This window comes from Oncorhynchus keta, unplaced genomic scaffold (assembly GCF_023373465.1).
Source record: "Oncorhynchus keta strain PuntledgeMale-10-30-2019 unplaced genomic scaffold, Oket_V2 Un_contig_10132_pilon_pilon, whole genome shotgun sequence".
NCBI classification, from domain to species: Eukaryota; Metazoa; Chordata; class Actinopteri; order Salmoniformes; family Salmonidae; genus Oncorhynchus; species Oncorhynchus keta.
In genome coordinates, this window is record NW_026277020.1 from 54,185 (window position 1) to 124,992 (window position 70,808).

Here is a 70,808-nt window from a genome sequence, read left to right on the forward strand (position 1 = left end):
GTGACACTTCTTTAACAATGTAGACCTCAAGCTAGGCAGTGTCAGTTCTTTAACCATGTAGACCTCCTAGCTCGGCAGTGACACTTCTTTAACCATGTAGACCCCTAGCTAGGCAGTGCCAGTTCTTTAACCATGTAGACCCCTAGCTAGGCAGTGCCAGTTCTTTAACCATGTAGATCCCTAGCTAGGTAGTGTCAGTTCTTTCTTCATGTAGACCTCCTAGCTTGGCAGTGTCAGTTCTTTAACCATGTACACCCCTAGCTAGGCAGTGACACTTCTTTAACCATGTAGACTCCCTGGCTAGGCAGTGACACTTCTTTAACCATGTAGACTCCCTAGCTAGGCAGTGTCAGTTCTTTAACCATGTAGACCCCCTAGCTAGGCAGTGCCAGTTCTTTAACCATGTAGACCCCTAGCTTGGCAGTGTCAGTTCTTTAACCATGTAGACCCCAAGCTAGGCAGTGACACTTCTTTAACCATGTAGACTCCCTGGCTAGGCAGTGACACTTCTTTAACCATGTAGACCCCTAGCTAGGCAGTGCCAGTTCTTTAACCATGTAGAATCCCTAGCTAGGCAGTGTCAGTTCTTTAACCATGTAGACCCCCTAGCTAGGCAGTGCCAGTTCTTTAACCATGTAGACCCCTAGCTTGGCAGTGTCAGTTCTTTAACCATGTAGACCCCAAGCTAGGCAGTGACACTTCTTTAACCATGTAGACCCCCTAGCTAGGCAGTGCCAGTCTTTCTGTCTGATGAGGATGACCATCAGTCTCTCCATCCTGGTCTCAGTGCTCCCAGCTGTCCCTGTTACCAACCCACAGTGTCTTTGAGACAGGACCACCTGGTTGGCCCTGTGGTTATGGATCATGTTTCTCTCCCTTTGTTGTGTTTTGGCCAGTTTCACTATTCACACAGTACAAACACTCACATAGTCCTGACTGGACCATTTCCCTCCATCTACGCATTTGCATTCACACGTGACTATAGGAATACTCTTATGCATTCACACATTTCACTATAAGAATACTGTGTGTGTGTGTGTGTGTGTGTGTGTGTGTGTGTGTGTGTGTGTGTGTGTGTGTGTGTGTGTGTGTGTGTGTGTGTGTGTGTGTGTGTGTGTGTGTGTGTGTGTGTGTGTGTGTGTGAGAGTGAGAGTGAGTGAGAGACTTACATATGCATGTGTGCCTAACCTGTCAAACGGTGTAGTGGTCTACCAGCTGCTTCTATGCATCACCTCTCACTACTCTTAGTCGCTGAACCATGATCCTCCAGTTTGTTTATTTACCCTTCTGATACCCCAGTCCAGGTCAGCATGCTTGGTTGACTAACGTAGATGAAATGGGTTTGAACCATCAGGTCAGAGAATAGCACAGACAGGGAGGGAACTGAAGGGAGGGTATGGAGAATGTCTGTGGGAGGTTGTGGAATGCTAATAAAGTCATATTGATACATTGACTATAGATCTTCATTAGGAGCACGTGTCTCTCTGCTCTCTATGTAAAGGGTGGGGTTTTAATCTACTGTAGACTGGGTATAGAGTACTTGCAGGTACCAATGAACAAGCAGCAAAGCACAACCAAACAAGAATAGTTTCTGTTGTCCAGTGCTACACTCTTAGAAAAAAAAAGGTTCCAAAAGGGTTCTTTGGCTGTCCTCATAGGAAAAACCTTTTTGGTTCTAAGGAAAAACCTTTTTAGTTCCACTTAGAACCCTTTTGTGTTCCATGTAGAACCCTCTGTGGAAAGGGTCCTACATGGAACCCAAAAGGGTTCTGCCTGGAACTAAAAAGGGTTATTCCAAGGGCTCTCCTTATGGGGACAGCTGAATAACCCTTTTAAGTTCTAGAGAGCAAAAACAATTCTAAGAGTGCAGCAATGTTCTTATGTAGTTTACCCTTCTATCTGTGCTCTAGATACATAATAAAGCTGAATGTCATGGAAGATGTTTGGACTGTTTTTTAAATAGTTTTTATTTCACCTTCATTTAACCAGGCAGGCTAGTTGAGAACAGGTTCTCATTTACAATTGCGACCTTGCCAAGGTGAAGCAAAGCAGTTCGACACATAGAACAACACAGAGTTACACATGGAATAAACAAACATACAGTCGATAATACAGTAGGAAAAAAGTGTGTATGTATATACAGTGTGTGCAAATGAGGTAAGATAAGGGAGGTAAGGCAATAAAATAGGCCATAGTGACGAGGTAATTATGATATAGTAATTCAACACGGGAGTGATAGATGTGCAGAAGATGAATCTGTAAGTAGAGATACTGGGGTGCAAAGGAGCAAAATAAATAAATAAATACAATATGGGAATGGGTTAGTTGGATGAGGAGTGTTAAGCATGTCCCAGTTTAGGTCACAAGCAGCACAAGCTCTGAAGATAGATGGGGGGGCAATCAATTCACATATGGTGTCCAGGGCACAGCTGGGGACAGAGGGTGGTCTATAGCAAGTGGCAACGGTGAGAGACTTGTTTCTGGAAAGGTGGATTTTTAGAAGTAGAAGCTCAAATTTTTTGGGCACAGCCCTGGATAGTATGACAGAACTCTGCAGGCTATCTCTTCAGTAGATTGTCACTCCGCCCCCTTTGGCAGTTCTATCTTGTCCAAAAATGTTATAGTTAGGGATGGAAATTTCAGGGGTTTTGGTGGTCTTCCTAAGGCAGGATGATTCAGACACGACTAGGACATCCGGGTTGGCAGAGTGTGCTAAGGCAGTGAATACAACAGACTTGGGGCGGCAGAGTAGCCTAGTAGTTAGAGCGTTGGTCTCGTAACCGAAAGGTTGCAAGTTCATATCCCTGAGCTGACAAAGTACAAATCTGTTGTTCTGCCCCTGAACAGGCAGTTAACCCACTGTTCCTAGGCCATCATTGAAAATAATAATTTCTTCTTTAACTGACTTGCCTAGTAAAATTAAAATCAACGGTTACAGAAGTCAACAAATGAGAGCACCTGGGGAATGGGAGTGGACCTAGGGGCTGCAGGTCCTGGATTAACCTATTCATCACCAGAGGAGGAGTAGGATAAAGGTATGGCTAAAGGCTACTTGTCTAGTACGTTCGGAATAGAGAGTAAAAGGAGCAGGTTTCTGGGCGTGATAGAATAGATTCAAGGCATAATGTACAGACAAAGGTATGGTAGGATCTGAATACAGTGGAGGTAAGCATAGGCATAGAGTGACGATGAGAGAGATATTGTCTCTAGAAACATTGTCTTTTAAACCAGGTGATGTCACCGCATGTGTGGGAGGTGGAACTGAAGGGTTAGCTAAGGCATATTGAGCAGAGCTAGAGGCTCTACAGTGAAATAAGACAATAATCACTAACCAGAACAGCAATGGACAAGGCATATTAAAATTAGGTGAAAGGCATGCATAGCCTAGTGGTCATAGGGGTCCAGTGAGTAGTTAAGCTGTCTGGAGACACGGAGATTCAGACAGCTAGCGGGCCGGGGACAGCAAGCTAACAGAAGGGCCTTAGAGGTGCTTCGCTACGGACGAAGTCTGTTGTAGCCTCCTCATGCGGTTCCATCGGCAGACCAGCCGTGATGGATTAGTAGGGTTCCATGATGGATTAGTAGGGTTCCGTTATGGATTAGTAGGGTTCCGTGATGGATTAGTAGGGTTCCGTGATGGATTAGCAGGGTTCCGTGTAGTAAAGGTGCCCAGTCCAATTGGCAAAATAAGGGTTGTTGTGAGCAGGTTGTTGGGTAGCATCCAGTCATTTTAGCTGCTGTGACTTCATAAGGATGGTATTCACTCCTCCGTTCCATGGGTGATTTACCCTGAGAGGAGAGGGTTACCTGGGCACCATGTCAACTCACAGAGGGAGGGAGAGAGCGAAGGGAGGGAGGGAGGGAGGTTGGGAGAGGAGGGAGGGAGGGAGAGGAGGGAGGGAGGGAGGTATGGAGAGGAGGCGGAGGGAGGGTGGAGAGAGAGCGACAACTTTGTTGTCCATCTTAGCTATGAATTAAGCTGGATTTTGTAAACGTTATTTTACAATTTGAATGTGGTTTACTGGTGAGTGGAATAGAACAGAACAATTGTATTATGCCAATCAGATTGATAAACTTCTCTGGGCTTGCTTTTGAGCCAATACATCAACTTATTTTTGACTCCATTGGAAATAAACAGTGTGAAAACCCAAGACTGGTGGAGAGAGGCCCATGCCACACTGGCAAGCCAGAAGAACATCCATTTTATTACCATTTCAAACCAGTACAACTGAACCATAACAACCTACAGTTATCATCACACCAGTTCAAACCAGTCCAACTGAACCATAACAACCTACAGTAACCGCATGCATATGTGTGTGTGTGTGTGTGTGTGTGTGTGTGTGTGTGTGTGTGTGTGTGTGTGTGTGTGTGTGTGTGTGTGTGTGTGTGTGTGTGTGTGTGTGTGTGTGTGTGTGTGTGTGTGTGTGTAACCTTTCCAGCAGAATGAGATACCAGTGCTTCTCTAGTCTGGTTGGGGTGCATTAGGGGTGCATTAGAGGTTTAGGAGGGTTAGCAGGGTTGTGGGAGGTCTGTCTGTGTCAGGAGGAATGTGCAACAGCTGGATAGTGAAGGCGGACAGGGACAGGGGTGACGGGGTAACTGGGCATCAGGGGCACCCAGGACTGAGCCAGGCTGTGGGAACCATGGAGCGGGGAAATTACTGGAAGTTTTTCTCAGATGAGGCAATGGGCTGGCCGTTAGGCCCCTGGGGCCGAGAGCTTAAAACATCTATCAGATACGCTCCTCCTGAACCTCTCCGCTCTCAGCTGTTCTCCCTCATCTTCTTCATCCTTCGCTCTGTCTCATTTGGTCACTCACTCACTCACACAGCTGTAAAATAATGAATGACCTCAAAGGTATGGCCAGTTATGTCATATATTTTTACAAGAGCTGTGAGTAGATGATGGAGTTCACCAACCTATTCACATTTGTAATGGTAGTGGTGGCTATATGAACCCAGTGAATGGGTCTCCCTCCCTCTCTCTCTGTCTCCCTCTGTCTCTCTCTGTGTGTGGTGTGGTGTGTCTTCTGTCTGTGTGTGTGTGTGTGTGTGTGTGTGTGTGTGTGTGTGTGTGTGTGTGTGTGTGTGTGTGTGTGTGTGTGTGTGTGTGTGTGTGTGTGTGTGCATGTTCTCTTCATTGAGGACTGTGTGTATGAGGGGGACACACTCATCAACCTAGCAACAGGAGGGAGGGGCCAGAATGTGAGGGAGAAATTCATATTTACCAATGAAGCCCCTCTCCAGCACAGTAACCCCGCCTCCTCATGTGAATTTGTGTGTGTGTGTGTGTGTGTGTGTGTGTGTGTGTGTGTGTGTGTGTGTGTGTGTGTGTGTGTGTGTGTGTGTGTGTGTGTGTGTGTGTGTGTGTGTGTGTGCGTGTGTGTGTGTGTGTGTGATTCTGAAGTGGACTGGCGCATGGAGTTAAACAGTGAGCAGTGCTAGAGGGAGGGTCAGTGTGTGTGTGCATGCTAACAGTGTGCCTTATGGACAGAGGGGGCTTGAGTGACTGTTGACTAGCCGGCTAGTAGGTGGAGGAACAGTAAGAACACAGACAGAACTCCGTGCTTGTGTGATCCAGTGTTTGTTGTGGAATCTATACTCTCAGACTAGGAGGTTCTGGGTGACGGTGGGTTGAAGGAGCGGGATGTCTAAGATGACGTTGTGGTTGGGCCTCCTCCTGGCTCTCAGCGCAGGTCGTCTGGATGCTTGGTTCTGGAACAAGGACCCTGATCCTACTACCCAAGCCCCAACGAAGGCTCCGCCACTGGGCAAGGCAGGAGGACAGCCCAAGAGAGGTGAGGAGAACCTGGCAGGGGTTGGGGCAGAAATCATCAACGTGGCTGATGGGATCCGTAAGTTTGTGCAGACGTGGGACGCGACCCCAACCACTTGGACTGACAGAGGAGTGGCGAGCCCTACCACACAGACGGTTAATAAGGAGGAGTCTGGGTCTGGGGAAGGATCTGGGTCTGGGTCTAAGGAAGGATCTGGGTCTGGGGAAGGATCTGGGTCTGGGTCTAAGGAAGGATCTGGGTCTGGGGAAGGATCTGGGTCTGGGTCTAAGGAAGGATCTGGGTCTGGGGAAGGATCTGGGTCTGGGTCTAAGGAAGGATCTGGGTCTGGGGAAGGATCTGGGTCTGGGGAAGGATCTGGGTCTGGGTCTAAGGAAGGATCTGGGTCTGGGGAAGGATCTGGGTCTGGGTCTAAGGAAGGATATGGGTCTGGGGAAGGATCTGGGTCTGGGTCTAAGGAAGGATCTGAGTCTGGGGAAGGATCTGGGTCTGGGGAAGGATATGGGTCTGGGTCTAAGGAAGGATCTGGGTCTGGGGAAGGATATGGGTCTGGGTCTAAGGAAGGATCTGGGTCTAAGGAAGGATCTGGGTCTGGGGAAGGATATGGGTCTGGGTCTAAGGAAGGATCTGGGTCTGGGTCTAAGGAAGGATCTGGGTCTGGGTCTAAGGAAGGATCTGGGTCTGGGTCTGAGATGGGTTCAGGATCAGGGTCTGGTGTAGGGTCTGGGTTTGGATCGAGGGCTGATTCTGGTGTAGGTTCAGGGACCGGCTCGGGTTCGGGGTCAGGGCTTGGAGAAAGGGAAAGCTTGGTTCTCCCCACTAACCTAACAGGGGTGGTGGAGGATGACCTCACAGGGGTTGAGGGGGTGAAACAGGGCGAACCAAAGACCAACCTCTCTGACATCACTTCTCATGACCACAATGGAACCTGCCACCTCGTGTCCTCTGATTGGCCGATCTGCATATCAAGGGGGTCGAAGCATTTCTCGCTGCCCAACTTCCTGAACCACACCTCTGTGGAGGAGGTTGGCGTGGCCCTGAGAGAGTGGGCGTGGCTGGCCAAGGCGGGGTGCCACCATGGAGCCGAATGGTTCCTCTGCCTCCTCCTGGTGCCCAGGTGCCCGCTGCCTGGCCAGGTGCTCGACAAGGTTCCCCTTCTGCCCTGCTGCAGCTTCTGCCAAGTCCTGCAAGACAGCTGCTGGCCAGACCTGGATGACGGGCGCCTTCCTGTAGAGTGTAATTTGCTGCCCGGCAGGGATCAGGAGGCGGGGTTGCGGTGTACGCCATGCGTGTCAGTTAGTCATCGGAAAGGTAAAACCGCGGGTTAGAATGTATCCTGTTTGGAGATACATTTTGAATCCGGTTGTCTGGTCAGCTGTGTGTGTGTGTGTGTGTGTGTGTGTGTGTGTGTGTGTGTGTGTGTGTGTGTGTGTGTGTGTGTGTGTGTGTGTGTGTGTGTGTGTGTGTGTGTGTGTGTGTGTGTGTGTGTGTGTGTGTGTGTGTGTGTGTGTGTGTGGGCGGGCATGTGCACGTGTGTGGTTAACACACCTTTGTGAAGCAGCATAGACACGTGTTATCCTTCAAAATGCTTGTGGGGACTTTCAGTCAGGGACTGCTGATGATTGTACCTTGTTTTGGGGTCAATCTTACTCCACTGCACGTGCTCAGAAGTATGACATGAACACAAGCATGACTGACCGGCACTATAGACCACCAACCTGGGACCATTTGCATGTTGTGTATGAATGTTAACGTTAATAATAATGTTTTGTCTGCGTAGAGTGGAGACAACCCATGAAATATACACGAAGCATAAGACAAAATCATGCCACAGCATGTTGTTTTCAGACAGTGGGAAATTATTTTCCTGCATTCTTCCCAATGCAGCATTTATGAGTATTCAGATATGCTCGTACTGTAGGTTGGACTTGTGATTCATGTGATGCAGTAAAGTAGCATATGGAGAAGTGGAAAATGCACACTGTTTAGAATCTGTTCTCCAGGGTTCTGCCACACAAAGGGACAGGAAGACTTCTAAGCTCTACCTGGGCTTTAGCTCGGCAGGCTATGGCAGCTCAATAAATCATTCCCTGCTGAGTATGCATGGGAGAATTGATTGTCTGAGTTCAGAGTCACAGGACATTAAACGCATCAAGCCATATTTATCACACAGCTGTTTTCCCGTGGGGATTTGTAAGTGCTCAGGTTTCTTAGCATGTTATTGAAAATGTTTTTCATTGTCCGTGTTAACTTTACTTTTACCAAGTAGGGTAGGAGTTTAGATTACAATTACATTTAAGTCATTTAGCAGACGCTCTTATCCAGAGCGACTTACAAATTGGTGCATTCACCTTATGACATCCAGTGGAACAGCCACTTTACAATAGTGCATCTAAATCTTTTAAGGGGGGGGGGGTGAGAAGGATTACTTTATCCTATCCTAGGTATTCCTTAAAGAGGTGGGGTTTCAGGTGTCTCCGGAAGGTGGTGATTGACTCCGCTGTCCTGGCGTCGTGAGGGAGTTTGTTCCACCATTGGGGGGCCAGAGCAGCGAACAGTTTTGACTGGGCTGAGCGGGAACTGTACTTCCTCAGTGGTAGGGAGGCGAGCAGGCCAGAGGTGGATGAACGCAGTGCCCTTGATTGGGTGTAGGGCCTGATCAGAGCCTGGAGGTACTGAGGTGCCGTTCCCCTCACAGCTCCGTAGGCAAGCACCATGGTCTTGTAGCGGATGCGAGCTTCAACTGGAAGCCAGTGGAGAGAGCGGAGGAGCGGGGTGACGTGAGAGAACTTGGGAAGGTTGAACACCAGACGGGCTGCGGCGTTCTGGATGAGTTGTAGGGGTTTAATGGCACAGGCAGGGAGCCCAGCCAACAGCGAGTTGCAGTAATCCAGACGGGAGATGACAAGTGCCTGGATTAGGACCTGCGCCGCTTCCTGTGTGAGGCCGGGTCGTACTCTGCGGATGTTGTAGAGCATGAACCTACAGGAACGGGCCACCGCCTTGATGTTAGTTGAGAACGACAGGGTGTTGTCCAGGATCACGCCAAGGTTCTTAGCGCTCTGGGAGGAGGACACAATGGAGTTGTCAACCGTGATGGCGAGATCATGGAACGGGCAGTCCTTCCCCGGGAGGAAGAGCAGCTCCGTCTTGCCGAGGTTCAGCTTGAGGTGGTGATCCGTCATCCACACTGATATGATATATAGATAAAGTTGAAAAGTTATCGTAAACCATAGTCCTATAAAATAGGGGTTAGGCTGTAAAGCCACTATTTTTGGAAGGCTCATTTAAAAGAAATGCATAGCAGTGTACTAGTATATATATACAGTGGGGCAAAAAAGTATTTAGTCAGCCACCAATTGTGCAAGTTATATACTATTTTTCACCATCATTTGCAAATAAATTCATTAAAAATCCTACAATGTGATTTTCTGATTTTCTCATTTTGTCTGCCATAATTGAAGTGTACCTATGTTGAAAATTACAGGCCTCTCTCATCTTTTTAAGTGGGAGAACTTGCACCATTGGTGGCTGACTAAATACTTTTTTGCCCCACTGTATGTCACTGTTTTCCTTTAGTTGTAATACATGACAGAATAGGTCAATATGAGACATGATAGAAAGACTGTTTCCTTATATTGGCTGTATTCATTTCATCGTAGTTTGTCTTGTTTTTGCCCGACAAGATAAATTACTTCAGAACGTGTTCATTTGGTGCTTCTGTTTGCCAAGCAAAGCAGTGGAACAGCACGTGCTTGTCAGCATGTCGTTCTCTTCTTGGATGCATTCCTAGACTTGTACATACACACTGAATCAAACACACACACACACACACACACACACACACACACACACACACACACACACACACACACACACACACACACACACACACACACACACACACACACACACACACACACACACACACACACACACACACACACACACACACACACACACACACACACACACACACACACACAGTGCACTCTTTCCATTGTTTACTTGAGTTCACTTGTCATTTGAGATGGGAGTTTAAATGGAAAGTCCATGTTTTGTTGTGGAGTTGACGTTAGTCTGTTTTATGGGGACTGTCCCTTAGGCCTCTCTACCACTGTTGTGCCTTTTTCCTATTCCAGTATCCTGTTTTACTGAGTTCACTAAGTTTGTCCTATCAGCATGAGAGTTGGAGATGGATGAAGGGATGCATGGGTTGATGGGTAGGCTGATGATGGACCTATAGGTAGAAGGATGGAAACAAACTATTACAAACAGCCATCTTAAGATTTGACTCAACTATCTGGCTGAAGAGGGTCAACCATCTTGTCTCTGTCAATCTACAAAGCATTTTCACGCCACTATCTGTACCAATGGAATTTGGCTTGGTGGGCGACAATCAATTCGACCCTTATCGAGATTCGAGATTCGCCACCTTCCTTTCATTGCCATCTTTATATTATACAGCCTCCATACTGTATTCTAGTATTTCTGGGACTCAATCAATGTCTGAAATCAGTGAGCATGAGGTTTGGAGTGTAGAATGTTTCGAGGAGGAGTGAATGATGCCTTCTCAGCAGAGCAGACCACTGCAGTCTGAACAATGGTTTCATCTCATCCACACTGGTGCTGTTATGGACAGTATGGGGTGCGTGGCTGGGGGTGGTAGATTCATGGACAATGATCTGCTCTGGGGAAGAGAGTTGCGATTCTGTCCTCTGGTTTGGGAGAAAGGGTGAGGGTGTCCTTGCGAATCTCCACGAGGGGTCATGGGTCGCACCCACATTTTTACACAGTGTGTCAGTGACAGTTGGATGTAACGGGTCGAAATGAGTCAATGAAACGTCCAGTCATCCGTGTGAAGAAGAGTAAAGAGAAAAACAGAGAAAGAGTGAGTCATTTGTGTCGGGGATTTACCAGTTCATTACATGTGAAGGTTCACATTGGTTCACTGGGAAACAAGTGGGTGGTATAGCATGCTTGTTGCCCGCATTGATGTTATCATGCAGTGGATCATGTTTCGTAATAAACAAGTGTTGGTTTTTGTAATATCTGTTATTTAAATGGATGTTATAGGTATGTAGGTAGCAAAACCCTTGCTCTACAGTATACCAACTCAAATCACTGCAGACAGTTGAATTCCCAGAGGATTCCAAGTATGGGCAAAATCTCTGAAAGATGGGCCCTTGCCAGAGAAAACCTAGCTGCTGTGGCGCCAAATGTTATGTTATGTTATGTATGACCAATCCAACCATTAGCTTGAATAGCAGAATGGGGCTGATTTTCAGCAAATTGAGCCAATGTACAAGGTTGGATTTAGTGATGTCATCTTTGCTCTGGTTTCTTGTTTCATGTTCCATTATCAATCATTTTTAACTGACCACACCTGGGGTTTGGTCAAATATGGATTAAGGGCTGACCTGGGAACAGTGGAAATGCCATAGATGTCACAGCTGTGTTGCCTCACTCTGAAGTGTTAACTGATGGGCTTTCAGTTCTGGCACTGCTCCCCCTTTCTGTAGCTCTCCAGGTCCAGTTGGTCTGGTCCTCTGGGATGTGTCACAGCTGGAGAGGTTGGACCATTCAGACTTTCTAACAGGGGGGTCCTTGGAGAGGATGGGAAGTGGCGTTAGATACTCTATATCTCAAACACCAGCTGACATCTGTCTTTTTCTGGTACAGTAAGATCAGTGTTTCACATTACAGCCTGTTCCAATGGTCTTTGATGGGCTCGTCACCACCTCTAACAAGCATTGCAAGTTAGCACCAATAAACAATGATGATGGTTTCACTTTTGGCTACGTACATTTATTTTATTTATTTTTTGCCCCTTTTTCTCCTCAATTTCGTGGTATCCAATTGGTAGTTACAGTCTTGTCTCATCGCTGCAACTCCCGTACGGACTCGGGAGAGGCGAAGGTCACGAGCCGTGCGTCCTCTGAAACACAACCGTACCAAGGGTTGCTTCTTGACACAATGCCTGCTCAACCCGGAAGCCAGCCGCACCAATGTGTCGGAGGAAACACCGTGCACCTGGCGACCGTGTCAGTGTGCACTGTGCCCGACCCGCCACAGGAGTCGCTAGTCCATGGGCCAATTGTGCACCGGCCCATGGGTCTCCCGGTCTCGGCCGGCTGTGACAGAGCCTGGACTCTAACCAGGATCTCTAGTGACACAGCTGCGATGCAGTGCCTTAGACCACTGCGCCTCTCGGGAGGCCACCGGCTACTTACATTATTGTAATTAAAGTACATTCTTATGTCCGTACAGTCGTTTTTGGCACTGTCATCTTGGAACCTGGAGGTTTAAACAAACAGTTGTTTGATGTTTGGCCCCTGGGTCTCTCTGATGCATCATTGAATTAGGAAAATAGTTTTCTGTTGCTCTTTGCACACAGTTAGTAGGCCTTCTCTTTTTCCCAAGCAATTACTTATTACAGTTTTCAGACGAAGAGAACAGCACCATTTCTTTAGCGTGGTCTAGAGGCAATGAAGCCTTTTACAACGAGGTAGCATTCTGTTAACGTTTTTATTGTTCACTGTGACATACCTAAGTTTATTTAAAACAGAGTGAAACTCAGATGTGAGGTAACTAGATGGACTGTAGTTTCGTCAATGTTTGGGTTGCGGGACATTTTATGTATGCCCTCTTGGCTTGTTATAAGAGGGAGCTCTTTGCTAGGATAACAGAAGTGAAGAGGAGAAGATGAAGATAGGATAGAGAGGCGAGGGGATAAAATAACGTTATACAGTACATACGGAAAGTATACAGGCCCCTTGACTTTTTCCATATTTTGTCACATTACAGACTTATTCTGAAATAGATTACATAATTTTTTACCCTCATCAATCTATACATATTACTCCATAATCACAATCGCAAAAACAGTTGTTTTTTTTGTGCAAAAAACTCAACAGAAACACGTTATTTACATAAGTATTTAGACCCTTTGCTATGAGATTCGTAATTGAGCTCAGGTGCATTCTGTTTCCATTGATCATCCTTGAGATGTTTCTACAACTTGATTGGAGTCCACCTGTGGTAAATTAAATTGATTTTACATGATTTGGAAAGGCACACACCTGCCTATATAAGGTCCCACAGTTGACAGTGCATGTCAGAGCCAAAACCAAAGCATGAGGTCAAAGGAGTTGTCCGTAGAGCTCCGAGACACAGATCTGAGGAAGGTTACCAAAACATTTCTGCAGCAATGAAGGTCCCCAAGAACACAGTGGCCTCCATCATTCTGAGCAATCGGGGGAGAAGGGCGTTGGTCAGGGAGGTGACAAAGAACCCAAACCCAAACAAGATTCTCTGGTCTGATGAAACCAAGATTAAACTCTTTGGCCTAAATGCCAAGCGTCATGTCTGGAGGAAACCTGGCACCATCCCTACGGTGAAGCATGGGGGTAGCAGCATCATGCTGTGGGGATGTTTTTCAGTGCCAGCGACTGGGAGACTAGTCAGGATCGAGGGAAAGATGAACAGAGCAAAGTACAGAGTTCTCAGGACCTCAGACTGGGACAAAGGTTCACCTTCCAGAAGGACAACGATCCTAAGCACACAGCCAAGACAACGCAGAAGTGTTTTCGGGAAGAGTCTCAGAATGTCCTTGAGTGGCCCAGCCAGAGTCCGGGCTTGAACCCGATCGAACATCTCTGGAGAGACCTGAAAATAGCGGTGCAGCGACGCTCCCCATCCAATCTGACAGAGCTTGAGGGGATCTGAAGAGGAAAATTGGAGAAACTCCCCAAATACAGGTGTGCCAAACTTGTAGCGTCATACCTAAGAAGACTTGAAGCTGTAATTGAGTAAAGGGTATGAATACTTATGTAAACGTCCTATTTTGTTTATTTTGAATACATTTGCAAAAATATCTAAACCTTTTTTTGCAAAGTCATTATGGGGTATTATGTGTAGATTGATGAGGGAAACATTTTTTTAAATCCATTTTAGAATAAGGCTGTAATGTAACAAAATGTTGAAAAAGTCAAGGGGTCTGAATACTTTCTGAATGCACTGTATATACAGCTAAATATATCCAATTTCAACACTGATATAAATGTAACTGTTTCCTTTATTCACTAAGGAAGATTGATTCATTCTCAGTGTAATGTATTGTTATGGATATGAATGACTGCAGGTTGGTGTATGTATTCTTTGGCAAGCAGGGTTTTTGTAGCTACAAGATTTCTCATGTTTTTTCTAGATTGTATTCGTATAGTGCTTTCCATCATGTCCTAAAGTACTTCATACTGTAACTCACCCTCATCCACTAGCACCTACCTGGGTGATACAACATGGCAGCCATTTTGTGCCTCACAGAAACCACCCACCACACATTGTTATTCCAAATATGGAAGTTCATGATATAGCAGGTGACATACAGGGATCAGGTGACTATCTGACAGACATAAAGTGCATTCAGTATTCAGACCCCTTCACTTTTTCCAATTTGCAGTCTTATTCTAAAATGGATTAAATTGTTTATTTTCCTCATCAATCTACACACAATACCCCATAATGACAAAGCAAGAACAGGTTTTTAGATTTTTTTGGGCAAATTTAAGATGTGCACTGTAGGCCATGGATTTCCCAATCTGGGGGAGGTGGGAATATATTCCCTATTGGGATGGGACATCTGCAGTACGTAATTGACAGGATATTCCCTTAATCTATATCCCTGGGAATCCCTGGAACGCTGTAAGGTTCCCTACTACTGCAGTGCTGTGGAACGTCTCTGAGCGTTGCCAGGATAGCGTGAAGGATCAGACCAGTGTGGAGAATCATGGAATCATGTCAGATTGGGAACAGGGAGGGGAAGCTGCCTGCCTGGCCAGCCACCCTGGTCCCATGTGGCTCAGCTGCTAAATGACTGAAATGAAATGTGATCCTGGGATGTGGTGGTGGTGTTCCCACGTTCTCCTCTGTCAACACGACATCTGCCTGCATGGGAATCCCCATTCAATGCAGTGCAACTCAGTCCCAGTTGATTTTGTATAGTGCAGTACAAGTGTGTGAGTCGATGGATTCTCTGTTATGACATCCATGTTGGTAAACATGGCTGGTATGTAACTGGCAATACTTTCTGACAGCTATAGTGGATACATTCCATATTCCTCTTTTGTTCTGCCTCTCTTATCTAACTTTTTCATTATCGTTCCTTGTTATGTTTGGTGGACAGAAATCAGTTACTCCCTGAGGCTCTTTTGTGACTCGGGTTAGTGTTGAGTTAGTGTCTGCGGTAGTGTTGGTTTAGTGTCTGCGGTAGTGTTGGTTTAGTGTCTACGGTAGTGTTGGTTTAGTGTCTGCGGTAGTGTTGGTTAGTGTCTGCGGTAGTGTTGGGTTAGTGTCTGCAGTAGTGTTGGGTTAGTGTCTGCGGTAGTGTTGGTTAGTGTCTGAGGTAGTGTTGGTTTAGTGTCTGCGGTAGTGTTGGTTTAGTGTCTGCGGTAGTGTTGGTTTAGTGTCTGCGGTAGTGTTGGGTTAGTGTCTGCGGTAGTGTTGGTTTAGTGTCTGCGGTAGTGTTGGTTAGTGTCTGCGGTAGTGTTGGTTTAGTGTCTGCGGTAGTGTTGGTTTAGTGTCTGCGGTAGTGTTGGGTTAGTGTCTGCGGTAGTGTTGGGTTAGTGTCTGCGGTAGTGTTGGTTTAGTGTCTGCGGTAGTGTTGGGTTAGTGTCTGTGGTAGTGTTGGTTTAGTGGCTGCGGTAGTGTTGGGTTAGTGTCTGCGGTACTGTTGGGTTAGTGTCTGCGGTAGTGTTGGGTTAGTGTCTGCGGTAGTGTTGGTTTAGTGTCTGGGGTAGTGTTGGTTTAGTGTCTGGGGTAGTGTTGGTTTAGTGTCTGGGGTAGTGTTGGGTTAGTGTCTGCGGTAGTGTTGGGTTAGTGTCTGCGGTAGTGTTGGGTTAGTGTCTGCGGTAGTGTTGGGTTAGTGTCTGCGGTAGTGTTGTGGTAGTGTTGCGTTAGTGTCTGCGGTAGTGTTGGGTTAGTGTCTGCAGTAGTGTTGGGGTAGGGTTGGGTTAGTGTCTGCGGTAATGTCTGTGGTAGTTTTGGGTTAGTGTCTGCGGTAGTGTTGGGTTAGTGTCTGCGGTAGTGTTGGGTTAGTGTCTGCAGTAGTGTTGGGTTAGTGTCTGCGGTAGTGTTGGGTTAGTGTCTGCGGTAGTGTTGGGTTAGTGTCTGCAGTAGTGTTGGGTTAGTGTCTGCGGTAGTGTTGGTTAGTGTCTGTGGTAGTGTTGGTTAGTGTCTGCGGTAGTGTTGGGTTTAGTGTCTGCGGTAGTGTTGGGTTAGGGTCTGCGGTAGTGTCGGGTTAGTGTCTGCGGTAGTGTTGGTTTAGTGTCTGCGGTAGTGTTGGTTTAGTGTCTGCGGTTGTGTTGGTTTAGTGTCTGCGGTAGTGTTGGGTTAGTGTCTGCGGTAGTGTTGGGTTAGTGTCTGCGGTAGTGTTGGGTTAGTGTCTGCGGTAGTGTTTGGTTAGTGTCTGCGGTAGTGTTGGTTTAGTGTCTGTGGTAGGGTTGGGTTAGTGTCTGCGGTAGTGTTGGGTTAGTGTCTGAGGTAGTGTTGGGTTAGTGTTTGCGGTAGTGTTGGGTTAGTGTCTGCGGTAGTGTTGGGTTAGTGTCTGTGGTAGTGTTGGGTTAGTGTCTGTGGTAGTGTTGGGTTAGTGTCTGTGGTAGTGTTGGGTTAGTGTCTGCGGTAGTGTTGGGTTAGTGTCTGCGGTAGTTTTTTGTTAGTATCTGCGGTAGTGTTGGGTTAGTGTCTGCGGTAGTGTTGGGTTAGTGTCTGCGGTAGTGTTGGGTTAGTGTCTGCGGTAGTGTTGGGTTAGTGTCTGTGGTAGTGTTGGGTTAGTGTCTGCGGTAGTTTTTTGTTAGTATCTGCGGTAGTGTTGGGTTAGTGTCTGCGGTAGTGTTGGGTTAGTGTCTGCGGTAGTGTTGGGTTAGTGTCTGCGGTAGTGTTGGGTTAGTATCTACGGTAGTGTTTGGTTAGTGTTGGGCTAACCGGGCCACAGCTGTGACTGCCATAGCGCCCTGTCAGATGGACCAATAACAGGTGCATCCGATGAGAAGCTGCCTCCCCCTCACCCTCTCTGCCTCACACTAATTGGCTGAAATCCCACAGGATCTTCAGCTAAGCTTCGGTTGACTTGCAGGTTTAGAATGTAGATAGCATAACAACAGTGTCCAGTGAGACCCTAGCTGGCTTAGCAATATGGTGTGGGAGTGAGTACAGGCTGTACAGAGTAAGTGGTGTTGCTGTGTTAGTGTGTGGAAACACATGTTTGAGATTAGTCCAAAAAGTGTTGAGTCTCTTGTTCCAATTCCTTTTAGGATGTAGTACAATAGTCCTTCTGAATTGGTTGCTGTCCAAGGGCTGCACCCAAGTAGTATCCAATAGTCAAATAAATGCCATTCACACAATTCACAACTGGAAGTATGATACTAATATGAGACATGATGCATTTTAAAATGTAGGCTAACTCAACCACCTGAAAGGGCATTTATAGATTTAGCCCATGGTAACTTGTAGAATAGACACTGGCTAGAATGCGATTTTAACCAATACTTATTGCTTAAGTATGATATGATATTGCACTTACTTATGAATGCCACTTTTGGCCATTGAGAAGTTAGATCCCCTTTAGGATACACCATTAGCTATTGGAATAACTCCTCATGGTTCAGTCTAGATCCTCTGAGACTTAATGACTTGTGTTACGGAGTTCACTTCCCCTGTTTAAGTTTACATCACTGGAGGGATAGGACATCTCAAGTATCTCTGGTTCGTGTGACATTCACATTGTACAGTGTGGGCTTTTCTGTAAACATCTGTCATAAATGTACTCTGACAGTTCACCCATGAGAGGATGTCTGTCTGTCCAGTTTTTAGTTCCCTAGAGGTGCTATTTCATGTGAATGTGATGGTTAGTCGCATGTAATTTCCTCATTTCCCTCTAGGCTATTTGAGTCCATGGGAACTGGATTACAGTCAGATGTTTTTCCATGCTAAAACAGCCCAAGTTCATTTGACACAGTCTTTGCCTGCTGAACCCCAAAACTCTCTCCATAAAGCCTTATTTTTGCTTTTATTTTACATCTACTACCTAGCTTGGTCAGTCAGGCTTACTGCTGCGCTTGAAAGATAATGTGAACATCATCACATATCGTTTTTTGTTGTTGAAACGATGTGGAAACAACATTGATTCAACCAGTTTTTGCCCAGTGGCCATGTTTACTCCACTGCACATGTATGGGTATGGCCTGAGGCACTCATCCTGGCTAAGTCACTTGGTGAAGCACAGCACACCAATCAAGGCATAATGCTTTCTAATCTGCTACTGCTACTGCACTGTGCCCTTGTACCCTTCGGTAACTTCATGTCAATGATAAAGTACTCTGTGTATGCTTACTCTATGCCCTTAACAACTGACTCAGGATCAGTTTGGCTGTTCAGCTCAGGGTTAAGTTTGGGGGTATGGTAAAGGAAGATGGTACAAGCTTAGAAAAAAAGGAGCTGTCTAGAAGCTAAAATGATTATTCGGCTGTCCCCATAGTAGAACCCTTTTTGATTCCAGGTAGAACTAGGGTTGCAAAGCTACCAGTAGTTTACCAAAGATCTTGTCTTCATGTAGACTAGTCTGAAAGAAGCCCTGGGCACTTCATGTAGACTAGTCTGAAAGAAGCCCTGGGCACTTCATGTAGACTAGTCTGAAAGAAGCCCTGGGCACTTCATGTAGACTAGTCTGAAAGAAGCCCTGGGCACAACATGTAGACTAGATCTGAAAGAAGCCCTGGGCACTACATGTAGACTAGATCTGAAAGAAGCCCTGGGCACTACATGTAGACTAGATCTGAAAGACACCCTGGGCACTTCATGTAGACCTCGTCTGAACGACACCCTGGGCACTTCATGTAGACCTCGTCTGAAAGAAACCCTGGGCACTTCATGTAGACTAGATCTGAAAGACACCTTGGGCACTTCATGTAGACTAGTCTGAAAGACACCCTGGGCACTACATGTAGACTAGATCTGAAAGACACCCTGGGCACTTCATGTAGACTAGTCTGAAAGAAACCCTGGGCACTTCATGTAGACTAGTATGAAAAGCCCTGGGCATGTTGACTCTGAAAGACATGCACTTCATTAGACTAGTCTGAAAGAAACCCTGGGCACTTCATGTAGACTAGTATGAAAGAAGCCCTGGGCACTTCATGTTGACTAGTCTGAGCCCTGGGCACTTCATGTAGAAATTTGAAAGACCCTGGGCACTTCATGTAGACTAGATCTGAAAGAAGCCCTGGGCACTTCATGTAGACTAGCACTACATGTGAAAAGATCTGAAAGAAGCCCTGGGCACTTCATGTAGACTAGATCTGAAAGAAGCCCTGGGCACTTCATGTAGACTAGATCTGAAAGAAGGCCTGGGCACTACATGTAGACTAGATGTGAAAGAAGCCCTGGGCCGACATGTAGACTAGTCTGAAAGAAGCCCTGGGCACTACATGTAGACTGAAAGAAGCCCTGGGCACTACATGTGACTAGATCTGAAAGATGCCCTGGGCACTTCATGTAGACTATTCTGAAAGAAGCCCTGGGCACTTCTAGACTGGTCTGAAATAAGCCCTGGGCACTTAAAAGAGTCTGAAAGAAGCCCTGGGCACTTCATGTAGACTAGTCTGAAAGAAGCCCTGGGCACTTCATGTAGACTAGTCTGAAATAAGCCCTGGGCACTTCATGTAGACTAGATCTGAAAGAAGCCCTGGGCACTTCATGTAGACTAGATCTGAAAGACGCCCTGGGCACTTCATGTTGACTAGTCTGAAAGAAGCCCTGGGCACTTCATGTAGACCTCGTCTGAAAGAAACCCTGGGCACTTCATGTAGACTAGATCTGAAAGACACCTTGGGCACTTCATGTAGACTAGTCTGAAAGACACCCTGGGCACTACATGTAGACTAGATCTGAAAGACACCCTGGGCACTTCATGTAGACTAGTCTGAAAGAAACCCTGGGCACTTCATGTAGACTAGTATGAAAAGCCCTGGGCACTTCATGTTGACTAGTCTGAAAGACACCCTGGGCACTTCATGTAGACTCGTCTGAAAGAAACCCTGGGCACTTCATGTAGACTAGTATGAAAGAAGCCCTGGGCACTTCATGTTGACTAGTCTGAAAGAAGCCCTGGGCACTTCATGTAGACTAGATCTGAAAGAAGCGCTGGGCACTACATGTAGACTAGATCTGAAAGAAGCCCTGGGCACTTCATGTAGACTAGATCTGAAAGAAGCCCTGGGCACTTCATGTAGACTAGATCTGAAAGAAGGCCTGGGCACTACATGTAGACTAGATGTGAAAGAAGCCCTGGGCACTACATGTAGACTAGATCTGAAAGAAGCCCTGGGCACTACATGTAGACTAGATCTGAAAGAAGCCCTGGGCACTACATGTAGACTAGATCTGAAAGACGCCCTGGGCACTTCATGTAGACTATTCTGAAAGAAGCCCTGGGCACTTCATGTAGACTGGTCTGAAATAAGCCCTGGGCACTTAATGTAGACGAGTCTGAAAGAAGCCCTGGGCACTTCATGTAGACTAGTCTGAAAGAAGCCCTGGGCACTTCATGTAGACTAGTCTGAAATAAGCCCTGGGCACTTCATGTAGACTAGATCTGAAAGAAGCCCTGGGCACTTCATGTAGACTAGATCTGAAAGAAGCCCTGGGCACTTCATGTTGACTAGTCTGAAAGAAGCCCTGGGCACTTCATGTAGACAAGATCTGAAAGAAGTCCTAGGTACTTCATGTAGACTAGTCTGAAATAAGTCCTAGGTACTCCATGTAGGCTAGTCTGAAAGAAGCCCTGGGCACTTCATGTAAACTAGTCTGAAAGAAGCCCTGGGCACTTCATGTAGACGAGTCTGAAAGAAGCCCTGGGCACTTCATGTAGACTAGTCTGAAAGAAGCCCTGGGCACTTCATGTAGACTAGTCTGAAATAAGCCCTGGGCACTTCATGTAGACTAGATCTGAAAGAAGCCCTGGGCACTTCATGTAGACTAGATCTGAAAGAAGCCCTGGGCACTTCATGTTGACTAGTCTGAAAGAAGCCCTGGGTACTTCATGTAGACAAGATCTGAAAGAAGTCCTAGGTACTTCATGTAGACTAGTCTGAAATAAGTCCTAGGTACTCCATGTAGACAAGATCTGAAAGAAGTCCTAGGTACTCCATGTAGGCTAGTCTGAAAGAAGCCCTGGGCACTTCATGTAAACTAGTCTGAAAGAAGCCCTGGGCACTTCATGTAGACTAGTCTGAAAGAATTGGACAAATCAGAATGCAAGGTGACATATTTATTATACTGCTATCCAATGTTTTCAGATCTACACAGTGCCCTGGGACCTAAGTTAGGGCTAGTGCTTTGTTTCTGGACTGGGACAATGGGACTCCTGTACTCTAAGTGCTGGCTTCGTGTGTGTAACCTCACCTCCTGTCCTGTCTCCTCCCCTGCAGGAGAGAGTGGTGTGACTCTACTGCAGCTGATCGGAGACCTGCCTCCTGATGATTCCCAGGCCGGTCCAGGGGGGAAACCCGCCTACTACTTCGGAGGGCAGGACGGGCTGACAGCTGCGGGACAGCCGGCCCTGGCCCACCTCCCCAACCCCTTCTACAGAGACTTCTCCCTGGTCTTCCAAATCCTCCCCTCCAGCCCCGGGGTCCTCTTCTCCATCACAGACGCCTCCCAGAAGTTCATGTACGTGGGGGTGAAGCTGAGCGCCCCGGACGCTGACGGCAGGAATCAGAAGATTCTGTTCTACTACACAGAGCCCGACTCTGAGGCCTCGTACCTGGCCGCTAGTTTCACCGTGCCCTCCCTGGACCTAGTCTCCTGGACCAAGTTCTCTCTGTCCGTGTTCAACGACCAGGTGACCTTCTTCATGGGGTGCGACGCCTCTGGGAAGACGGTGAAGTTGGAGCGCTCGCCGGATGACATGGAGCTGGACAGCGGGGCGGGCATCTTCGTGGGTCAGGCGGGAGGCGCGGACCCTGACAGGTTCGAGGTACAGTATGGATCGCCAACCACACCTCTAATGCTGACCTGACCACACATATTTACCTCAAACTTGATTGTTCTCTCATGTAAAACATCTTTATTGTTCCCTCATGTAAAACATCTTTATTGTTCCCTCATGTAAAACATCTTTATTGTTCTCTCATGTAAAACATATTTATTGTTCTCTCATGAAAAACATCTTTATTGTTTTCTCATGTAAAACATCTTTATTGTTCTCTCATGTAAAGCATCTTTATTGTTCTCTCATGTAAAACATTGGTATGTATAACTCTTCCTCTAAAGTCTCTGTTGTTCTGCACCCCCACCCTCAACCCTCGCTCTGGTGTCAAACCCCATGTGACCATCACATGTGTTTAGACGGGTCAGTGACTATGCTGAGGGGTCAAAGTTGAAAGGCCAGACGTCAGGCCAGGTCAGCAAATAGATTTACTAGAGGGAGGAGGGGTTAGTAGTGCTGTGTTAGTGAGATGTGACTGGCTGTCTGGCTTTCCTGTTGCCAGTGACACATACCTGACTGAGATTCCTGAGGGAGCGATTAGTGAGGGATTTACCCCCAATGTGAGGGTTTAGGTTTCATTTCACTCACACCTGCTGTTTTTAACAGACAGTGTGTTGAAACGTGCATTATCATAGTCTAACTCTATCAGGCCCCTGGGAGAGATTTAGAACCCTGTCATTCTCATAGTCTAACTCTATCAGGCCCCTGGGAGAGATTTAGAACCCTGTCATTCTCATAGTCTAACTCTATCAGGCCCCTGGGAGAGATTTAGAACCCTGTCATTCTCATAGATTTCTAATTCTCATAGTCTATCAGGCCCCTGGGAGAGATTTAGCCCTGTCATTCTCATAGTCTAACTCTATCAGGCCCCTGGGAGAGATTTAGAACCCTGTCATTCTCATAGTCTAACTCTATCAGGCCCCTGGGAGAGATTTAGAACCCTGTCATTCTCATAGTCTAACTCTATCAGGCCCCTGGGAGAGATTTAGAACCCTGTCATTCTCATAGTCTAACTCTATCAGGCCTCTGGGAGAGATTTAGAACCCTGTCATTCTCATAGTCTAACTCTATCAGGCCCCTGGGAGAGATTTAGAACCCTGTCATTCTCATAGTCTAACTCTATCAGGCCCCTGGGAGAGATTTAGAACCATGTCATTCTCATAGTCTAACTCTATCAGGCCCCTGGGAGAGATTTAGAATCATGTCATTCTCATAGTCTAACTCTATCAGGCCCCTGGGAGAGATTTAGAACCCTGTCATTCTCATAGTCTAACTCTATCGGGCCCCTGGGAGAGATTTAGAACCCTGTCATTCTCATAGTCTAACTCTATCAGGCCCCTGGGAGAGATTTAGAACCCTGTCTGTTGTTTCAGCAAGACTCTGTCTGTTCTGAGTTAGTAAGGCCACGGTCAGTCAGACACATCCTCTTTACATTTGATTGTATATTAATGGCTTTGATCCTGACTAGCATCATTAAATTCATACTGCACCAATGGCTATACAGTATCTCCTTTCTCACAGCCATCAGTGTGTTTGTCTGTGTCACTGTGTGTGTGTGTGTCTGTGCGTGTTGTGCAGGGGGCGATCGCTGAGCTGAACGTGGTGGGTAACCCTCGAGCAGCTGAGCTACTCTGTGAAGATGATGATGACTCAGACGCTGTGAGTGATTAGACTGTAGAACCAGACACAGTTTAGAAGGAATATGATATGATTCATGTCAACTAACGTTTTCTCAAATGCCTTGACTTGTCTCTTTTTGTCTTGCTGTCTCTCTCTCTCTCTCTTCCGCTGTCTCTCTCTCTCTCTCTTTCTCTGTCTCTCTCTCAGGCCTCAGGTGACTTTGGCAGTGGGGATGGGGACAGAAGAGAAACCGGCAAAACTGTAAAGGAATCTTCTTTATCCTATGTTGTCCTGTTAATCTATTCTGTGATGTGGAAATAGAAGGAAGGATTTACTGTGAAAGTATTGGATCAGGGTCTGTCTGTCCTGTCTAACCTTCCTCTCCTCCCTCCTGTCAGACCACCCCTCCATCTCTCCGACCGGTGCCAGAGCCCCCTCTGACATCATCAGTGAGCGACAGGCTCTCAGAGACAGGTCAGTGGGCTGAGTCGAACAATGATGATATCATCTGTAAAGTTATCCTCTAAAATATTACTTAGGTTTATTGAAAATGCGCATATAATAGTGAACCAACCAAGCTATATTTAGAGTAACTGCAGTGCTAACAAAAACTGTTGATGTAAAAATTGTGAAACTATCTGTCAGGGAAATATGTACCTAGTATAATACCGCACTACTTGAGAACCTTGTTGCTCGTTACATACAGTATGCTGGGATATACAGCACACTAGCACCTTCTAGTGGAGAAGGTAGACATTACCTTTAATTTTCCTTCAAGAGTGGCTGATTGGAAAGGAAAAGGAATGGGGGATACCTAGTCAGTTGTACAACTGAATGTATTCAACTGAAATGTATCTTCCCCATTTAACCCCTCTGGGGGGGGGGGCTGCCTTTGTCGACATCCACGTCATCGGTGCCTGGGGAACAGTGGGTTAACTACCTTGCTCAGGGGCAGAACGATAGATTTTTAACTTGTCAGCTCGGGGATTCGATCCAGCAACCTTTCGGTTACTGGCCCAACGCTCCTACCCGCCAGGGGATTGTTGATCACTGTTAGCGTTTTCTAGTGTACGAACTAGGCATGCAGGTAAGTGTGTTTGTGTTGATTGACTGTAGGTGACAGGAATCATCAGACCTCAGTAGAGTCCAGACCAGGGTCAGGAGGTCAACCAGGTAGGTCACTGGAAACGTTGTCTGTCTGTCTGTCCGTCTGTCTGTCGGGCTATATCATAAACACTCTCCAATGAGGTCCAGTGGAGTTCCCTGACAACCAGTCCCTGATTTCAGGACAGTATACCCTTACCACTCCATGTCAGAGTTCAGGGAATCTGCACTGGACTAGGTTGATGAGATCTCATGTCATGTCTGCCTCTGTGGAGTAGGTTGGCCTCAACATGTCCTGTCTGCATGGAACTCTGTGTGGAGTAGGTTGGCATGGAACTGTGTGGAGTAGTTTGGCATGGAACTGTGTGGAGTAGGTTGGCATGGAACTCTGTGGAATAGATTGGCATGGAACTCTGTGGAATAGATTGGCATAGAACTCTGTGGAATAGTTTGGCATGGAACTCTGTGGAGCAGGTTGGCATGGAACTCTGTGGAGCAGGTTGGCATGAAACTCTGTGGAAGGGGAGGACAAAGGGTAGTAGGACGCTAACTGAGGATAGGGGATGCTAGTGAAAGTGATGATGACAGCAACATTCATGCCGATGATGACAACGATGTTACTTCTGACGTCTATTCTAACACCCAACTCTTCCTCTCTCTGTGTCTCTCTGTGTGTCGTCAGGCCCTACTGGTTCTAACGGAGTGAAGGGGGACAGAGGGGAGAAGGGCAGTCCAGGGGACAGAGGTCCCGCCGGGCCAAAGGGGGAATCGGGGTCTTTCTCCAGCTCTGCTTCTTCCTCTGGCTCTTCATCAGGCGGAGGAGAACGTGGAGAAAAGGTACTGCCTGGCACAGTAATGTGTGTTATACACACCCTATAACTGATGACCCCCATAGCTGATTACATCTGATTCAGACAGACCACATACATGCCTCTGAGACACGTAATAGTTCCAACATTACTTACAACTTGTCTTTGTCTCCTTTTCCTTTCAGGGAGACAAAGGCTTGAAGGTATGTTTTGACTTTGTCCTTCCCAGCTTCTTTTTATTTGACTTCATTTTAGCTAGTCATTGAAGTGATCAGATTAAATAGGTAGTTGATTGTTTTCTTCCCACAGGGCAGTTCTGGGTTTGGTTACCCAGGCTCCAAGGGGGACCGTGGTGTACCTGGTCCCCCTGGCCCTCCTGGCCCTGGGGGGCCAGCTGCCCAGGTTGTGAGGCTAGGGGACGGCTCTGTGGTGCAGCCAGTGGCTGGTCCAATGGGACCGATGGGGCCCCCAGGGGCCAAAGGACCAGCAGGACCCCAGGGACCAGAGGGAGAGGCGGTGAGTTGTCCCATACCGTCTGACATACAATGCATTCGGAAAGTATTCAGACTCCTTGACTTTTACCACACGCAACAGCCTTATTCTAAAATGGATGAAATCGTTTTTTCCCCCTCAACCATCTACAAACAATACCCAATAATGACATAGCAAAAACAAGTTTTTCGACATTTTTGCACATGTATTAAAAATAAACAACTGAAATATTACATTTACATAAGTATTCAGACCCTTTACTCAGTACATTGTTGAAGCACCTTTGGCAGGAATTACAGCCTCGAGTCGTTTTGGGTATGACACTACAAGCTTGGCACAACTGTATTTGGGGAGTTTCTCCCATTTTTATCTGCAGATCCTTGCAAGCTCTGTCAGGTTGTATGGGGAGCGTTGCAGCACAGTTATTTTCACATCTCTCCAGAGATGTTAGATTGGGTTCAAGTCCGGGCTCTGGCTGGGCCACTCAAAGACATTGAGACTTGTCCCGAAGCCACTCCTGCGTTGTCTTGGCTGTGTGCTTAGGGTCGTTATCCTGTTGGAAGGTGAACCTTTGCCCCAGTCTGAGGTCCTGAGCGCTTTGGAGCAGGTTTTCATCAACTATCTCTCTGTACTTTGCTCGTTCATCTTTGCATAGATCCTGACTAGTCTCCCAGTCCCTGCCGCTGAAAAACATCCCCAAAGCATGATGCTGCCATCACCATGCTTCACCGTAGGGTTAGTGTCAGGTTTCCTCCAGACATAACGCTTGGCATTCAGGCCAAAGAGTTCAATCTTGGTTTCATCAGACCAGATAATCTTGTTTGTCATGGTCTGAGAATCTTTAGATGCCTTTTGGCAAACTCCAAACGGGCTGTCATGTGCCTTTTACTGAGGAGTGGCTTCCGTCTGGTCACTCTTCCATAAAGGCCTGATTATTGGAGTGCTGCAGAGATTGTTGTCCTTCTGGAAGGTTCTCCCATCTCCGTCTGAGCTCTGTCTGAGTGACCATCGGGTTCTTGGTCACCTCCCAAACTAATGCCCTTCTCCCCCGATTGCTCAGTTTGGCCGGGTGGCCAGCTCTAGGAAGAGTCTTGGTGGTACCAAACTTCTTCCAATTAAGAATGATAGAGGCCACTGTGTTCTTGGAGACCTTCAATGCTGCAGAAATGTTTTGGTACCCTTCCTCAGATCTGTGCCTCGACACAATCCTGTCTCGGAGCTCCACGGACAATTCCTTCGACCTCACGGCTTGGTTTTGGCTCTGACATGCACTGTAGTATCTTTATATAGACAGGTGTGTGACTTTTCAAATCATGTCCAATCAATTTAATTTACTACAGGTGGACTCCAATCAAGTTGTAGAAATATCTCAAGGATGATCAATGGAAACAGGATGCACCTGAGCTCAATTTCTAGTCTCATAAGCAAAGGGTTTGAATACTTATGTAAATAAGGTCTTTCTGGGGGGGGGGGGGTTGCAAACATTTCTAAAAAACGTTTTTTGCTTTGTCATTATGGTTTGTCATTATGGGGTATTGTGTGTAGATTGCTGATTTATTTAATCAGTTTTAGAATAAGGCTGTAACGTAAAAAAATGTGGAAAAAGTCAAGGGGTCTGAATACTTTCCGTAGGCACTGTATTCTGGTAGAGCATTCTCACTTTATTTGGTCTCAGTACTTGTACATTTTCTTTGAATTGACTGTAACAAACCATATCTATTTCATTCCCCAGGGGGATCCAGGAGAGGATGGCAAATTAGTGAGTGTCACTTTCTGATGTTTTATCCCATTGATCTCATGTCATGGGTTTTTATTCATTGTTAATTGTGTGAGGAGAAATACAGTGGTAGTCAGATGTCATTATTGATAAGCGGTGGTGGTCAGTAGCAGTGGTCAGACAGTGTCAGCCTCACTAAGCTGTGTCTTCTCTCTCTGTCCCACCACAACTCAGGGACCTGCCGGAGACAGAGGGTTCCCAGGAACACAAGGAGACTCAGGGGTCAAAGGACAAAAGGTAAAGGCCAGAAGCCATTTATTTAAGAGCATGAGTATTTGAATATTATCGGAGGATAAATACTGAGTGTTTTCCCTGTGACCTCTCCAGGGGGATCGTGGTGATGGTTACCCAGGACCCAGGGGTTCTCCAGGGCCACCTGGACCCCCAGGCCCAGGGACAGTTGATCGCGCTGTGAGTCAACCACTACAGCATCAGGCCATTCAGCCCATTAATTTATGTGGATCAGACATGAATATACCAATATACCACTTTTAATGTTCTTCATTTGTCCCTAGACATTTGTGGATGTGGAAGGCTCCGGAGGATTCCCAGATTTGGAGAAAATACAGGTATGTTTTAGCCACAGAGATTTTGAGTTTGGCCCAGAAAAACGACTTTTCCCAAACTGTATATTGTGAAACCCAAGACTGTTGTGTTGACTGTTTCTTTAGACTCTCCGTGGTCTACCAGGCCCCCCGGGCCCACCAGGTCCCCCTGGCCCCTCAGCCGGTGGTGTCAGCTCCCATGGGTCAGGCTCTTTCGGGCCCCCTGGACCTCCCGGACAGGACGGGGCCCGTGGCCTACCAGTGAGGACCCTCTCTCTACTATATCTGACGTGACAATATGTTTTGTGCCTAGTTAACTGTAGACAGCACAACTACAGCATTGAAATTAATGTCTTGATTTGTTGACCATTATGTATTGATATCATGCTGTGTTTTTCAGGGGCCCGCTGGTCCACCTGGCAGGCCTGGAACCCCAGGACCCAGTAGCGGAGAGAAGGTATGAGACAGGGAGGAGACTTATTTTATTTTAGCTCAACTGATCATACTAAACTCAGCAAAAAAAGAAACGTCCTCATTGTTAACTGCGTTTATTTTCAGCACACTTAACATGTGTAAATATTTGTATGAACATAACAAGATTCCACAACTGAGACATAAACTGAACAAGTTCCACAGACATGTGACTAACATAAATGGAATAATGTGTCCCCTAAAAGTAAGTCAGTTTCTGGTGTGGCCACCAGCTGCATTAAGTACTGCATTGCAGCTCCTCCTCATGGACTGCACCAGAAACTGGACAGCACATGGATGCACCTCACCCTCCGATCCAACAGGTCCCAGACGTGCTCAATGGGATTGAGATCCGTTCTCTTCGCTGGCCATGGCAGAACACTGACATTCCTGTCTTGCAGGAAATCATGCACAGAATGAGCAGTATGGCTGGTGGCATTGTCATGCTGGAGGGTCATGTCAGGATAAGCCCGCAGGAAGGGTACCAGATGAGGGAGGAGGATGTCTTCCCTGTAATGCACATCATTAAGATTGCCTGCAATGACAACAAGCTCAGTCCGATGATGCTGTGACACACTCCCCCAGACCACGACGGACCCTCCACCTCCAAATCTATCCCGCCCCAGAGTACAGGCCTCGGTGTAATGTTCATTCCTTCGACGATAAACGCAAATCCGACCATCACCCCTGGTGAAACAAAACCACGTCTCGTCAGTGAAGAGCACTTTTTGCCAGTCCTGTCTGGTCCAGCGATGGTGGGTTTGTGCCCATAGGCAACGTTGTTGCCGGTGATGTCTGGTGAGGACCTGCCTTACAACAGGCCTACAAGCCCTCAGTCCAGCCTCTCAGCCTATTGTGGACAGTCTGAGCACCGATGGAGGGATTGTGCGTTCCTGGTGTAACCTGGGCAGTTGTTGTTGCCATCCTGTACCTGTCCCGTAAGTGTGATGTTCGGATGTACTGATCATGTGAAGGTGTTGTTATACGTGGTCTGCAAATTCGAGGAGGATCAGCTGTCCGTCCTGTCTCCCTGTAGTGCTGTCTTAGGCATCTCACTGCACGGACATTGCAATTTATTGCCCTGGTCCACATTTGTAGTCCTCATGCCTACTTGCAGCATGCCTAAGGCATGTTCAAGCAGATGAGCAAGAACTCTGGTCATCTTTCTTTTGGTGTTATTCAGAGTCAATAGAAAGGCCTCTTTAGTGTCCTAAGTTTTCAGAACTGTGACCTTAATTGCCTACCATCTGTAAGCTGTTAGTGTATTAACCATTCTACAGGTGCATGTTCATTAATTGTTTATGGTTCATTGAACAAGCATGAGAAACAGTGTTTAAACCCTTTACAATGAAGATCTGTGAAGTTATTTAGATTTTTACAAACTATCTTTGAAAGACAGGGTCCTGAAAAAGGGGTGTTTATTTTTTTGCTGAGTTTATATATCACTGTATACAGCACAGAACTGGACCTTTGTATAGGGATCCTTTTGAGATGATTGTCTCTTTCTCTCTATCTCTCTCTCATCCGCAGGGAGAAGCTGGTGATCTAGGTCTTCCAGGGCCCAGTGGAGAGAGGGTGAGCTCTCAAATACACCCATACTATCCCACCTCTAAATCTTAAATATATAGCTATTTTCACTTTGACCTTGTTTATTTGGTGCTGTTTGGTGTGGGACTTCTCCTAGAGATCAATAGTCTAAACATGATGTTGGTGGTGGGACTTCTCCTAGAGATCAATAGTCTAAACATGATGTTGGTGGTGGGACTTCTCCTAGAGATCGATAGTCTAAACATGATGTTGGTGGTGGGACTTCTCCTAGAGATCGATAGTCTAAACATGATGTTGGTGGTGGGACTTCTAGAGATCGAAAGTCTAAACATGATGTTGGTGGTGGAACTTCTCCTAGAGATCAATAGTCTAAACATGATGTTGGTGGTGGGACTTCTAGAGATCGAAAGTCTAAACATGATGTTGGTGGTGGAACTTCTCCTAGAGATCGATAGTCTAAACATGATGTTGGTGGTGGGACTTCTAGAGATCGATAGTCTAAACATGATGTTGGTGGTGGGACTTCTCCTAGAGATCGATAGTCTAAACATTATGTTGGTGGTGGGACCTCTCCTAGAGATCGATAGTCTAAACATTATGTTGGTGGTGGGACTTCTCCTAGAGATCAATAGTCTAAACATGATGTTGGTGGTGGGACTTCTCCTAGAGATCGATAGTCTAAACATTATGTTGGTGGTGGGACCTCTCCTAGAGATCAATAGTCTAAACATGATGTTGGTGGTGGGACTTCTCCTAGAGATCAATAGTCTAAACATGATGTTAGTGGTGGGACCTCTCCTAGAGATCAATAGTCTAAACATGATGTTGGTGGTGGGACTTCTAGAGATCGATAGTCTAAACATGATGTTGGTGGTGGGACATCTAGAGATCAATAGTCTAAACATGATGTTAGTGGTGGGACATCTAGAGATCAATAGTCTAAACATGATGTTGGTGGTGGAACTTCTCCTAGAGATCAATAGTCTAAACATGATGTTGGTGGTGGGACTTCTAGAGATCGATAGTCTAAACATGATGTTGGTGGTGGGACCTCTCCTAGAGATCAATAGTCTAAACATTATGTTGGTGGTGGGACAATAGTCTAAACATGATGTTGGTGGTGGGACTCTTCTAGAGATCGAAAGTCTAAACATGATGTTGGTGGTGGAACTTCTCCTAGAGATCAATAGTCTAAACATGATGTTGGTGGTGGGACTTCTAGAGATCGAAAGTCTAAACATGATGTTGGTGGTGGAACTTCTCCTAGAGATCAATAGTCTAAACATGATGTTGGTGGTGGGACTTCTAGAGATCAATAGTCTAAACATGATGTTGGTGGTGGGACTTCTAGAGATCAATAGTCTAAACATGATGTTGGTGGTGGGACTTCTCCTAGAGATCAATAGTCTAAACATGATGTTGGTGGTGGGACTTCTCCTAGAGATCAATAGTCTAAACATGATGTTGGTGGTGGGACTTCTAGAGATCGATAGTCTAAACATGATGTTGGTGGTGGGACCTCTCCTAGAGATCGATAGTCTAAACATGATGTTGGTGGTGGGACTTCTAGAGATCGATAGTCTAAACATGATGTTGGTGGTGGGACTTCTAGAGATCGATAGTCTAAACATGATGTTGGTGGTGGGACTTCTAGAGATCGAAAGTCTAAACATGATGTTGGTGGTGGAACTTCTCCTAGAGATCAATAGTCTAAACATGATGTTGGTGGTGGAACTTCTCCTAGAGATCAATAGTCTAAACATGATGTTGGTGGTGGGACTTCTAGAGATCGAAAGTCTAAACATGATGTTGGTGGTGGAACTTCTCCTAGAGATCAATAGTCTAAACATGATGTTGGTGGTGGGACTTCTAGAGATCGATAGTCTAAACATGATGTTTGTGGTGGGACCTCTCCTAGAGATCGATAGTCTAAACATTATGTTGGTGGTGGGACATCTAGAGATCGATAGTCTAAACATGATGTTTGTGGTGGGACCTCTCCTAGAGATCGATAGTCTAAACATGATGTTGGTGGTGGGACATCTAGAGATCGATAGTCTAAACATGATGTTGGTGGTGGACCTCTCCTAGAGATCGATAGTCTAAACATGATGTTGGTGGTGGGACATCTAGAGATCGATAGTCTAAACATTATGTTGGTGGTGGGACTTCTCCTAGAGATCAATAGTCTAAACATGATGTTTGTGGTGGGACCTCTCCTAGAGATCGATAGTCTAAACATGATGTTGGTGGTGGGACCTCTCCTAGAGATCGATAGTCTAAACATGATGTTTGTGGTGGGACTTCTCCTAGAGATCGATAGTCTAAACATGATGTTAGTGGTGGGACTTCTCCTAGAGATTGATAGTCTAAACATGATGTTGGTGGTGGGACTTCTCCTAGAGATTGATAGTCTAAACATGATGTTGGTGGTGGGACTTCTCCTAGAGATCGATAGTCTAAACATGATGTTGGTGGTGGGACTTCTCCTAGAGATCGATAGTCTAAACATGATGTTGGTGGTGGGACTTCTCCTAGAGATCAATAGTCTAAACATGATGTTGGTGGTGGGACTTCTAGAGATCAATAGTCTAAACATGATGTTGGTGGTGGAACTTCTCCTAGAGATCAATAGTCTAAACATTATGTTGGTGTGGGACTTCTCCTAGAGATCAATAGTCTAAACATGATGTTGGTGGTGGGACCTCTCCTAGAGATCAATAGTCTAAACATTATGTTGGTGGTGGGACTTCTCCTAGAGATCAATAGTCTAAACATGATGTTGGTGGTGGGACTTCTCCTAGAGATCAATAGTCTAAACATGATGTTGGTGGTGGGACTTCTCCTAGAGATCAATAGTCTAAACATGATGTTGGTGGTGGGACTTCTCCTAGAGATCAATAGTCTAAACATGATGTTGGTGGTGGGACTTCTCCTAGAGATCAATAGTCTAAACATGATGTTGGTGGTGGGACTTCTCCTAGAGATCAATAGTCTAAACATGATGTTGGTGGTGGGACTTCTCCTAGAGATCAATAGTCTAAACATTATGTTGGTGTGGGACTTCTCCTAGAGATCAATAGTCTAAACATGATGTTGGTGGTGGGACTTCTCCTAGAGATTGATAGTCTAAACATTATGTTGGTGGTGGGACTTCTAGAGATCGAAAGTCTAAACATGATGTTGGTGGTGGGACTTCTCCTAGAGATCGATAGTCTAAACATTATGTTGGTGGTGGGACTTCTCCTAGAGATCGATAGTCTAAACATGATGTTGGTGGTGGGACTTCTAGAGATCAATAGTCTAAACATGATGTTGGTGGTGGGACATCTAGAGATCGATAGTCTAAACATGATGTTGGTGGTGGGACTTCTCCTAGAGATTGATAGTCTAAACATTATGTTGGTGGTGGGACATCTAGAGATCAATAGTCTAAACATGATGTTGGTGGTGGGACATCTAGAGATCGATAGTCTAAACATGATGTTGGTGGTGGGACCTCTAGAGATCGATAGTCTAAACATGATGTTTGTGGTGGGACCTCTCCTAGAGATCAATAGTCTAAACATGATGTTGGTGGTGGGACCTCTCCTAGAGATCAATAGTCTAAACATTATGTTGGTGGTGGGACCTCTCCTAGAGATCAATAGTCTAAACATGATGTTGGTGGTGGGACTTCTCCTAGAGATCAATAGTCTAAACATGATGTTGGTGGTGGGACTTCTCCTAGAGATCGATAGTCTAAACATTATGTTGGTGGTGGGACATCTAGAGATCAATAGTCTAAACATGATGTTGGTGGTGGGACATCTAGAGATCGATAGTCTAAACATGATGTTGGTGGTGGGACCTCTCCTAGAGATCAATAGTCTAAACATGATGTTGGTGGTGGGACTCTCCTAGAGATCAATAGTCTAAACATGATGTTGGTGGTGGGACTCTCCTAGAGATCAATAGTCTAAACATGATGTTGGTGGTGGGACCTCTCCTAGAGATCAATAGTCTAAACATGATGTTGGTGGTGGGACTTCCTAGAGATCAATAGTCTAAACATGATGTTGGTGGTGGGACCTCTCCTAGAGATCAATAGTCTAAACATTATGTTGGTGGTGGGACTCTCCTAGAGATCAATAGTCTAAACATGATGTTGGTGGTGGGACTTCTCCTAGAGATCAATAGTCTAAACATGATGTTGGTGGTGGGACTCTCCTAGAGATCAATAGTCTAAACATGATGTTGGTGGTGGGACCTCTCCTAGAGATCGATAGTCTAAACATTATGTTGGTGGTGGGACTTCTCCTAGAGATCAATAGTCTAAACATGATGTTGGTGTGGGACTTCTCCTAGAGATCAATAGTCTAAACATTATGTTGGTGGTGGGACCTCTCCTAGAGATCAATAGTCTAAACATGATGTTGGTGTGGGACCTCTCCTAGAGATCAATAGTCTAAACATTATGTTGGTGGTGGGACCTCTCCTAGAGATCGATAGTCTAAACATGATGTTGGTGTGGGACTTCTCCTAGAGATCAATAGTCTAAACATGATGTTGGTGGTGGGACTTCTCCTAGAGATCGATAGTCTAAACATTATGTTGGTGGTGGGACCTCTCCTAGAGATCAATAGTCTAAACATTATGTTGGTGGTGGGACCTCTCCTAGAGATCAATAGTCTAAACATTATGTTGGTGGTGGGACTTCTCCTAGAGATCAATAGTCTAAACATTATGTTGGTGGTGGGACCTCTCCTAGAGATCAATAGTCTAAACATTATGTTGGTGGTGGGACCTCTCCTAGAGATCGATAGTCTAAACATTATGTTGGTGGTGGGACCTCTCCTAGAGATCAATAGTCTAAACATTATGTTGGTGGTGGGACTTCTCCTAGAGATCAATAGTCTAAACATTATGTTGGTGGTGGGACCTCTCCTAGAGATCAATAGTCTAAACATTATGTTGGTGGTGGGACTTCTCCTAGAGATCAATAGTCTAAACATGATGTTGGTGGTGGGACTTCCTAGAGATCAATAGTCTAAACATGATGTTGGTGGTGGGACTTCTAGAGATCGAAAGTCTAAACATGATGTTGGTGGTGGGACCTCTCCTAGAGATCAATAGTCTAAACATGATGTTGGTGGTGGGACTCTCCTAGAGATCAATAGTCTAAACATTATGTTGGTGGTGGGACCTCTCCTAGAGATCAATAGTCTAAACATGATGTTGGTGGTGGGACTTCTCCTAGAGATCAATAGTCTAAACATTATGTTGGTGGTGGGACTCTCCTAGAGATCAATAGTCTAAACATTATGTTGGTGGTGGGACTTCTAGAGATCGATAGTCTAAACATTATGTTGGTGGTGGGACCTCTCCTAGAGATCAATAGTCTAAACATGATGTTGGTGGTGGGACTTCTCCTAGAGATCAATAGTCTAAACATGATGTTGGTGGTGGGACTCTCTAGAGATCAAAGTCTAAACATGATGTTGGTGGTGGGACTTCTCCTAGAGATCAATAGTCTAAACATGATGTTGGTGGTGGGACTCTCCTAGAGATCAATAGTCTAAACATGATGTTGGTGGTGGGACATCTAGAGATCAATAGTCTAAACATGATGTTGGTGGTGGGACATCTAGAGATCAATAGTCTAAACATGATGTTGGTGGTGGGACATCTAGAGATCAATAGTCTAAACATGATGTTGGTGGTGGGACATCTAGAGATCAAAGTCTAAACATTGATGTTGGTGGTGGGACATCTAGAGATCAATAGTCTAAACATGATGTTGGTGGTGGGACATCTAGAGATCAATAGTCTAAACATGATGTTGGTGGTGGGACATCTAGAGATCAATAGTCTAAACATGATGTTGGTGGTGGGACTTCTCCTAGAGATCAATAGTCTAAACATGATGTTGGTGGTGGGACATCTAGAGATCAATAGTCTAAACATGATGTTGGTGGTGGGACTCTCCTAGAGATCAATAGTCTAAACATGATGTTGGTGGTGGGACCTCTCCTAGAGATCAATAGTCTAAACATTATGTTGGTGGTGGGACCTCTCCTAGAGATCGATAGTCTAAACATTATGTTGGTGGTGGGACTTCTCCTAGAGATCAATAGTCTAAACATTATGTTGGTGGTGGGACTCTCCTAGAGATCAATAGTCTAAACATGATGTTGGTGGGGGTGTGAGGATTTTATGCTTATGCTTGTCTCCCTCTAGCAAAACTCTTTGTCTGCCTTCTGCAACTTTTTGACCAGTATCTTTAGTGAAGGTGATGGGTCACAGGTACTACTGGGTCCCCTGCTATTGGTTCCTTGTTTTCATCTGCATACTATTGGTTCCTTGGTTTCGGCTGCATTCATCACATGGGGGAATCAACTCACTGAGAAAAACTCTAATTCCCAGTGTTTCATTATAGGACAAATGGAACATTTGCTTGTTTGTCTTCTGACATAACATCTTAAATAGCATGTCGTTGCTTAAGATATTTTACCATCAGTCTGGATGTTTAATATTGGAACTAAACTATATGCAGTCATTGGTTTTTATAATTGTTTTTTATTATTTTCAATATTGATTTACATTGCTTGTTATAGTAATAATTCAGCTTAAATGTGTTTCCAATTTTGTGGAATGCTTCTTTATTTGTCTGTTAGCATGCTGTGTCAATTATGTCTACATGTAAATGGACTGCTGATTTTTACACACACATCTTTACAATCTCTCTCTGTCTCTCACCTCTTCGCTCCTAACCACCAGGGTTCTCAGGGTGACCCTGGAGTGCCTGGTCAGACAGGGCAGGGGGGCTTGGCTGGGCTTCCTGGGCCCATGGGACCGATTGGGACTCCAGGACCACCCGGACCCCCCGGACAGTCCTACCCTGTGCGTTATGTGAGTACTGTACACAACTCCTGCCACCCACCCAGACTACATCAACTACAGCTTAACCTCCCACCCCACAGCTCTCTTCATTCAAATTGTTACCAAATTGACTACATACTGTATATTTGACTACATATATTTTTGTGGAATTGTCTTTTTTGAACTGTATCTGTGTCCTCTCTGTGTAGGGTGACGGGGAGGGTTCCGGAGTGACGGGGGTCAATGGTGTTGCTGGAGTGATAGGGATTCCAGGACCACAGGTGATCTATACATTGCCATTCACTCATAATTTGGATTGCCTTTACGATCACGTCAACTAAGACATAGTCACATATCCATTGTTTTTCAGGGTCCGCCCGGAATCGCAGGCCTTCCAGTAAGAACCAGGAAATCCCTTTGAATATATTGCTAAGTTTGATTGGAGGCCATATCTTTGTTATATAGCAATGCTTACTGTATTCCTGTCATCATACAGGGAAGATCTGGTTTGCCTGGGCTTTCGGGAGAGAAGGGGAGCGAGGGAGCAAGAGGACGGGATGGAACACCAGGGATGGACGGATTCCCAGGACAATTGGTAGAAGATTCTTATCCCTCAGCCACCTCCCCAGACTCTATTAGAACGTTACTTAGGCTTTAGAGTAACCCACACAAAGTGCACTAACCTATTCTGTTTTGTTTCTTGTGTATACACAGGGAGACAAAGGGGAGAGGGGAGACAGAGGAGAAAGGGTGAGTTACCTACTCCCAATTACCATATTTTGGTGGTTGATTTTTTTCTTTTCTTGCTTCTTTAATCAGAACCGTTTTCAGCTGTGCTAACATAATTGCAAAAGGGTTTTCTAATGATCAATGCGTCTTTTAAAATGACACACTTGGATTAGCTAACACAACGTGCCATTGGAACACAAGAGTGATGGTTGCTGATAATGGGCCTCTCTCTGTACGCCGTTTCCAGCTACAACAGTCATTTACAACATTAACAATGTCTACACTGTATTTCTAATCAATTTGATGTTATTTTAAAATGGACAAAACATTTGCTTTTCTTTCAAAAACAAAGACTTTTCTAAGTGACCCCAAACTTTTGAACGGTAGCGTAAGTCATCTATTGCGTGTCCCATGGCTCTCATGCTGTTGTGTGTGTGTGTGTGGTGTTGTAGGGTGAGCCAGGACGTGAAGGGGGGCCCCCTGGACCTCCGGGAGCCCCTGGCCCACCGGGACAGATCTACCAGACCTCAGGCAGCGTGAGTGTGGCTGTGTACTGTACGGTCTTGTCTGCTCTGGATCATAGTGATGTTTCAGTGACACAACTGACCTACCTGTCTCTGTCTCGTTGTAGTTTGATGGAGTTCTTGGGAATCAAGGACAGGTGAGAATTTGACTCAGCAGACAAGTCACTATGTTACTCTACATGCAGTTTTATAATGTCTTATGTTTTATAGTCACCCTAACCCTTATTTCCTTTTCTCCAGGGAGGACCAGGTCTTCCCGGCCGGGCAGGATTCCCAGTATGTATCAGTATCACACTGCCAATGAACCCACAGTGGAGTGGAGACACTTACCTTGACTGTTTCTAAAGATGTATCACAGTTGAAACACACCAAACGGACAATGTTGATCTAGATGTATAGTGGAGATTGCAGCAAAAACGATTGTATAACATGTTAATGGATTTTTTTATTTTATATATATTTCAGTTGAAACACCTTAATAGTGCTCCCTAATATTTCAAAAAGCAATGTTGTACGGCCTACTAGTTGTATGTTGAAAACTGTCTAAAACATGTTAATGGAACTCTCTTTTAAAAACATACACACACAAGGTTGTTATTTATACTGATCACAACTTCTTCTGTAGGGGCCTATGGGACCAAAGGGAGATACAGGAGAGCCTGGACAGCCAGGATACGCAGCTAAGGTCTGGTAATAACTTAATTCATATCTTGTTTTCTGTACAGTACAGGGAAAATTGCATGAAGTATTGACATGTCTCCACCCTGTGTCCTGTCCAGGGGGAGAAAGGAGAACCTGGTATTATCATGGGGCCTGATGGAAGACCCCTGTACCTGGGAGGGCTGGGGTCTCAACCGGTGAGAAAAACCACACACGAGATTTATAGTTGGTAGAAATACTGTATGTTATTATGCTTGTCCATCTCTTTTATATGTGCCATGCAACATAAAATGTTGATACCCTTTCACCTCTGTGTGTGCAGGGAGAGAAGGGACTCCCGGGACCTGAGGGACCTCCTGTAAGTACTCTCCTTTAACAGTGACATGCTTTGTTTCTGATTAGCCATCGATAACCATGGATGTACTGTATATAGCTCTCTGTTTCTGTAGGGTCCAGCTGGTAGATTTATATTGTTCTGTCTCTATAGGGTCCAGCTGGTAGATTTATATTGTTCTGTCTCTGTCCAGCTGGTAAATGTATATTGTTCTGTTAATATAGGGTCCATCTGGTAGATTTATATTGTTCTGTCACTATAGGGTCCAGCTGGTAAATGTATATTGTTCTGTTACTATAGGGTCCATCTGATAGATTTATATTGTTCTGTATCTATAGGGTCCAGCTGGTAAATGTATATTGTTCTGTCTCTATAGGGTCCAGCTGATAGATTTATATTGTTCTGTCTCTATAGGGTCCAGCTGGTAAATGTATATTGTTCTGTCTCTATAGGGTCCAGCTGGTAGATTTATATTGTTCTGTATCTATAGGGTCCAGCTGGTAGATTTATATTGTTCTGTCTCTATAGGGTCCATCTGATAGATTTATATTGTTCTGTCTCTATAGGGTCCAGCTGGTAAATGTATATTGTTCTGTTACTATAGGGTCCATCTGATAGATTTATATTGTTCTGTCTCTATAGGGTCCATCTGGTAGATTTATATTGTTCTGTCTCTATAGGGTCCAGCTGGTAAAGTATATTGTTCTTTACTATTGTTCTAGATTTATATTGTTCTGTCTCTATAGGGTCCAGCTGGTAAATTTATATTGTTCTGTCTCTATAGGGTCCAGCTGGTAGATTTATATTGTTCTGTATCTATAGGGTCCAGCTGGTAGATTTATATTGTTCTGTCTCTATATAGGGTCCAGCTGGTAGATTTATATTGTTCTGTCTCTATAGGGTCCATCTGTAGATCTATATTGTTCTGTCTCTATAGGGTCCAGCTGGTAAATGTATATTGTTCTGTTACTATAGGGTCCATCTGATAGATTTATATTGTTCTGTATCTATAGGGTCCAGCTGGTAAATGTATATTGTTCTGTCTCTATAGGGTCCATCTGATAGATTTATATTGTTCTGTCTCTATAGGGTCCAGCTGGTAAATGTATATTGTTCTGTCTCTATAGGGTCCAGCTGGTAGATTTATATTGTTCTGTCTCTATAGGTTCCAGCTGGTAGATTTATATTGTTCTGTATCTATAGGGTCCAGCTGGTAGATTTATATTGTTCTGTATCTATAGGGTCCAGCTGGTAGATTTATATTGTTCTGTATCTATAGGGTCCAGCTGGTAGATTTATATTGTTTGTTCTCCAGCTGGTAGATTTATATTGTTCTGTCTCTATAGGGTCCAGCTGGTAGATTTATATTGTTCTGTCACTATAGGGTCCAGCTGGTAGATTTATATTGTTCTGTCTCTATAGGGTCCAGCTGGTAGATTTATATTGTTCTGTCTCTATAGGGTCCAGCTGGTAGATTTATATTGTTCTGTCTCTATAGGGTCCAGCTGGTATATTTATATTGTTCTGTCTCTATAGGGTCCAGCTGGTAGATTTATATTGTTCTCTGTCTCTATAGGGTCCAGCTGGTAGATTTATATTGTTCTGTCTCTATAGGGTCCAGCTGGTAGATTTATATTGTTCTGTCTCTATAGGGTCCAGCTGGTAGATTTATATTGTTCTCTGTCTCTATAGGGACCAGCTGGTAGATTTATATTGTTCTCTGTCTCTATAGGGTCCCTATGGTCCAGCTGGTCTAAAGGGAGATATAGGCATGCCAGGTAGACCGGTAAGTATCTCTGTTCAGCTATTAGCCAAGTGGTGGTGCTCTGTAGCTCAGTTGGTAGAGCATGGCAGCATGGCGCTTGCAATGCCAAGACAGTGAGTTTGATTCCCAGGACCACCCATATGTACAAATATATGCACACATGACAAAGTCGCTTTGAATAAGAGTGTTTGCTAAATGGCACTGAAGTGTGACTTAGAAAGAATCCAAGTGTGCTATTTCCCATTCAGTATTAACATGGTGATGGACTGCTGCTGAATGTGAACCAGTGTGTTGGTTACAGGGCCGTCCTGGGTTGAATGGTGTCAAAGGAGAGAGGGGGGATTCAGCAGGAGGGACTGGAGGATATGGAGTAAGTATGACACCGCTGGTTGGTGATTGATGGGATTCATACATGAAAGACTGTTAGGATGCAACCCAGAGGTCAGCATGTCAAATCATTCATAAAAGCAGTGGTATGATTAGACCGTCATGACCCAGACAGGGCATCAGTTTAACCCAGATTGATCCATGTTTTTAGGGTCCTCCAGGACCACCTGGCCCACCCGGACCCCCCGGGCCAGCAGTACCTCTGGACAGGTTCAATGTGAGTAGATGTCTGATCCAGTATTGTATCTTTCCCAGACGTTGGTGTTGTGAGTTATATGCTGTAGTCAGTCAGGTTTGATAGGGTCTCTTTCCAAGGTACAGTAGTGTAACTCTTCTCTCCTTTGTTCTGTTTCACACTCAGAGGGATGATGTATCACGGTTATATCCTGGTAAGTCAACTCATTCTCATTGGCCAGTCCCACACCATGACATAGAACATTACATGTAAAACGATGTCATGTGTTGGCTTACATGTTGGCCTTTTTCCTCCACCCATCAGACTCCAAAGGAGACAAAGGTGATCGTGGAGTACCAGGAATACCCGGGGTACCAGGTACAGTAAGACCAGCTAGTTATTTACCTCCGCTGGCCTTAGGTGTACTAACACACGAGATTGAGCTGATTGAACTCACGTTCTATCGTCTCCACTCTAGGTCTCACGTCCAACTTTGACATCTACACCTTCAAGGTAAGTGACGTAACGACAAAGGAGCTCTACACTCACAACCCGCCATGCATCTGTATGTGTTTGACGTGAGGTCAAATGACGTGGTGTGTGTGTGTGTGTGTGCGTGTCCCTGCAGAGGGAGATGAAGGGAGAGAGAGGAGACTCGGGGATGAAGGGGGAGAAGGGCGAGCCAGCCGGAGGATATTATGGTGGCGGTTACGGTGGACAGGGTGGTCAACCTGGACCTCCAGGACTTCCGGTAAGAATAACCACTGAACAACAGCCATTTTATTTTACTGCATTCTCCACGTTTAATCAGTGCCTTGCATCAAAAGACATGTACAATGGAATTTAATTAGAAAGTTTTAATGAGCAAGATCTATCGATCTCCAGGGGCCAAAGGGAGAGTCCATCATCGGTCCTTCAGGGCCCCAGGGCCCTCCAGGTAACCCAGGAAGAGAGTACGAAGGCAGGCAAGGGAACCCAGGCCCACCGGGGCCCCCCGGACCTTCAGGATCATCCTCCTCACCTGGAGCCTACAGGCCAACACAGAGTGAGGCGTACTCTCTCGCACACACACTCATACATAAAGTACATAGGCAGGAACACAACTTTCTGGTGACATGAAGTACAGTAGCTCCTTGGTTAACAGCTTCAATGAATGTGATCTTTTTACATCTCAGCCATCAGCATCCCTGGACCTCCGGGCCCTCCTGGCCCACCTGGAACTGATGGACACTCCTCTGGGGTGAGTCTGTTAACCCCTCCATTCCTAGTGTAGGGTCTAGGAGGTTAGGGCCTGTTTCTGGACAGGGCCTCACTGTGATGATATATACACCACTTCCAGGATGTGGCATCATTTAGCTCCTTGTCGTCCACGTTTGAACAGGTGATGGTGCTGAGGTCATATGACACGATGACAGCCACAGCCAGACGACAGGCAGAGGGGCGTTGGTGTATCTGGTCGACCAAACAGACTTTTACATCAGAGTACGAGATGGCTTCCGGCAAATCCAGGTGCAGTGTTTACCGGTGTAATGGATGCAAGCCACTATATTTATAAAATACAACACCTTCATCCTTTGTTAATGTTTACATGATTAACTTGGAAGTTTTACCTTTCAGCTTGGACCACACATAGCTTTACCCCCTGCCCAGGTAAGTCGTTGGAAATGTGCACTTGAGAAATGCTGACAAACTATTGTGACAGTGAAGGAATCACTTAATGAAGTTATTAATCACATTAGTGAATCTTATTGACATGATTTCTCTGCCTGTATCCATCTGAAGGGTAATGAGGTAGCAGCAGTCGACCCTCCTCCAGTGGTCTACTACCAGCCAGACCATCCCTCTAACACGGCCACAGAGCAACCCCCCAGACAGCTAGACCCCCACCAGCCACAGCCTGAGGGACAACACCCTGTTCACCCCGACCCACGTTACCCGACTCACCCGGATCCACGCTACCCAGCCCAGCCTGATCCACGCTATCCAGCCCAGCCTGATCCACGCTACCCAGCCCAGCCAGATCCACGCTATCCAGCCCAGCCAGATCCACGCTATCCAGCCCAGCCAGATCCACGCTATCCAGCCCAGCCAGATCCACGCTACCCAGCCCAGCCAGATCCACGCTACCCAGCTCAGCCAGATCCACGCTACCCAGCTCAGCCAGATCCACGCTACCCCTCACATTCAGACCCCAGATACCCCTCACACACTGATCCACGGTACCCCAGTTATACAGACCGACAGCACAACCCTGACCCTGTCCAGCCCCAGCCAGCCCCTGTCCCACAGAACCCAGTTTACACAGACACCCGCTACCCTGTAACCCCACAACGCAGACCCAGACCCCCTGAGACCCCCAGCCACCAACACACGTCAGGCCCAAGCGTGAGTAGCCAGTGATTTAAATGTCATAAATGTAACCTAAAAACATGCCACTGCTGAAATACTTCTGATTGTGGATGTGATGGGAAGCACGTTTTTAAAGACTTCTTCTTTCCTTCTGCAGATTCACCTGGTCGCCCTGAACGCCCCCCAGGGGGGTAACATGCGGGGTATCAGAGGGGCAGACTTCCTGTGTTTCAACCAGGCTCGGGCCATTGGGCTGAAGGGAACCTTCCGGGCTTTCCTCTCCTCCAAGCTCCAGGACCTTTACAGCATCGTCCGCAAGTCAGACAGAGACCGCATGCCCATCGTCAACCTAAAGGTACAGTCGGCTAAGACTGAGATGCATTTTCAGCTTCATTCAGAATCCCAGTATCATTCCATATAATTTAAGTAATTGGCAGCAACCGTCCCAAACCATTTGTCTGTCCCCTCTATAGGATGAGGTCCTGTTTGACAGTTGGGAGGCCATCTTCAGTGACTCAGAGGGCAGAGTGAAGGACAACGTACCCATCTACTCCTTCGATGGCAAAGACATTTTCACAGACGGCACATGGTGATAAACTACACTTCTACATATCACTCACTATACACAAAATATCAAAACCTCTCTTTTTACAACACCCATAAGGAGGCATTGATAAGTTATGTCAAGTTAACAGCTGAGAAAGTGAATGGAAGCAAAAATATGATGATTCATCCCTTCATCTCGTTCTCTCCCTTACTCCCTCTCCTCACCCAGGCCAGACAAGATGATATGGCACGGTTCGACCAGCAGGGGGCACGGCCAGGTGGATAACTACTGTGAGACTTGGCGTATAGGGGAGCGTGTGCTGACAGGCATGGCCTCCTCTCTACAGGGGGGCCAGCTCCTCCAACAGAGAACCAGCAGCTGTCACAGCTCCTACGCCGTGCTCTGCATCGAGAACAGCTACATCGGACAGTTCAAGAGATAGGACTGACCGACCAAACGCACACACACACTACAGCCAGATCAAAGAGATAAGACTACAGCCAGATCAAGAGACCGACCAAACGCACACACACACTACAGCCAGATCAAGAGATAAGCCCAATGAAAAACACACAAACACATCAGCCAATCCAGGAGGCCTAACAAAATGTACCTACCAGTGGAGGCTGGTGACTTAAATAAATAGGAGGATGGTAGACCCAGGGTATTGGTGTGGAACGCACAGGGACAACAAAGTGTGTTTCAAAAATCGTCAATGACTAATTATTTTAACCTAAAGCATTTAATAAAGACATTTATAGTACACTATTATGGGGAATGGGAATGAGGGCTGCTTACAGTGTTGGAAAGGGACCACAGCAGTGATTGAATGAGGGTATGAGGCATGAGTTGAGGTGTTCAGAGGCTTGACCAGTGCAGGACAGGATTTGCCTAGAAAGACAAACAATAACACAACACACTACACAGTTAGACAAAAGAGCTCAGAATGAGTTAGTCTAAGCAAAGAGCAAAATCATTGATGTGTAATAATGTGATTGTGTTTGTGATTGACTCTACATACAGTAATGAGAGAACATTGATAGGGGGACTTACAGAGCTTGGAGAGGAAACATTCAATGTGCCAGTGGATGAGTGGGAACATGAGACATGGATTCAGTTCATGTCAGGAGATAGTTGACAATGGTGGTGGAGTGATCATCACCTCTTAATCAGGGAACAAGGAGGGGACTTCCCTGGAAATACAAATAGCAGATACATTCCATTACAGCTGCGCCGTCATAGGTTTGGACAACAAGTTTCTCTATGAAGTTACACTCCGACATCTCAAAATTCATTAAGTCAAACACAGACTGCGGCGCATCTCGCCCACTTCACACATCAAAGTAGCCCAAGAAACGTTCCTGATTAAAGCCCTGATCATCCAAATACCTGACCATAACTGACAACTCCAAGCAGACTGGTGGCACCATAGGTCCCAGAGCGTGGGGTAATTTTTACCCCCTGGAGCCTGGCGTTTTTCCTTATATGGTAACCTAACTAGGGAAACTCTGGACCCTATAAAGTATGCCACTGATTAATTAGTTGTAAAAAAAAGGTTGATCAGACTGAAATATAGTCTCGTTTTCATCCCATACAACATGTCCGATTTCTAGCGTTTAGGTGTGCCTAGGCTGCTGCAACATTTGTCATGAGTTTTTACTTGATTGTGTTCTTTGCTCAATAAATACCGGTGGAAAGAGGAAAGCTTACTTGAGTGCACGCGAAAAAATGTGCTGTGTCAACCTCTCTCTTTAATCGAAATATTTATGGATGATGCGATGAAGCTATCAAATCATTCTGAATTGTTTTCGTCATCCTAGAAAAAACAAGTCGAAAGGTCGATATGTTCAACAAGTAAAGCATTCTAACGTGCAATTAATTACCTCTGCAAGCTCCTTGTAGTTGCCCTTGTTGGCGGGAATTTCCCCTCTCGTCATGTCCTCTTATCGATGCAGCTTATTCCCAGAAGCTTGAATGTCGGCATTTATATTCTCCCTGCTTTTGTTTTGCCGTTTAGCTGAACGATCGATGTTCTTCAGGTCACTGTACCCACCTTTTGACCAAGGCTCAGACTTTCCCTAAAGCAGGCATGGCCAGCAATACAGGCAGCTTGATGAAAGGTTCCCTGTTACCAGCTTTACTTTTGATACCAGTTGGTATTTGAACGCCCTCACCTTTTCATCTTTCTTCATGAAACTGATCTCAGGCAGTGGTCGACCCTCCCTTTTCCGTGTACCCCAGAGAATGAAAGGGGTTCTTCAACAAAGTCCACAAACCGCACACTTCACGCTGGTAGATAGCTAGCTACTGAAGTTAACGAGGCCAACTTTAAAAAAAGTTCAATCAGTTGCTAGCTGGACACAAAAATTAAGTTTTAAAACCAAGAAAACAATTTACATACCTCTTCTGTCATTTGAAAAAAACAAATTTGAATTGAATAAAATACCAAAAATGCTCAACTATCACTGTTCACTCTTAATCTCTATCCGACAATGTCACCAAGCTTCTCAACACAGAATCTCCATAATGCTCTGTGGCACAATCCCAATACAACACACTTTGTTCTCTGATCCTAAAAGCTTTGATCGGTTGGAGGACTTCCTCTGGAGGTGGTCATAATTACCATGTATGTCTATGGAAGGGGGTGAGGCCTACAAGCCTCCTAGGTTTTGTATTGAAGTCAGAGGAGGATGGAAGCTAGCTGTCCTCCGGCTACACCATGGTGCTACCCCAGACAGTGCTTTTGAAGTTACTGTAGACCATTGCAAAACAGTGTATTTTAATCTATTATTTGGTGACATAAGAATATATTTAGTATAGTTTTATCTAAAAGGTATAACTTGAATGTTTCTAATGTTTACATTTTTATGAAATTCACTGAGGATGGAGCCTCCACTGATACGTACACACACACACACACACACACACACACACACACACACACACACACACAATGGTGCTTTGTATATAACAGCTACATTCCCCTTCTCCAATACACTCAGTCCAGCTGGCCAAATAGGACCATATATCCATAATATGGGGTTGATCAAGAACAGCGACAACCAGGCTAAGAGATGGACCACCCTCCAAGCCACCCCCTTTTTACACTGATCGCAGCTGACTAAACAGCCCACCCCGACCCCCTGCACATACGTCTAAATCTGTGTTCTGTAAACACCTCAACACTGTGGTTTTCAGTAGAGTTTGTATTCATTCCACTTCTCCTTTCACTGTCCACTTCAGAAAGCCATGTTCATTGGGGGTTAGATAGCAGACTATCACAATGTACATTTATTTTTTTGTGGTCTTGCCCTCAAAAGCATAATACCTGCACTGTAGAAAGTCTATAGCCTTTTAACAGTTTGCCCTAGAATCAAACCACACCTACATATTAAACAGGACACATTCTATTCTGAGTCCAACAAGCTAATTGTTGCAGTATTGTACATTAAATGTTTATTATCCAATGTTGTAATTTTTTATTCACTTTACATTTTGTTGTAATCAGTACATATAACCAGTTTTTGAAGCACTATCTATAACATTGCCGTAAATGTTGGATGGTTTTATTTTTCTAGCGGACATCAAAAGGGAACAGGATATTTCAAATGTTTTGATAACAAAAGGAGTATTTATTTTGCGCTTAACATTTTGTTAAGTAGTTTTAACATTCACACTTTTCAGTAATGTACTCCATGGATCTATGTAATGACAGAGGAAGAGATGAGTCTGGGCCAAGAATCATGACATTTTGTATCAAAAATCTAACTACTATGTTTTTGTTTTGCAATGTCCTTTTGCGTTTTCAAAATCCTCAAAAGTGCTCTTAAGTGTTTTTCATGTCTAAGCACTGTGATGGAAATTAAATAAGGCTTTTAATCCAAAGACCAAAGCATTGCAGCTCACTGAATGAACCGGTGTATGACCCTGGTGAGGAGTTTCCTGAGGTGACATGTACTGTGCCATCTCTCTCAATGTCATCAATGTTTATTGCAAACAAATGCTACATTGTTTTTCCAAACTGATTTATTTGTAAATCAAAAAATAAAATGTTGACATAAATCTTTTTTTTTTTTACAGCAACAAAATAGGTTCACAGTCATTCACCCAAAGTGTATTTTCGGCATTGATTGAAGTCAGTGTGACAATAATAAACATGAACAATTCTGACAGTTAACGTTACAAATCTTATCCTATACCGAACTCGTTGGCTAGTATACTGCACGGCATATAGACCATTAGGTGCAATTAATCTCATACCTTTGTATTTGTTTACGAGGCCATATGACCATGTAAAAATCATTGTATACTCTACAACCTCATCACTATAGGCTGAAACCTACCTTGAGATATGACCTTTTAAATCAATTCGAGAATAGTGCAAAGTTCAAGTTGCATATCTCGTGTTCCGGACCCATTGTACATAGCGTTCTCAAGTTAAGTGCTTGTAATTGTTCACACACATCTTTTATCCACCCTACATGTAATTAATAGACACTCAACTACTATAGTCTATATTCTGACATGATTTCTCAGTTTTGTAGTAAGATGGTCCTAAGATTACTCAAGGGGAGGGGAATTCAGCAAACCACTTCCTATGCACAGCAATTAAATTAAACTAAAGGCAACTTCAATAAAAACAATTGGTTAGGAGTAATCTGCATTTATGGGCGTACTTTAAGTATGGTATAAACACATTTAGAATGTAAAGGGTACACCAGATATGAGTTCCCAGAGTTGTCAGATTCCAAAGAATAAACATAGGTCTAAAAGATATTTACATTTTTCAAATTCATTTTGCATTTATTTCCTGTGACAAACATTTAAGAAAACCCAATTTCACTCTTATGCACAGATAAATAAATTGTTCCATTAAAACAGTAGTTCCCAAACTGTGGGATGGTATGCAGAAAAGAGAACGGACCTATATATTTTCAATAATAGCCTATAATCTGAGAATTTACAATCAACAAAATAAAAGCTAGACAATCAGGCCTCCACTGATGTTATGTTGGTGCATAAAAAAAACAGCCATGTCATAATGCATAGAATTGCATGAAATTTGCTTAAAAGCAAACAAAATTTCAGCTCCATGGCAAAATGCATAGAATTGCAGGAAATTGTTTTTAAAATTGCAATTTTTTTATTTCAGCTCCATGGCAGGATGTGGAAATGCAGGGATTAGCTTTGAAACGGCAAAATAGTGTCCGCTGCCAAGATCATATTTTGTATTTATGCTTTGGTCTGTGTACGTTTTTTTTTACCACTCAACCCTTATGGTGGGTGGAGACTCAAAACACAGCTCAATTGGTGGGTCACGAAGCAAAAACGTTTGAGAACCCCTGCATTTAAACAATACAAAATAGCTCATTCGAAAATTCTGGAAAATAACATGCAGAATTAAGGTCTGCCAGCTCATTGCTAAATCCTCAAAACTCATTCGCAGTAGTTCATAACAACTATATTCCAGTTTACACATTCACATTCATGTGGGCTTCCTATTAGAAAAGATGACAATGAACATATGATTAGCACTGCTGGGGGAGAAAATACAAATCTGCATGAAAACATTTCAACAAAAATAGGGGAGAGTGGGGTAGGTTGAGCCACCCTTGTTTCTAGGAAACCATACAGAAAATGTTATAATTTGACCAAATATCTAGGAAGAGGGTCATCATTTCATTGAGTCTGAAGGAAGAAACCACATGAAAAAAGTTAAGTAAAAAAGAAAAGATTTTCAGCAAGTCAAATTATTTTCTGTTATAGAGGTTTCATGATGCTTGTATCTAAAGCAAAGTAGATCATTAAGATTATTCTATACATAAGCATGAAATTATTGTATCTGTGTGTGCTAATATAATCCAAATGTTTGCCTTGGGGTAAAAGTTGAGCCAATTGAAGTGTTTTCTTCCCAGGCATAATGCAAGGCATTATCGCTGGGATATGAGGTAACAGGGCCTGGCCAATGTTAAAATATATATATATATATATATGAAGTACAAAGTGTTTGTTAGGAGCCTGTGTTAAAAAGGTGCTTAAAATTATTAAAAGAAAAAGCAATTGTGTTCGGGAAATAAAGATAGATAGATATTTTTAAAAGGTATTGGTAATATTTCATTCAGAGACATTTCTATGCGGCTTAACTTGACCTATTCCGTGGCTCAATTTACCCGAATCCCGGGGTAAATTGTGCCAAGAGACCACTTATTTCCCCAGACAACCTATGTTTTCAAAACTGTAAAGTTTACATGAATTTGGATTATTTCCAGGGATACACAACATCCTGAAATATATGTAGATACCTTTGTTAGAAAGAATACAATAGATCTCCTAGTGATGCTGAATGTAAAAATGGCTCAACTTACCCCACCTCCCTTAAGCAAAACTATACACAAAATGGTAGCTAAAACACTTCCTGACACAAGGTGCATTGAATTACTCACTGGCAGCAAGCATAACTTGTTCTCAACTGGCCTACCTGGTTAAATAAAGGTGAAATCAAAAAATCCACTGACATGGTTAGTTTGAAGGCCCTAAAACAATTGGCATCTGCTTTGTTCACAAGCAATCGCTGATTAAACCTAAGACAATGGGAGTGTAGTGAACATACACACAAAGGGCTTCATTTAGAAAATATTTTTACACTTTTCAAAGAAAAATCTTCAGGAAGATTCTGCAGCCCAAAAATGCACCCTGTCACGTGTCTACTTAATCTAAAGTAATGCTAATGTGATCACATAGTAATCATGATCCTGTGGGGCACACCTCTCTCACTGGAGGACTTCTGTACAGCTAACAATAGACACACAGATTCAAAAATATGGTTTTCGCTAATCAATACAATTGCAGCAATTGTCGAGAATTCCTAATGATCGAAAAACAGTGAATCATTTGCTGAATATAACAGGCTACTGTTCCATCAGTAGAAGAAGTAGTCCAGTAGAATTAGTTGGACTGTTTCTGTAGATAATTTCCTATTGGTCCCCTCTAATTGAGATGATTATTTTCTCAGTCAGAGTTACGAAAACAAACATGCTTTAACATCAGGGAACATATGATTACCCTGTATTTGGAAAACTCTGAACATCCCCCGTGGATAACACCATTTGGGATGTTTCTGGGATGAGAAGAGAAAAGCAGCCACTACATAGTACATGTCAACAGTCTCTCTGAGAACATTAGGCTGACAACTAGGCCCAAACTCTGACTATTAAAAACAAAACACTGTTTTGAGTGAGAAGTAGGGATTGGTCTAAAGCCGAAAAAGAAAATTCCTTAAATGTACCTACTACAGTAGCTATATGCTGGTCTATTGTACTTCGAAAACAATGTTGAGGCAGGTTTCTTAGGATGCAAACCTTCCCAAACAGCCTAATTCATTCTCTTAGAGGTGCTCCCACAATGTGATTTGTACCGCATACAAGGTCATGTATTGCTACTTACAAGCAGTGGTGTAAAGTACTTAAAAATACTTAAGTACTACTTAAGAAGTATCTGTACTTTACTATTTATATTTTTGACAACTTTTACATCACTACATTCCGAAAGGAAATAATGTACTTTTTACTCCATACATTTTCCCTGACACCCAAAATTACTTGCTATATTTTGAATCCTTAGCAGGACAGAAAAGTGGTCCAATTCACACACTTATCAAGAGAACAACCCTGGTCATCCCTACTGCCTCTGATCTGGCGGACTCACTAAACACAAATGATGTCTCAGTGTTGGAGTGTCCCCCTGGCTACTGATGAAGAAAAAATGCAATTGTGCCATCTGGTTTGCTTAATAAGTCATTTGAAATAATTTATACTCTTACTTTTTTATACTTAAGTTTATTTAAAACCAAATACTTTTAGACTTTTACTTGAGTCATTTCTATGAAGGCATCTTTACTTTTAATCAAGTATGACAAGTTGGTACTTTTCACCGCTGCTTACAAGACCATTAGGCTCGATCGAGTGAGCTTTTTATTATCTTGTAGTAATGTAGGTGGGCCCTGCCTGTATTTCTTAAAAAAAAAATAATGTATTCCATAATAACATCCTTTTGGTGAACTGAATACACGTTGGATATAACAGATAAGGCACTAAGGGCTGAGAACAGTGACTGTTCACTAATACTGGTAAACTACACTCCCCCAACACATCCAACGAAGTGTCATGAGGTCTCGACTCACCTCTAAGTCTCATCTGTCCTTGTGCAGTCGTGTGGAAACCGTAGCAGAGATTCCCAGACCGTTTGGGACCACTCAAAGTCAGTGTAGGGGGTTTAGGTGTTGATGTAAAGATGACACAATGTTCAAGGGTTAGTTAAGGATTTTGGCAAGGAGACCCTTTATCAACTTCCACACAGTCAGATGAACTCATGGATACCATTTTTATGTCTCTGCATCCAGTATGAAAGAAGTTAGAGGTAGTTTCGCGAGCCAATGCCAACTAGCGTTAGCTAGCGCAATGACAGGAAGTCTACAGGGACAACTTGCATGCTAGCTGTTCCGATAGACTTCCAGTCATTATGCTAACGGAAGTTAGCAATTTGGCTAACGCTAGTTAGCAAATTCCTTCAAACTGCATCTGACTCTGAATCTGACTCTGCCAACATACCAGAATATACCAGAATATTCCTTTCAGGCCTTCACGTTGTTCCCATTGGACAGAGGTTCCGTCTCTGAGGGGTTTGATGGTACGGAACATAGCTCAGTGGGCGTGGCCTGGTCTGTGTCCCCTCCCCCTCCTGCCGATTGGTTCCTGTAGTGGCGAATGATGACCCAGGCAGCACAGCCCAGGTAGATAACCGTCAGCAAGGCAAAGTAGAAGAAGTAGACCAGGAACTATTGGAGAACAGAACAGCACTCATTAGAAAACATATGGTGTTCCCATATGGGTGACGTCATCTTGCAGGAAGTTGTCTGAGCGTGGTTGTAATCAGAGTGTGTGTGACTGACCTGGGAGTGCACGTCTAGTCCCAGACCCTTCTTGTCAGAGACGATGAGGGTGATGATGGTCTTCAGAACGGTCGCCAGGAAAGTGTTGACCCCAAACACCAGGGCACACAGCTCCTTGGTGAGCGGAGCGATCTGGAAACTACAAACACCACAACAGGATAGTCGGCAAATTAAATGTACAGCCTAAAGTAAGAAAGACGTGACAGTTCTATTTGACAATGCATTCATGCACTGTACACGTCTGAACATGAAAATCCCCAAATCCCATTATACGTATACAACGACTTTAAATAAAAGTAGACCTAAAGAAACGTACATGGCGATGGGCACGAGGAACTGGTAGAAACCCTTGAAGAGGGAGTAGGCCACATAGCAGACCCAGATGTTGCTGGTGGTCCCCATGAGGAGCAGCAGGCCAGCCTGTAGAGCCGTGATGACGCCGATCACCAGCTCAGACCACACGTTCCAGCGGATCTTCACGAAGCCCGCCGCAAACGACGTGATCGCACCTGGGACAGAGTTAACGAGGTGGAGTTAGTCGAAGAAGATAAGCTGACTAAATTAATGACTGAGTAGGTGATTAAGGCTTGGGGAACTTCATTTAATAAATGCTGTGTGTGTGTGTGACTCAGGGTCACAGTTTGACATTATCATATCAAGGCAAACAGAGGGGATTGCTGGTTCAGTAAGCCTTTATGTTATTATTAGGCATCAATAAAATAATTATACTAAATGACTATGGGGAGCAGCACATTGTCTGGCGTCATCTCCTGTGTGATCAACATCTAAAACATTGTCATCTTCCACCACCTTTCAACAGAAAGTGACTGGTTAGTCTTCTGTTGTCTCACCACATTCTGCTTCATGGGAATTCCTCTTCCTAGATTGATGGGCTTTGTATGTCTCCTGTCCTTGTCAGCTGTTTAGGTCATGTAATTTCAGTCATAATTAAATAATTGGAGAGGGGTCAGTCTAAAACAGTGTTTCCCAACTCCAGTCCCCCCAACAGTGCGCATTTTTGTTGTGGCCCCAGACAAGCACACCTGATTCTACTTGTCAACTATTGAATCAGGCGAGTTAGCCTGGGGCTACAACAACGTGTGTTGGGGGTACTGGAGGACTGGAGATGGGGAAACCCTGGTCTAAGACAACTCATTTGACTGAGAAAATATGTACCTTGAAGCATGTTACCATGGTGCTCTCACTACTACCTCTGCCAACTGCTGTAGGGGTGTTAAAATTTTGTAGGAATCATTGACTTGGAGAACACAGGCTCCAACCCTGTCAGACAGTAAAGACCCAGGTGAATGCTACATATTGGTTATTAAAACACTTGTATACCTGGCTTTGGAGGGCCTTTGTACCCAGACTAAAACCTAGGGAAATGGATCCCTCACCCAGTAGTGTGGAGACAGCCTCCACCCCTCCGTTGTAGACGTGTTTGTTCTCCGTGGCGGGGTACACCTTGTTCCACAGGACATGGATGTACAACAGCACCAGGTAGTAGCCAGCGGAGTTGAACACCCACCACAGGCTCCACAGTCTCAGGCTGGGCCTCCGCGGCACGTTCCTCAGCTCCTTCAGCATCTGAATAAACACAGAGTCCCTCCAGGAGGAACCAGAGCTGAGAGGGGCCAGGGAGGGTGTGTCACCCGAACCCAAGCCCGCTTCGCCCTGCTTCATCCTGGCCAGCTCCGACTGTGCGGCAGCCTGCTCCTGGAGGTTCCTCTGGGCAGCATGGTGGGCCCTGTTGAAGAACAAGGACCTTTTGGGCCAGGGCAGGCAGACGGAGAGCACCAGGCCAAAGGACACCAAGGCCAAGGAGACAGCACTGAGCGTGGCGAAGGAGAGCCTTCCCACAGATATCAGCACCTGGCCCAGCACCGAACTGGCAAACACCCCCATGAGGACACAAGAGCGCGAGTAGCTGGCCACACGTTGGTAGAGCTCTGGGGTGACCAGGGAGAAGATATAGGAGGAGTAAGCCACGCGTGCTGCCATGGTGATGCCGTAGAAGAACTCCATGAACTGCATCTCTAAGAGGGAGGAGCCCAGGAGGAGGAGGAGCCAGATGGCCACATGGCTGAGACTGGAGAGGACCAGGACGGGCTTGTAACGCAAGACGTCTGTCAGGAGGAAGACTGGCACCAGCACCGCCATGTAGGAGTAGGACAGGATCGGGTTGATCTCATTGGTCACCTGGAGGAAGAGAATGGCGGATATGAGAGGGGGAGACCACATAGAAGAGACAGAGGACTACGTGGAATCTAATTCTCCTTGTAAAAAGTTGCAGCTGAAGGCTCTATAAATGTGCCGGCAGGTGTTCTCAAATGGCATATTTAGGCTAGTTTCCTGTGAGTCCTCGAACACTGACAAATGCACATGCCTCATATGGTGTTCAGAATAACCTTGTCGCTGTGCTGACACCTTTTGCCAATGCAACAACGTTAATCCCCGTCTACAGGAAATGAGGGGAGCAAAAACCTTCACTGCTCCCATTCATTTGAACTAATGCTACATTGTAGGCAAGGACACCTTCCAATGAGTCTGCAGACTTCAGGCCATTAGGTTCATTAGTTTATACTGAGCCAGACAAGCCTACAGTAACCAATCAGAAAAAGAGACTGCCCTAATTTGTAGGAATGTGAACTTTGACCATACTGAGGAGGGGTTACTGCACTCACACTGTGATAGCCTTATTACAGTCCAGTGGGTTCCATGACTAAGGAACACTGGTTCAATTATTTTAGGATTGAGCGGTTGTAGTTCAAGCTCCTAGTATAAATTCAGATGGAACACGTGTCAGCTGATATAGCTTATATCAGGGTTGTCCTTCTACTTGTCATACAAGGCTATAGCCTCCAGCGCAGGACATTGTCTTTCATATCCCTCAAAATCAATTGGGCCTCAGGTTGAACTGACATGCCCTGCCCTTTAAATATATATAATTTTCTTTGTACATTTAACCTTTATTTAACTCGGCAAGTCAGTTAAATAAAGGTTAAATACATGTTTTTTTATTCAGTAGAAGACCGATAGCAATAGTTGACACGACTAACAAAATATTTGTTTACTAAGCAAGAGTGAAGATAAGTTTCTCGATCCTTCCTACTAAATCAAATCCAGAGTCGGCTTTCTATTCCGCAACAAAGCCTCCTTCACTCACGCTGCCAAGCTTACCCTAGTAAAACTGATATCCTACAAGAGATCCTCGATCGCAAGATGTCATCTACAAAATGGCTTCCAACACTCTATCAGCAAACTGGATGCAGTCTATCACAGTGCCATCCGATTTTGTCACTAAAGCACCTTATACTACCCACCACTGAGACTTGTATGCTCTATCGCAAGGCTGGCCCTCACTACATATCCATATCGCCAGACCCACTATTACAGGTCATTTACAAGTCCATGCTAGGTAAAGCTCCGCCTTATCTCAGTTCACTGGTCACGATGGCAACACCCATCCATAGCACGCGCTCCAGCAGGTGTATCTCACTGATCATCCCTAAAGCCAACACCTCCATTTGCAAGAGATCCATATTCAAAGAGTTCCAGTACTCTGCAGCCTGTGACTGGAACCATATTGCAAAGATCCATTTGAAGTTGGAGAATTTTATCTCCCTCACCAACTTCAAACATCATATCCGAGCAGCTAACAAGATCGCTGCAGTTGTACATAGTCTATAGGTAAATAGCTCACCCATTTTGCCTACCTCATTCCCATACTGTTTTTATACTGTTTTTATTTATTTACTTTTCTGCTCTTTTGCACACCAATATCTCTACCTGTACATGCCCATCTGATCATTTATCACTCCAGTGTTAATCTGCAAAATTGTATTATTCGCCTACCTCCTCATCCTTTTGCAAGAGATCCACATTGTATATAGACTGCCCATTTTTTTCTACTGTGTTATTGACTTTTAATTGTTTACTCCATGTGTAACTCTGTGTTGTCTGTTCACACTGCTATGCTTTATCTTGGCCAGGTCGCATGCTATTCTGCAAATGAGAACTTGTTCTCAACTAGCCTACCTGGTTAAATAAAGGGGAAATAAAAAAATAAAAAAATAAAAATAGTGCTCCAAAATGATTTAATATCATACCATCTTAAAAAAAATATTGATGTGCAATATCCATTTAAAGAGATCCATATTGCATGCAATATTTTATTTCCATGGACGTTTTTAATAAAACCATTTTTCTCCTCTTGCGGCTGCTTCCCCTGCAGCAGACATGGTGCAGTTTTCCTCCTTGCTGTTAGATTCACTGTAAGTTCGCATGCTATTCTGCTAGTGATAATATTGTATTGTGAGGTCCCTGGCAATTCCCAGCCCTACTTTGTAATATAAGTTATTCCATTTCTATGATTCCAACAGTTCACCCAAGTATTTGATCTTTAACGTCAAATCGCAACATTTGGTAAGAAAAAAAACATTCTCAACTCGATTATTCGCACACATTGTGCAGCCCTACCTCCTACACATCTACCCACCCTTAAAAACTGTGGTCAACTTAAGAGACACACACACAGATAGTTGCATACACAAACTGCACTCTCACGCAAAACACACCACACAAACATTCCAATCTGTTATAGGGGGATGACTGCATCACTGACCTGTTCCCTGGTGAAGTTCTTCTCCATGCTGAGCAGGTTTGGTGTTATAAAGGGCTCCCCAGGCTTCAGCTGCACCATAAACCCATAGAAACACAGGAACACCACCGACAACTCCCAGGTCCGGGCGGTCTTGGTCTGGCCGTTTGAGGGGTCCTCAGGTGGGGGAAGAGCCATCTCGGGGTCAGGCTCTCCAGGGGAGGTCTCCTTCAGGTCAAGTTCAGCCTCTTCCTCCACAGCCCTGTCCCCACTCACCATAGCATCTTTGCCCACCATGGTAGTGGCCTGACAGTGGACACTGGGGTCCCAAGTCTACCTCTGACTGTATAAAATGACTAAGTGGTATTGCTATAGTGAAGAGGCTTGGTATAGGAATTTTCATAGAAACCAGAGAGTAGGGCCTAAACCACCAATTCAGATGTTCTAAGCAGACAATGAGTAGAGATTCCTGTTAACACTCTTCCCTTACAAGTTCCACAAAGGATCCAGTGTTAAACATTAGAGGGGGTGAGAGGGAAACCTTTCACAATGACGAACATGGAGTTAAAGTGCTACCTGCAGCCATTTTCATACTCTATGTATGAGACAAGGTCAACCTTTGCTCCATTCCATGGATTAACAATGATTGAAAGCAAGCTAGTTTACAGCTGGACCTCTGGTCTGTTTGAACCTGTAAAATACAATAATGGTTGCAAATAGTCACTCAAAGTTTGTTTTCTGACAGAGTGCTTTATTCTTCATTATTTTGTGGGATGGTGCTCAACCAAACTCCCTATGTCCAAAGCGGTCCTTTCCCGGGCAGTGACATCAAATCACACGTATTATAGTAACAACCATGGTAAACAACGACCCTAACAGATCTGAGCTGTCAGGTAACGAGTATTATTTGGGTGCAGTCAGTGTATGATAACTTTGTTGTTCTCTGTTGGACTGATTTATTAACTTGGGGTTGACACACTCCGAAAAATTGGATTCACAACGAACGACCATGGTTAGAAAGATTTGTAATTGCAATGTTGCATGCGTGAGACCAGACATAGTTACTTGAAAAAGTATTCGCTAAAACAGGGGTGCAACTTCTGCACGCATGGCTGGCACGAGCCATATTCAATGTTAGCTAACTAGTCACGTTAGCTAACCAGATTCCAGTCTGGAATACCTAACGTTAGTTAGCTAAAGGTAGCTAAGCTTGTCTGGAAGAGGTAGGTGCTTATTTTAATAAACCCCTTGCTAGTGAACAATGTCAGAGAGCTCGCAACAGCTAAAATCAAATAGCCTATACAATTTAGCTAACTGCCTACAGTAGCTGACACTATCTAGCTAATGTTAGCTCCATCATGCGAGTTAATATTATCTTATTGCAGGGAACATTGGTGAACTTGTTAGCTAGTTGAAGTTGACACCAATAATTGGGTTTTAAACAATGTACATACAACTTTGTACATTGACAAGGAAAGTAGGTAAAAACCTACCTCTAAATTCTTCCCCGACTGAACTCGTGTGCGCGCTGTTGCTCAGTTGAATGCATTTCAGAGCAACTGAGTCTGTGAGATTTTGCAAGGAACTATGGGGGCTGTAGTTTCAGATGATTGACCGGAGATAATCCAAAATGCACCTTAAAAGGTATTTATCAATGAACATTAGTATATCACTCAATGATCAATACTTTTCACTGGTTTAAATATAAATGGCCAATAGGCTACATAATGTATTCCAATATATTAGGACATAATATCACATGAACATTTAACGAATAAAGACAAACACCCGACACAAAACATAGAGCGTTCTACTGAGCAAGCAACTGAACATTGCCCCATGGATAATCATTGGACGTGACCGTTGCGCGCGCTGTGAAATGAGGGAGTTCTATTTTCCTGGCCCGGGTTGAACCGAGAAATGGCGCCCTCATGTCATCTGGGGAAGGCTAGGAGGAAGGAGCGCCCTTCTCAAATCAAACAGCAATCTGCCCTCGGCCAATCGTCCCGAAACATACAACATCTCCTTTCCATAAAAATACATGTTTGAATGTTCAAACTAGTTTTAATTGGGAAGGCAGATAAAGCGTTTTTATCGCAATCACGTTTGCACAGAATCTGACTCATCACTAATCCGATGTATCACTCCACGTCCTTAATTACTACACTTTTGTTTAGAACCGGCGAACACCCTTCAGGCTGCCCTGTTCCAAAATGAATGCAATCACCTTCACCCGATACAAACTCCTCTCATCGGGGTAACCCGAGCTAGATAAACGAATCCCCTCAGTGTGAACGTCCATATTACATTTTTGGAGAGTAGGCTACATGTCGGCGTTACAATGTAACTGAATAAAGAAACGTTGGTATAGTATGACAATGTTTGTAAACTTTCTTTTCGCGTCACGTGTGAGCTTTTATATACAGATTTGGAATACGTCTAGCAGTATGAATATGCTAGAAAACGACTGCAACATCATAAACAAACTTCAGCAAACATTTGCAATCTGAGTTTGACCTTTGGTGCTATAAATGAGGGCATAGCAATGGAGTGGTGACTGACTATCCAGTGTGTTACGTAATCCTATTGTGCATTGCCTACTTATTTTTCAAACTGGGTTCGTTTATGGGATTTGGTAGGGTATTTATAACATATTTACTACTCATATAAATAGTTCTCCAAGTATGGCATGACCAATTTGATTATCATGTGGTTGGTTTTAAGTAAAAAAAAAACGGTCTCAGGCTACATGGAGAGAATCCGTCCATTGTCACAGCACTTTACCTGTTATGTGATTTAGCCAGTCATGAGATATCTTCTGTGCCCTCTACAGAACCCATAAACACATGTCTGGGGATTTGGTTGTCATGCAGTTATCCCAAGGCAGTCCAACAGTGTGCCTTGATTTCATGGACATCACAGCCATAGCTGTGAGGAAGGCCTCACTGCAAATTCTGGATCCATCCAACCTTTCCTTTTCTAACCAAGACCCGTCTGCGTCTAGTGCTGTTTCCCAGAGGAAGCTCTTCCTTCTGTGTCACCTCCTTTGAGAACCAGACCCTGATGTGAAAGGATAGCATGCATGCATATGGTGGCGGCCATTCTGCTGTATCACTTTCACCCATGAATGTATTCTGTGCTTTCAACCAGGAACTATCCATCTCTTTCAGATCAGTGGTTATAAGGAATCGGACAGAGAGGGAAATAAGTCTTAGGACATCATTTCCACAACATTTTCCTGTTACCTTGGTTTGACTGTGGCAATATCCTGTATATTATTCACAGCGACCAATACTCATTTCATCGCAGCTGGTAAACCCTGCCTATATTTCCCCTCTGTGCCCATCTTTCCCCTCCCATTTTCTATGAATATTTTATAGCCATCTCCTGTCCAGTATAGAGGAGGAACATCCTCTATAGCACAGCCTGTCAGCTGTGTTTTATTAGAGGGCTGAAATACTGCTGAATCAGAGGTTCCACCTCTCCTCCCTCTTTAACAATCAACTCTGTATGTGTGTATGCATGCATTCCTGTGTGTGTGTCTGTGTGTGCACGACTGTGTGTGTTCTGTTTTCAGAAATAATGCAACATGTCATGCGTAACCTCCTTTAAGAGGGTAGCCGTACATGAGAATGACTGTAGCATGCAGTACAGCACCTGACTGGATCTCAGCTAGTGGTGTAGGGAAGAATGCTGCCTATTGTGTTATCACACTGGTTTAGGTGAATCAAAATCTAATCACTCTAATGTGTCCCAGGTCAGGGTCTTAAATCACTCACACAGGCTAAGTTCACCTTCCTAAATCTGTCATTAAGAGAGAGGGAGGTTCTAAGAGTCCAAAGGCAATTTCTCTGATTGGCCAGATGAGTCATTGCACCTATTGGCCCTGCCTTCAACGTCTCTCATTGGTCGTGCAGTTTTACAGCTGACTCTCATTGGGCCAGTAGGAGAGAGTGGGCCGGGTCTTACTCTTGTTCTCTGTGTTTGAGTGTCTGTGGATGGGTAAGACACTCTCTCTCCCATCCTGGGAGTAACTGCTTGTGTTAGTTCCTGTCTGTAGGCTGTGTGAGTGTGTGTTTGGGTGTGTGTGTGAGAGAGAGAAAGGGAGAGAGTAGCGTTTACGTTTCACCTCCCTGTCTCCCTGTTTCCTGTCCTTCCTCTCCTCTCTACTCCTCTCTCGTTCCCTCTCCTGGACTACCCCATTGGGACCTACCCAGACCCCTTCCCTGCCTGGACCCTCTACTCTCCATCCCTGTGACTCTCCTCATCTGTCCATCCCTCCCTGTCCCAGGTCAAGGTAAGCACCACTCTTTCCTATTCAGAACGGGACTTTATCTAGCTTCCTCTAATTTCAGACGTCTGATGAATTACGACCCTGGATAAGTTTACACCATATTGCAGTTTTCTAATCAAGTGCTGTCAGGTCAGAGATATTCAAGACAGTTGGCATTGCATACAGCCCAGTGATCCTGAGAAGCTCTCTTCCCTTTTTCCTCCTTGGCTGCTGTTCAAAGACGCCTGCTTGCCTGGCCCTTCTTCCTCCATGCAGACCATGGCTCTGGTGAGTCTGCTCAGAGGGAGGCAGGGAGGGAGAGAAAGAAGCAGGGGATTAAATCAGCCAGCAAGGCCACATGGATTTCATCTACCCAGACTAAGCTCAGTCTAAAAGAGGTCCCTTATCTCTCTCTTTTTTGGTCTTTGAAACATGGGTATCCTGCTCTCTGGGCATGGCAGTCTCACCTCATTTGAAAGTTTTAAATAAAAAGTAAATTCATGCTCGGGTGCAGTGGTGGTTGTTTGTACCAGGCTGACTTGTGTTTTGTTGTTCTTTTAGGCTGTTTAGGCTTTGACCTAATTAGCCACAGATGCTCCAACAGTAGGTACAAAACAGTATCCCTACTTCCCCTCTTAGAAATGCATTGTCTCCTGTACTGTGGAGGTTGTGGGAGCACCATTAGCTAGCAAATGGAATTATGTCGCACACAGGATAATTGCCTTACCAGATAGTGTAATTACCTGCTAAATTGAATCAAAGCCATGGCCTCACTGCATTCCCTTCTGTAAACAGGGTTTAGAGGGAAGGCATGCTGACTGGTACTGAGGATGGACAGGATGTGCTCTGCTGGCTGTCTGATTGGACTTCCTGTTTTGAATCTAGTTAGGAGGGAGGGCTGAGTGTGTTGATGTAGTCCCTCAAATAAATATTGTTCTGTATACATACGACTGTGCTTTTACTAGCCAGTTAGAACCAGTACATTGTAACTACTGTGACCTGCATGTGATATCGGTTTGTTGGGGTCATCTTGACTCATTTCAAACATATATCAACTGGTGGTGATTATACAAATATTCTCATGGCATCTTGTTTTATTAGATGCATAGCTACTTGTACTAGAAACAAACAGAGTTAAATAAATGTTGACATTTTTCCCCCTTACAAGCTTCACACGTCTTTGTTAACAATCCAACGACTGTTGTTTGGAGTAAGAACACAAGGATGCGGTGTCTATAGCTTGAAAAGCCGAGAGACGAAACGGTTCACCAATAGTGCTGTTAACGTTGTATCCTTGACTTCTCAGTAACCCTCTGTCTGTACAGTAGGACAGCAGAGTTCAAAAGACATTCAAGATCCAGAACCTGCCATTCAGGCAGTACTGTGTCTTATTGTTCCATTGTCAACCTCTCAATAGGATGGATTCATGTTTTTTAACGAGTGTGGGAAATGCAGCTCAACAATGTGACATTTATTGAAATCATAAGAATAGTTCAATTATCATAATAACTCTCTGAAGTGTGCAGGTGTTTGCAGTGGAGGCGTATCATGTTGTAATCTATGTTCAGTATCTGCTCTATGCTTCCATAGTACTGCAGCTCTGAAACATACCTGCTGTGTACATGCCTCAGGGTTTTGGCAGTTCCATTTACTCCCATATGGTTCTACAACAAGGAGCTGACATGAGCTGTTTTTATCAGGTGTAAGGAGGAAAACTGATGATGATGGCTTATAGAACTCAGGGCCCCAAATGGAACAGAAAACGCAGCCGTATGGAATTTGGAGGACATTTTGAAAGATTTGACGTGTAAGTGTTTGTGCGTGTGCGTGCTAGCACCTTCTAGTGTACAGTAGGATGGCATGTTGATAAATGTGTATTGTCCTGTCAACAATAAGGAAGGAAGGACTTTACTTACCCATTGATGGACGTTAGGGATGATACCTTCTCATTACCACACCTCTGTGTTCAATAGGCTCATCAGGTTGTATTCTATTCCTCCTGCACCCCTTTGCACCATAACTCATAACAGGATGTAGTGTAAGTGATACTCCGGCCTGAGAGAGAAACCTGAGTCCTCTCTCCTTTCACTGGCCACACAGAGGAGAGTTATGGCCTGGGAAATAGAGATATTTTTGTCTCAAGAGAAAAACAATATCTCTTTCTTTCTTTCTCTCTCTCTCTCTCTCTCTCTCTCTCTCTCTCTCTCTCTCTCTCTCTCTCTCTCTCTCTCTCTCTCTCTCTCTTCCCTCCATAACCTGGTTTGACAACCATTAGTCAGTTTTATGATGTTGACGGGAGGATTATAGACGGCTCAATGTTTCCTTTAGACACATTTCCTCTTAAGCGTCTGCAGGTGCAGCACACGGAGCAACTGATGATTGTCAGATCATCAGAGGGGGGTAAAGATGAGTACGAAGCACAGAATACTGGTAAAATATAATTTGTCTTCATCCAATCGGTGATGCTGTTTTGTCATGTGTCTATGCAAGCATTGTCTGTCCCTGTTTGGTACACAAGCATTTCTGGAGAGAATGGATTGTCTGGCCGTCTCGGTTGACACGCACATGGCAAAGTTGTTGTTGAAACAACCTTGTGCAAACCATCTGCACTTCCAGGTTAGCGACAGTACATATTAACTATACACACCTACAGATATAGAATAGGATCAGAGACGAAGGCAGACATCTCAGTACTCTCTTTGAGCTGTTGTATTTCTGCCTGTATTCTAGAATTAGCTGAGTAGACCGGAACAGGGCATTCGCCTCAGACTGACATGGAAATCATGTTATACACACTATTTAGTCTTATGGAACTCAGTCTCATTTCAAAGCATCGCATTTTGGTTGATACCGCAGCCCTTGTGACTGTTGTTGTCAGAAATCCCTGGAGGTTAAACAGTGTCAAGTTATACTGCAGCCCTTATGACTGTGTGGTTAACAGGGTAAAGTTACACGTACTAACGGCCATTATTTCACTACTTAAACCAACATGGTTATTATCATCACTAATATACTCTTACTAGTGGCCTTTACGGTGTTGATGTCAAAGCAACGTACAATTAGAGAGCAGGGATATTTCTCTCAGCAAGAGGTTGAAAGAGGGAGAAAATGGAGGGAGGAAATAAAGAGGTAGATGATTACTTTAAAGGGGCAATCCACAGTTGAAATAATAAAGCGATTTCCCCCACTTATGTTTGGAAAAAGGCTGAGGGATGTGCCTGGAGAAATGTTACCACTTTCAAATTCATAGACAGAGATATAGATGCAAGGATCGACCAACCAAGATATCAACATTATAGTTTTAAGCATGCACTGTTTGTTTACAAGCACAATGTTTACGAACATTGGAGTAAAACAAGTTTATATTTTGTGGTTCTGATGGAGTACGGTAGTTGAACTATGCTCATAAGTTATGTTATTCAAGAATCAATGGGTACATATCATACGTCCATATGTCCAAAAATGTACAGTTGAATTCAGAAGTTTACATACACCTTAGCCAAATACATTTAAACTCAGTTTTTCACACTTCCTGACATTTAATCCTAGTAAAAGGTCAGTTAGGATCACCACTTTATTTTAAGAATGTGAAATGTCAGAATAATAGAAGAGAGAATGATTATTTCAGGTTAGATTTATTTCATCACATTCCCAGTAGGTCAGAAGTTTACAATTAGTATTTGGTAGCATTGCCTTTAAATTGTTTCACTTGGGTCAAACGTGTCGGGTAGTCTTCCACAAGTTTCCCACAAGAAGTTGGGTGAATTTTGGCCCATTCCTCCTGACAGAGCTGGTGTAACTGAGTCAGGTTTGTAGGACTTCTTGCTCGCACACGCTTTTTCAGTTCTGCCCACAAATGTTCTAGGATTGAGGTTAGGGCTTTGTGATGGCCACTCCAATACCATGACTTTGTTGTCCTTAAGCCATTTTGCCACAACTTTGGAAGTATGCTTGGGGATATTGTCCATTTGGAAGACCCATTTGCGACCAAGCTTTAACTTCCTGACTGATGTCTTGAGATGTTGCTTCAATATATCCACATAATTGTCTTTCCTCATGATGCCATCTATTTTGTGAAGTGCACCAGTCCCTCCTGCTCCAAAGCACCCCCACAACATGATGCTTCCACCCCCTTGCTTCACGGTTGGGATGGTGTTCTTCTGCTTGCAAGCATCCCCTTTTTCCTCCAAGCATAATGATGGTCATTATGACCAAACAGATCTATTTTTGTTTCATGAGACCAGAGGACATTTCTCCAAAAAGTACGATCCCCATGTGTAGTTGCAAACCTTGGTCTGGCTTTTTGATGGCGGTTTTGGAGAAGTGGCTTCTTCCTTGCTGAGCGACCTTTCAGGTTATGTAGATATAGGACTCGTTTTACTGTAGATATAGATACTTTTGTACCTGTTTCCTCCAGCATCTTCACAAGGTCCTTTGCTGTTGTTCTGGGATTGATTTGCACTTTTTGCACCAAAGTACGTTCATCTTTAGGAGACAGAATGCGTCTCCTTCCTGAGCGGTATGACGCTGCTGCGTGGTCCCATGGTGTTTATACTTGTGTACTATTGTTTGTACAGATGAACGTGGTACCTTCAGTCGTTTGGAAATTTCTCCCAAGGATGAACCAGAATTGTGGAGGTCTACAATTTTTTTCTTGGCTGATTTCTTTTGATTTTCCCATGATGTCAAGCAAAGAGGCACTGAGTTAGAAGGTAGTCCTTGAAATACATCCACAGGTACACTTCAATTGACTCAAATGATGTCAATTAGCCTATCAGAAGCTTCTAATGCCATGACATTATTTTCTGGACTTTTCCAAGCTGTTTAAAGGCACAGTCAATTTAGTGTATGTGAACGTCTGACCCACTGGAATTGTGATACAGTGAATTATAAATTAAATAATCCGTCTGTAAACAATTGTTGGAAAGATTAGTTGTGTCATGCACAAAGTAGATGTCCTAAGCGACTTGCCAAAACTACAGTTCATTAACAAAAACGTTGGTGGAGTGGATGAAAAACAAGTTTTAATGACTCCAACCGAAGTGTATGTAAACCTCCGACTTCAACTTTAGCAACTGCAGATTGCCCTTTAAGGTGGTGAAAGTGAGAAGGGGCAGAAGACAGACAGCACAGGACTTCCTTTTTAGAGGTCATAAAATATGAAACAGTCTGATTCATCGTGGTAGGCTTTGCTGAGAAGCGTTCTGATGTAATAGCATATTGCATTCAGAGCATTTCTGTCCTCAGTCCAACAGTGAGTTGTATTTGAACACAGCGACCAACAGAGGGCACTGTTATCCTGTTGAAACAGCAGCCACAGTGGTAAAATGACTCCTTTCCTTTGGCAGGCCAAGCACATTGAACACACACGACTTGTCCTAAACCACCCTCAGAGTGGCAGGTTATCATTGCGTTATGTGCCATTGATGTTGATGACATCCGCTGACCTCCCACTGTCTAGCCGACTTTTTCTAATCAAGATCTGGAGACAACTTCATCATCTATATTGTGGTTAATTCTATCTAAAGTGTTTCAGCGGCAACAGGGGGGTCCAATAGGGAAATCAGAAATAATAATGGAAAAGCGGTTGATTGAGATAGTCCATGTTCAATCAAAACTCACATTTAACCCCTGCCTGCAAATGTTTGACTCTTTCTCTAGTCTCCGGGTGGATTTGAAGTGGAGACGTGGAATCTTCCATGTTATTCTGGAATGTGGGATAAGACAGGGTCCCATGACATGGAGGAGAACAGCAAGGAGATTTCCTGGACCCCCTCTTTGGTAAGAACAGCATGATCTTCTGACATTACCCATTAGGCTGATAATCAACACACACACACACACACACAACACACACACACACACACACACACACACACACACACACACACACACACACACACACACACACACACACACACACACACACACACACACACACACACACACACACACACACACACACACACACACACACAATATAAGTAGGCTGTTATTTGCAGCATAAGCGAATGCTACTAATTTGAGTTTTTGTTGAGTTTACTAATGATGAAAGCCATTTATGCATACACTAATGGTGTAGGTCCACATATGGTGTTTGTTCTGCCTTTTAGCCAGGGCGGACTGACCATCTGGCATTTCGGGCAAATGCCAGATGGGGCTGGTCCAGTTTTAGCCCATTGGGCCTGTCTAACTTGGGTTTGTTGTGCAAAATTATAGGGGGCCTCAAGGAATAAAATCGGCCGTTGAGGGGCCTCAAGAAAAAAAATGTTGGTTGGCTTCTTACTTATGGTTGGCACAAATTGAGACATGGGGGAGGGGAATGGGCAGGTTATACTGTATGCAAATGTGGTACTGTAGTTACTGTAGTATTTACTGTAGTGATTTTGTTGAATATAGTATACTGTAGTATTTACTATAGTATTCTACGATGTACTACAACATGATATAGTAATACTACACATGATCGAGGCATACTTCAGTGTGTGGTATAGTATTCTACAGTATACTACAGTTTACTACAAAATTATATAGTAAGTACTGTAGTACTCTCTTGTAAACTGAAGCATTTTTTCATGTGGGCTGAAATTATTTATTTTACCGCATGCTCTATTTTACAGTACTGCGTTTCAGTCATGAATATTCACATTTTTCTGTAATAAAAAAAAAAATGGTAACAGTTTGAAATGTATTCTTAATGGTTCTTGTGTTTTCCTCCTCCTCTAGAATGGGTTGATGCTGGTCCCGCTGGAGCTGATGATCTGAACTTGTCTGTCAGCCACCTAGCCCCTCCTCCAAACACAACCACTGCCCATGTCCTGATCCCAGTGGTCCAGCTTGTCTGTGGTAAGTCCCTCCCTACCCCTCCCCTGCCCTCCCCTCCCTTGCCCTGCCCTGCCCTACCTCGCCTCTTTATTTTATTTTCTATTAAAGCACATTACGTCTATGCTTAACTAAAGACGCCCAGTGCAGTCCATAGGCCTACACCCGAGGCCTACACCCAAGCTGCTGCAGAGTTTAATGTGTAGTGCCAGGGTTGCAAAGGGCCATCTCTGAGGGTCTGGTGACTTTCTTTGCCTCTAGCCTCTGTAATGCTTGATGTGCCACTGTCAACACACACACACACACACACACACGCACGCACGCACGCACGCACGCAACGCACGCACGCACGCACGCACACACACACACACACACACACACACACACACACACACACACACACACACACACACACACACACACACACACAGTGGCTAAGGGCCACCCTGGGTATCTTGTGTTCCTTTGTCACCACAACTGGCAGCTTTAGCTTACAGCCAGTCAGTGCAGGAGTGTGCAAGTGCAGGCATTTGTGTGTCATTTCTTGTGCATTTGGTGCCTGTGTGTGGTCTGTAGCCTACTTGTCAGGGATAAACATGTGTCCCAGTCTCCAAGCTTTAAGTGCTCACTGTGGGTGGTGAATGGTGATACGTACAGTATGATTAGAAGCCTCTTACTTGGGCCCTTCTGTGATGTATTCTACAGTGTTTGTATAGTCGTCCGGGTCACCAAGCTATGAGATTGAAGACCTACGGCTGAGAACATGCCACCTCCCTCTGTACATGTGGGTGATGCTCCGGTGCCAGTTCAACTGACGGGGTCAAGTTCAATTTATATCACACTATGTGTCGGCAGTATTAGACAAAGTGTTTCTATTGACCCCAGGATCAACAGCGCAGGTATAAACAGGCACACATACACACACACAGATCTCCTCAACTACCAGCAAAATGTGCACAGTCATTAATCATCTAAAACAAGTGATGTATGCTTCAGATAGCCTACGAGAAGACAGTCAAAGAGAGAGAGGAGAAAAGAGAGAGAGAGGAGGGAAAGGAGAGAGTAGAACACAGAGAGAGAGACCCTAGAGCATGGTACATGTAGCTTTATCCATCTAAACACAAAGGAGACAAAGTCCCCTCTCTACTGTGCCCTCTGCAGATCCTTAATGGAAGAGACAGATATTACAGACTACCACTAGTGCTTCCACTAGCTGCACCCACAGTACTCTGGCTGGTTATAATCTCTGTCCTTTATCCATGGTGGTGCAGTACTCTGGCTGGTTATAATCTCTGTCCTATATCCATGGTGGTGCAGTACTCTGGCTGGTTATAATCTCTGTCCTTTATCCATGGTGGTGCAGTACTCTGGCTGGTTATGCAATCTCTGTCATGCTGTCCTGTATCCATGGTGGTTCAGTACTCTGGCTGGTTATAATCTCTGTCCATGGTTATCCATGGTGGTGGCAGTAATCTGCTGGTTATACCCTGTCCTGTATCCATGGTGGTGCAGTCTCTGTCCTGTATCCATGGTGGTGCAGTATGGTGGTGCAGTACTGGCTGGTTATAATCATCTGTCCCATATCCATGGTGGTGCAGTACCTGGCTGGTTATAATCTCTGTCCTGTATCC

At 44.6% G+C, this 70,808-nt stretch overlaps 3 protein-coding genes and 1 long non-coding RNA gene across 54 annotated transcripts; 2 read left to right on the top strand and 2 right to left on the bottom strand.

Annotated features, from left to right (window-relative positions):
* The first annotated feature begins 5,445 nt into the window (after positions 1-5,445).
* On the top strand, positions 5,446-45,013 carry LOC118375805 (collagen alpha-1(XVIII) chain-like). Its single transcript, XM_052500284.1, is given in 43 exon segments — positions 5,446-7,107; positions 21,279-21,826; positions 23,417-23,497; positions 23,666-23,719; positions 23,857-23,932; positions 24,575-24,631; positions 25,245-25,399; positions 25,557-25,574; positions 25,681-25,887; positions 27,596-27,622; positions 27,815-27,877; positions 27,968-28,051; positions 28,156-28,209; positions 28,312-28,446; positions 28,586-28,642; positions 30,187-30,231; positions 36,964-37,095; positions 37,275-37,346; positions 37,436-37,462; positions 37,562-37,660; positions 37,780-37,815; positions 38,247-38,330; positions 38,426-38,455; positions 38,559-38,594; positions 38,944-39,003; positions 39,098-39,175; positions 39,301-39,336; positions 41,045-41,098; positions 41,379-41,447; positions 41,616-41,681; positions 41,826-41,853; positions 41,964-42,017; positions 42,118-42,152; positions 42,268-42,390; positions 42,525-42,684; positions 42,815-42,879; positions 43,021-43,148; positions 43,257-43,260; positions 43,263-43,289; positions 43,422-44,024; positions 44,146-44,343; positions 44,462-44,577; positions 44,764-45,013. Coding segments are annotated over 43 exon segments (5,745 nt in total). The 5' UTR covers positions 5,446-5,657; the 3' UTR covers positions 44,978-45,013.
* LOC127916937 (uncharacterized) lies at positions 30,240-36,957 on the bottom strand. 50 transcript variants are annotated; one of them, XM_052500262.1, is made up of 9 exons: positions 36,168-36,280; positions 35,435-35,480; positions 35,081-35,125; positions 34,856-34,945; positions 34,013-34,054; positions 32,853-32,909; positions 32,599-32,631; positions 31,421-31,723; positions 30,240-30,772 (listed from the first exon to the last, which is right to left on the bottom strand). In XM_052500262.1, exons 1-9 carry the CDS (start codon positions 36,237-36,239, stop codon positions 30,306-30,308), a joined length of 1,155 nt encoding a protein of 384 aa, XP_052356222.1. In that variant the 5' UTR covers positions 36,240-36,280; the 3' UTR covers positions 30,240-30,305. The 50 variants fall into 50 exon arrangements, 40 of the variants coding, with proteins under 40 accessions (XP_052356222.1, XP_052356204.1, XP_052356203.1 ...); XM_052500244.1 differs by lacking the exon at positions 32,599-32,631 and adding exons at positions 32,554-32,586; positions 33,662-33,703 and having other exon boundaries at positions 33,881-34,054; positions 34,856-35,125; positions 35,390-35,480; XM_052500243.1 differs by adding an exon at positions 33,662-33,703 and having other exon boundaries at positions 33,881-34,054; positions 34,856-35,125; positions 35,390-35,480.
* Positions 45,014-48,311: 3,298 nt separating the features above from the next.
* On the bottom strand, positions 48,312-60,015 carry LOC118375804 (reduced folate transporter). Of its 2 annotated transcripts, none has more exons than XR_008096658.1 (6): positions 58,107-60,015; positions 54,880-55,681; positions 53,799-53,991; positions 53,483-53,621; positions 52,715-53,368; positions 48,312-50,033 (listed from the first exon to the last, which is right to left on the bottom strand). XR_008096658.1 is itself a non-coding variant. In XM_052500283.1 (6 exons), exons 2-6 carry the CDS (start codon positions 58,377-58,379, stop codon positions 53,165-53,167), a joined length of 1,611 nt encoding a protein of 536 aa, XP_052356243.1. In that variant the 5' UTR covers positions 58,380-58,773; positions 59,576-60,015; the 3' UTR covers positions 51,048-53,164. The 2 variants fall into 2 exon arrangements, 1 of the variants encoding a protein (XP_052356243.1); XM_052500283.1 differs by lacking the exon at positions 48,312-50,033 and having other exon boundaries at positions 51,048-53,368; positions 58,107-58,773; positions 59,576-60,015.
* Positions 60,016-61,182: 1,167 nt separating this feature from the next.
* On the top strand, positions 61,183-68,099 carry LOC127916936 (uncharacterized). Its single transcript, XR_008096638.1, has 3 exons — positions 61,183-62,379; positions 62,597-62,643; positions 68,017-68,099. It is a non-coding gene; the product is annotated as an uncharacterized LOC127916936 (long non-coding RNA).
* Positions 68,100-70,808: the final 2,709 nt, after the last annotated feature.

Coding starts and splice junctions, on each gene's coding strand:
- LOC127916937 (XM_052500242.1), bottom strand. CDS start 36,239: ATGTTTAGACTATTGATCTCTAGGAGAGGTCCCACCACCAACATCATG. Junction 34,055..34,855: donor ACTATTGATCTCTAGGAGAG/GTCCCACCACCA, acceptor TCTCTAGGAGAG/GTCCCACCACCAACATCATG. Junction 32,632..32,852: donor TAGGAGAAGTCCCACACCAA/CATAATGTTTAG, acceptor GTCCCACCACCA/ACATCATGTTTAGACTATCA.
- LOC118375804 (XM_052500283.1), bottom strand. CDS start 58,379: ATGGTGGGCAAAGATGCTATGGTGAGTGGGGACAGGGCTGTGGAGGAA. Junction 55,682..58,106: donor AGAACTTCACCAGGGAACAG/GTCAGTGATGCA, acceptor CTCTTCCTCCAG/GTGACCAATGAGATCAACCC. Junction 53,992..54,879: donor GGCTGTCTCCACACTACTGG/GTGAGGGATCCA, acceptor ACTCTGTCCCAG/GTGCGATCACGTCGTTTGCG.